Genomic DNA, 71734 nt, shown 5'->3' with positions numbered 1-71734 from the left:
TTGTCCAGTTTGTACACGAAGTGTGTCCAGTTTTTCCCGTGACCCTCTCTACTCTTTCGCGCATGCTATGCGGGTGATATGATCATACCATGCCAAGTTTCAACATTTTCAGGATTCATTTTGTAGTGATTTTCAATTTCATGGTCATTTAGCTCTCTAAAACAATTAAGTGAATGACCGAAAAACAACGCATGATGTCAGAACATGTTGGAAATTGATGACGGCGCTTTGAATGCTGCATACTGAACACAAAAGAAGTCCGGAGTTCAAATAAGTTTAAAAACATTGAAGTGGCCGTGTAACAGATGAGTTCTTGTCCGAAACCCTGATACTCCGAAAGAGTTTGTCCAGTTTGTACACGAAGTACATCCAGTTTTTCCCGTGACCCTCTCTACTCTTTCGCGCATGCTATGCGGGTGATATGATCATACCATGCCAAGTTTCAACATTTTCAGGATTCATTTTGTAGTGATTTTCAATTTCATGGTCATTTAGCTCTCTAAAACAATTAAGTGAATGACCGAAAAACAACGCATGATGTCAAAACATGTTGGAAATTGATGACGATGCTTTGAATGCTGCATACTGAACACAAAAGAAGTCCGGAGTTCAAATAAGTTTAAAAACATTGAAGTGGCCATGTAACAGATGAGTTCTCGTCCGAAACCCTGATACTCTGAAAGAGTTTGTCCAGTTTGTACACGAAGTGCGTCCAGTTTTTGCCGTGACCCTCTCTACTCTTCCGCGCATGCTATGCGGGTGATATGATGATACCATGCCAAGTTTCAACATTTTCAGGATTCATTTTGTAGTGATTTTCAATTTGATGGTCATTTAGCTCTCTAAACAATTAGGTAAATGACCGAAAAACAACAAATGATGTCAGAACATGTTGGAAATTGATGACGTCGCTTTGAATGCTGCATACTAAACACAAAAGATGTCCGGAGTTCAAATAAGTTTAAAAAACATTGAAGTGGCCGTGTAACAGATGAGTTCTCGTCCGAAACCCTGATACTCTGAAAGAGTTTGTCCAGTTTGTACACGAAGTGTGTCCAGTTTTTCCCGTGACCCTCTCTACTCTTTCGCGCATGCTATGCGGGTGATATGATCATACCATGCCAAGTTTCAACATTTTCAGGATTCATTTTGTAGTGATTTTCAATTTCATGGTCATTTAGCTCTCTAAAACAATTAAGTGAATGACCGAAAAACAATGCATGATGTCAGAACATGTTGGAAATTGATGACGGCGCTTTGAATGCTGCATACTGAACACAAAAGAAGTCCGGAGTTCAAATAAGTTTAAAAACATTGAAGTGGCCGTGTAACAGATGAGTTCTTGTCCGAAACCCTGATACTCTGAAAGAGTTTGTCCAGTTTGTACACGAAGTGCGTCCAGTTTTTGCCGTGACCCTCTCTACTCTTTCGCGCATGCTATGCGGGTGATATCATTATACCATGCCAAGTTTCAACATTTTCAGGATTCATTTTGTAGTGATTTTCAATTTCACGGTCATTTAGCTCTCTAAACAATTAGGTAAATGGCTGAAAAACAACAAATGATGTTAGAACATGTTGGAAATTGATGATGTTGCTTGTAACAGATGAGTTCTCGTCTGAAACCCTGATACTCCGAAAGAGTTTGTCCAGTTTGTACATGAAGTGCGTCCAGTTTTTCCCGTGACCGTCTCTACTCTTTCGTGCATGCTATGCGGGTGATATGATGATACCATGCCAAGTTTCAACATTTTCAGGATTCATTTTGTAGTGATTTTCAATTTCACAGTCATTTAGGTCTCTAAAACAATTAAGTGAATGACCGAAAAACAACGCATGATGTCAGAACATGTTGGAAATTGATGACGGCGCTTTGAATGCTGCATACTGAACACAAAAGAAGTCCGGAGTTCAAATAAGTTTAAAAACATTGAAGTGGCCGTGTAACAGATGAGCTCTCGTCCGAAACCCTGATACTCTGAAAGAGTTTGTCCAGTTTGTACACGAAGTGCGTCCAGTTTTTGCCGTGACCCTCTCTACTCTTTCGCGCATGCTATGCGGGTGATATCATTATACCATGCCAAGTTTCAACATTTTCAGGATTCATTTTGTAGTGATTTTCAATTTCACGGTCATTTAGCTCTCTAAAACAATTAGGTAAATGACCGAAAAACAACAAATGATGTTAGAACATGTTGGAAATTGATGACGTCGCTTTGAATGCTGCATACTAAACACAAAAGATGTCCGGAGTTCAAATAAGTTTAAAAAACATTGAAGGGGCCATGTAACAGATGAGTTCTCGTCCGGAACCCTGATACTCTGAAAGAGTTTGTCCAGTTTGTACACGAAGTGCGTCCAGTTTTTGCCGTGACCCTCTCTACTCTTTCGCGCATGCTATATGGGTGATATGATTATACCATGCCAAGTTTCAACATTTTCAGGATTCATTTTGTAGTGATTTTCAATTTCACGGTCATTTAGCTCTCTAAAACAATTAGGTAAATGACCGAAAAACAACAAATGATGTCAGAACATGTTGGAAATTGATGACATCGCTTTGAATGCTGCATACTAAACACAAAAGATGTCCGGAGTTCAAATAAGTTTAAAAACATTGAAGTGGCCGTGTAACAGATGAGTTCTCGTCCGAAACCCTGATACTCTGAAAGAGTTTGTCCAGTTTGTACACGATGTGCGTCCAGTTTTTGCCGTGACCCTCTCTACTATTTCGCGCATGCTATGCGGGTGATATCATTATACCATGCCAAGTTTCAACATTTTCAGGATTCATTTTGTAGTGATTTTCAATTTCACGGTCATTTAGCTCTCTAAACAATTAGGTAAATGGCTGAAAAACAACAAATGATGTCAGAACATGTTGGAAATTGATGACGGCGCTTTGAATGCTGCATACTGAACACAAAAGAAGTCCGGAGTTCAAATAAGTTTAAAAACATTGAAGTGGCCGTGTAACAGATGAGTTCTCGTCCGAAACCCTGATACTCTGAAAGAGTTTGTCCAGTTTGTACACGAAGTGCGTCCAGTTTTTGCCGTGACCCTCTCTACTCTTTCGCGCATGCTATGCGAGTGATATGATTATACCATGCCAAGTTTCAACATTTCCAGGATTCATTTTGTAGTGATTTTCAATTTCACGGTCATTTAGCTCTCTAAACAATTAGGTAAATGACTGAAAAACAACAAATGATGTCAGAACATGTTGGAAATTGATGACGTCGCTTTGAATGCTGCATACTGAACACAAAAGAAGTCCGAAGTTCAAATAAGTTTAAAAAACATTGAAGTGGCCATGTAACAGATGAGTTCTCGTCCGGAACCCTGATACTCTGAAAGAGTTTGTCCAGTTTGTACACGAAGTGCGTCCAGTTTTTGCCGTGACCCTCTCTACTCTTTCGCGCATGCTATATGGGTGATATGATTATACCATGCCAAGTTTCAACATTTTCAGGATTCATTTTGTAGTGATTTTCAATTTCACGGTCATTTAGCTCTCTAAAACAATTAGGTAAATGACCGAAAACCAACAAATGATGTCAGAACATGTTGGAAATTGATGACGTCGCTTTGAATGCTGCATACTAAACACAAAAGATGTCCGGAGTTCAAATAAGTTTAAAAAACATTGAAGTGGCCGTGTAACAGATGAGTTCTCGTCGGAAACCCTGATACTCTGAAAGAGTTTGTCCAGTTTGTACACAAAGTGCATCCAGTTTTTGCCGTGACCCTCTCTACTCTTTCGCGCATGCTATGCGGGTGATATGATGATACCATGCCAAGTTTCAACATTTTCAGGATTCATTTTTGTAGTGATTTTCAATTTCACGGTCATTTAGCTCTCTAAACAATTAGGTAAATGGCTGAAAAACAACAAATGATGTCAGAACATGTTGGAAATTGATGACGGCGCTTTGAATGCTGCATACTGAACACAAAAGAAGTCCGGAGTTCAAATAAGTTTAAAAACATTGAAGTGGCCGTGTAACAGATGAGTTCTCGTCCGAAACCCTGATACTCTGAAAGAGTTTGTCCAGTTTGTACACGAAGTGCGTCCAGTTTTTCCCGTGACCCTCTCTACTCTTTCGCGCATGCTATGCGAGTGATATGATTATACCATGCCAAGTTTCAACATTTTCAGGATTCATTTTGTAGTGATTTTCAATTTCACGGTCATTGAGCTCTCTAAACAATTAGGTAAATGACTGAAAAACAACAAATGATGTCAGAACATGTTGGAAATTGATGACGTCGCTTTGAATGCTGCATACTGAACACAAAAGAAGTCCGAAGTTCAAATAAGTTTAAAAAACATTGAAGTGGCCATGTAATAGATGAGTTCTCGTCCGGAACCCTGATACTCTGAAAGAGTTTGTCCAGTTTGTACACGAAGTGCGTCCAGTTTTTGCCGTGACCCTCTCTACTCTTTCGCGCATGCTATATGGGAGATATGATTATACCATGCCAAGTTTCAACATTTTCAAGATTCATTTTGTAGTGATTTTCAATTTCACGGTCATTTAGCTCTCTAAAACAATTAGGTAAATGACCGAAAACCAACAAATGATGTCAGAACATGTTGGAAATTGATGACGTCGCTTTGAATGCTACATACTAAACACAAAAGATGTCCGGAGTTCAAATAAGTTTAAAAAACATTGAAGTGGCCATGTAACAGATGAGTTCTCGTCCGAAACCCTGATACTCTGAAAGAGTTTGTCCAGTTTGTACACGAAGTGCGTCCAGTTTTTGCCGTGACCCTCTCTACTCTTTCGCGCATGCTATATGGGAGATATGATTATACCATGCCAAGTTTCAACATTTTCAGGATTCATTTTGTAGTAATTTTCAATTTCACGGTCATTTAGCTCTCTAAACAATTAGGTAAATGACCGAAAAACAACAAATGATGTCAGAACATGTTGGAAATTGATGACGTCGCTTTAAATGCTGCATACTGAACACAAAAGAAGTCCGGAGTTCAAATAAGTTTAAAAAACATTGAAGTGGCCATGTAACAGATGAGTTCTCGTCCGAAACCCTGATACTCTGAAAGACTTTGTCCAGTTTGTACACGAAGTGCGTCCAGTTTTTGCCGTGACCCTCTCTACTCTTTCGCGCATGCTATGCGGGTGATATGATTATACCATGCCAAGTTTCAACATTTTCAGGATTCATATTGTAGTGATTTTCAATTTCACGGTCATTTAGCTCTCTAAACAATTAGGTAAATGGCTGAAAAACAACAAATGATGTCAGAACATGTTGGAAATTGATGATGTTGCTTGTAACAGATGAGTTCTCGTCTGAAACCCTGATACTCCAAAAGAGTTTGTCCAGTTTCTACACGAAGTGCATCCAGTTTTTCCCGTGACCCTCTCTACTCTTTCTGCATGCTATGCGGGTGATATGATGATACCATGCCAAGTTTCAACATTTTCAGGATTCATTTTGTAGTGATTTTCAATTTCATAGTCATTTAGGTCTCTAAAACAATTAAGTGAATGACCGAAAAACAACGCATGATGTCAGAACATGTTGGAAATTGATGACGGCGCTTTGAATGCTGCATACTGAACACAAAAGAAGTCCGGAGTTCAAATAAGTTTAAAAACATTGAAGTGGCCGTGTAACAGATGAGTTCTCATCCGAAACCCTGATACTCTGAAAGAGTTTGTCCAGTTTGTACACGAAGTGCGTCCAGTTTTTGCCGTGACCCTCTCTACTCTTTCGCGCATGCTATGCGGGTGATATGATTATACCATGCCAAGTTTCAACATTTTCAGGATTCATTTTCTAGTGATTTTCAATTTCACGGTCATTTAGCTCTCTAAACAATTAGGTAAATGGCTGAAAAACAACAAATGATGTCAAAACATGTTGGAAATTGATGATGTTGCTTTGAATGCTGCATACTGAACACAAAAGAAGACCAGAGTTCAAATAAGTTTAAAAAAATTGAAGTGCCCGTGTAACAGATGAGTTCTCGTCTGAAACCCTGATACTCCGAAAGGGTTTGTCCAGTTTGTACACGAAGTGCGTCCAGTTTTTCCCGTGACCCTCTCTACTCTTTCGCGCATGCTATGCGGGTGATATGATGATACCATGCCAAGTTTCAACATTTTCAGGATTCATTTTGTAGTGATTTTCAATTTCACGGTCATTTAGCTCTCTAAACAATTAGGTAAATGACCGAAAAACAACGCATGATGTCAGAACATGTTGGAAATTGATGACGGCGCTTTGAATGCTGCATACTGAACACAAATGAAGTCCGGAGTTCAAATAAGTTTAAAAACATTGAAGTGGCCGTGTAACAGATGAGTTCTCGTCTGAAACCCTGATACTCTGAAAGAGTTTGTCCAGTTTGTACACGAAGTGCGTCCAGTTTTTTCCGTGACCCTCTCTACTCTTTTGCGCATGCTATGCGGGTGATATGATGATACCATGCCAAGTTTCAACATTTTCAGGATTCATTTTGTAGTAATTTTCAATTTCACGGTCATTTAGCTCTCTAAACAATTAGGTAAATGACCGAAAAACAACAAATGATGTCAGAACATGTTGGAAATTGATGACGTCGCTTTAAATGCTGCATACTGAACACAAAAGAAGTCCGGAGTTCAAATAAGTTTAAAAAACATTGAAGTGGCCATGTAACAGATGAGTTCTCGTCCGAAACCCTGATACTCTGAAAGAGTTTGTCCAGTTTGTACACGAAGTGCGTCCAGTTTTTGCCGTGACCCTCTCTACTCTTTCGCGCATGCTATGCGGGTGATATGATTATACCATGCCAAGTTTCAACATTTTCAGGATTCATATTGTAGTGATTTTCAATTTCACGGTCATTTAGCTCTCTAAACAATTAGGTAAATGACCGAAAAACAACAAATGATGTCAGAACATGTTGGAAATTGATGACGTCGCTTTGAACGCTGCATACTGAAAACAAAAGAAGTCTGAAGTTCAAATAAGTTTAAAAAACATTGAAGTGGCCATGTAACAGATGAGTTCTCGTCCGAAACCCTGATACTCTGAAAGAGTTTGTCCAGTTTGTACACGAAGTGCGTCCAGTTTTTGCCGTGACCCTCTGTACTCTTTCGCGCATGCTATGCGGGTGATATGATGATACCATGCCAAGTTTCAACATTTTTAGGATTCATTTTGTAGTAATTTTCAATTTCACGGTCATTTAGCTCTCTAAACAATTAGGTAAATGACTGAAAAACAACAAATGATGTCAGAACATGTTGGAAATTGATGACGTCGCTTTAAATGCTGCATACTGAACACAAAAGAAGTCCGGAGTTCAAATAAGTTTAAAAAACATTGAAGTGGCCATGTAACAGATGAGTTCTCGTCCGAAACCCTGATACTCTGAAAGAGTTTGTCCAGTTTGTACACGAAGTGCGTCCAGTTTTTGCCGTGACCCTCTCTACTCTTTCGCGCATGCTATGCGGGTGATATCATTATACCATGCCAAGTTTCAACATTTTCAGGATTCATTTTGTAGTGATTTTCAATTTCACGGTCATTTAGCTCCCTAAACAATTAGGTAAATGGCTGAAAAACAACAAATGATGTCAGAACATGTTGGAAATTGATGATGTTGCTTGTAACAGATGAGTTCTCGTCTGAAACCCTGATACTCCGAAAGAGTTTGTCCAGTTTGTACACGAAGTGCGTCCAGGTTTTCCCGTGACCCTCTCTACTCTTTCGTGCATGCTATGCGGGTGATATGATGATACCATGCCAAGTTTCAACATTTTCAGGATTCATTTTGTAGTGATTTTCAATTTCACAGTCATTTAGGTCTCTAAAACAATTAAGTGAATGACCGAAAAACAACGCATGATGGCAGAACATGTTGGAAATTGATGACGGCGCTTTGAATGCTGCATACTGAACACAAAAGAAGTCCGGAGTTCAAATAAGTTTAAAAACATTGAAGTGGCCGTGTAACAGATGAGTTCTCGTCCGAAACCCTGATACTCTGAAAGAGTTTGTCCAGTTTGTACACGAAGTGCATCCAGTTTTTGCCGTGACCCTCTCTACTCTTTCGCGCATGCTATGCGGGTGATATGATGATACCATGCCAAGTTTCAACATTTTCAGGATTCATTTTCTAGTGATTTTCAATTTCACGGTCATTTAGCTCTCTAAACAATTAGGTAAATGACCGAAAAACAACAAATGATGTCAGAACATATTGGAAATTGATGACATCACTTTAAATGCTGCATACTGAACACAAAAGAAGTCCGGAGTTCAAATAAGTTTAAAAAACATTGAAGTGGCCATGTAACAGATGAGTTCTCGTCTGAAACCCTGATACTCTGAAAGAGTTTGTCCAGTTTGTACACGAAGTGCGTCCAGTTTTTTCCGTGACCCTCTCTACTCTTTTGCGCATGCTATGCGGGTGATATGATGATACCATGCCAAGTTTCAACATTTTCAGGATTCATTTTGTAGTAATTTTCAATTTCACGGTCATTTAGCTCTCTAAACAATTAGGTAAATGACCGAAAAACAACAAATGATGTCAGAACATGTTGGAAATTGATGACGTCGCTTTAAATGCTGCATACTGAACACAAAAGAAGTCCGGAGTTCAAATAAGTTTAAAAAACATTGAAGTGGCCATGTAACAGATGAGTTCTCGTCCGAAACCCTGATACTCTGAAAGAGTTTGTCCAGTTTGTACACGAAGTGCGTCCAGTTTTTGCCGTGACCCTCTCTACTCTTTCGCGCATGCTATGCGGGTGATATGATTATACCATGCCAAGTTTCAACATTTTCAGGATTCATATTGTAGTGATTTTCAATTTCACGGTCATTTAGCTCTCTAAACAATTAGGTAAATGACCGAAAAACAACAAATGATGTCAGAACATGTTGGAAATTGATGACGTCGCTTTGAACGCTGCATACTGAACACAAAAGAAGTCTGAAGTTCAAATAAGTTTAAAAAACATTGAAGTGGCCATGTAACAGATGAGTTCTCGTCCGAAACCCTGATACTCTGAAAGAGTTTGTCCAATTTGTACACGAAGTGCGTCCAGTTTTTGCCGTGACCCTCTGTACTCTTTTGCGCATGCTATGCGGGTGATATGATGATACCATGCCAAGTTTCAACATTTTTAGGATTCATTTTGTAGTAATTTTCAATTTCACGGTCATTTAGCTCTCTAAACAATTAGGTAAATGACTGAAAAACAACAAATGATGTCAGAACATGTTGGAAATTGATGACGTCGCTTCAAATGCTGCATACTGAACACAAAAGAAGTCCGGAGTTCAAATAAGTTTAAAAAACATTGAAGTGGCCATGTAACAGATGAGTTCTCGTCCGAAACCCTGATACTCTGAAAGAGTTTGTCCAGTTTGTACACGAAGTGCGTCCAGTTTTTGCCGTGACCCTCTCTACTCTTTCGCGCATGCTATGCGGGTGATATCATTATACCATGCCAAGTTTCAACATTTTCAGGATTCATTTTGTAGTGATTTTCAATTTCACGGTCATTTAGCTCTCTAAACAATTAGGTAAATGGCTGAAAAACAACAAATGATGTCAGAACATGTTGGAAATTGATGATGTTGCTTGTAACAGATGAGTTCTCGTCTGAAACCCTGATACTCCGAAAGAGTTTGTCCAGTTTGTACACGAAGTGCGTCCAGGTTTTCCCGTGACCCTCTCTACTCTTTCGTGCATGCTATGCGGGTGATATGATGATACCATGCCAAGTTTCAACATTTTCAGGATTCATTTTGTAGTGATTTTCAATTTCACAGTCATTTAGGTCTCTAAAACAATTAAGTGAATGACCGAAAAACAACGCATGATGGCAGAACATGTTGGAAATTGATGACGGTGCTTTGAATGCTGCATACTGAACACAAAAGAAGTCCGGAGTTCAAATAAGTTTAAAAACATTGAAGTGGCCGTGTAACAGATGAGTTCTCGTCCGAAACCCTGATACTCTGAAAGAGTTTGTCCAGTTTGTACACGAAGTGCATCCAGTTTTTGCCGTGACCCTCTCTACTCTTTCGCGCATGCTATGCGGGTGATATGATGATACCATGCCAAGTTTCAACATTTTCAGGATTCATTTTCTAGTGATTTTCAATTTCACGGTCATTTAGCTCTCTAAACAATTAGGTAAATGACCGAAAAACAACAAATGATGTCAGAACATATTGGAAATTGATGACATCACTTTAAATGCTGCATACTGAACACAAAAGAAGTCCGGAGTTCAAATAAGTTTAAAAAACATTGAAGTGGCCATGTAACAGATGAGTTCTCGTCTGAAACCCTGATACTCTGAAAGAGTTTGTCCAGTTTGTACACGAAGTGCGTCCAGTTTTTGCCGTGACACTCTCTACTCTTTCGCGCATGCTATGCGGGTGATATGATTATACCATGCCAAGTTTCAACATTTTCAGGATTCATTTTGTAGTGATTTTCAATTTCACGGTCATTTAGCTCTCTAAACAATTAGGAAATGACTGAAAAATAACAAATGATGTCAGAACATGTTGGAGATTGAAGACGTTGCTTTAAATGCTGCATACTGAACACAAAAGAAGTCCGGAGTTCAAATAAGTTTAAAAAACATTGAAGTGCCCGTGTAACAGATGAGTTCTCGTCTGAAACCCTGATACTCCGAAAGAGTTTGTCCAGTTTGTACATGAAGTGCGTCCAGTTTTTCCCGTGACCCTCTCTACTCTTTCGCGCATGCTAGGCGGGTGATATGATGATACCATGCCAAGTTTCAACATTTTCATGATTCATTTTGTAGTGATTTTCAATTTCACGGTCATTTAGCTCTCTAAAACAATTAAGTGAATGACCGAAAAACAACGCATGATGTCAGAACATGTTGGAAATTGATGACGGCGCTTTGAATGCTGCATACTGAACACAAAAGAAGTCCGGGGTTCAAATAAGTTTAAAAACATTGAAGTGGCCGTGTAACAGATGAGTTCTCGTCCGAAACCCTGATACTCTGAAAGAGTTTGTCCAGTTGTACACAAAGTGTGTCCAGTTTTTGCCGTGACCCTCTCTACTCTTTCGCGCATGCTATGCGGGTGATATGATGATACCATGCCAAGTTTCAACATTTTCAGGATTCATTTTGTAGTGATTTTCAATTTCACGGTCATTTAGCTCTCTAAACAATTAGGTAAATGACCGAAAAACAACAAATGATGTCAGAACATGTTGGAAATTGATGATGTCGCTTTAAATGCTTCATACTGAACACAAAAGAAGTCCGGAGTTCAAATAAGTTTGAAAAACATTGAAGTGGCCATGTAACAGATGAGTTCTCGTCCGAAACCCTGATACTCTGAAAGAGTTTGTCCAGTTTGTACACGAAGTGCGTCCAGTTTTTGCCGTGACCCTCTCTACTCTTCCGCGCATGCTATGCGGGTGATATGATGATACCATGCCAAGTTTCAACATTTTCAGGATTCATTTTGTAGTGATTTTCAATTTCACGGTCATTTAGCTCTCTAAACAATTAGGTAAATGACTGAAAAATAACATATGATGTCAGAACATGTTGGAGATTGATGACGTTGCTTTGAATGCTGCATACTAAACACAAACGAAGTCCGGAGTTCAAATAAGTTTAAAAACATTGAAGTGGCCGTGTAACAGATGAGTTCTCGTCCGAAACCCTGATACTCTGAAAGAGTTTGTCCAGTTTGTACACGAAGTGCGTCCAGTTTTTCCCGTGACCCTCTCTACTCTTTCGCGCATGCTATGCGGGTGATATCATTATACCATGCCAAGTTTCAACATTTTCAGGATTCATTTTGTAGTGATTTTCAATTTCACGGTCATTTAGCTCTCTAAACAATTAGGAAATGACTGAAAAATAACAAATGATGTCAGAACATGTTGGAGATTGAAGACGTTGCTTTAAATGCTGCATACTGAACACAAAAGAAGTCCGGAGTTCAAATAAGTTTAAAAAACATTGAAGTGCCCGTGTAACAGATGAGTTCTCGTCTGAAACCCTGATACTCCGAAAGAGTTTGTCCAGTTTGTACATGAAGTGCGTCCAGTTTTTCCCGTGACCCTCTCTACTCTTTCGCGCATGCTAGGCGGGTGATATGATGATACCATGCCAAGTTTCAACATTTTCATGATTCATTTTGTAGTGATTTTCAATTTCACGGTCATTTAGCTCTCTAAAACAATTAAGTGAATGACCGAAAAACAACGCATGATGTCAGAACATGTTGGAAATTGATGACGGCGCTTTGAATGCTGCATACTGAACACAAAAGAAGTCCGGGGTTCAAATAAGTTTAAAAACATTGAAGTGGCCGTGTAACAGATGAGTTCTCGTCCGAAACCCTGATACTCTGAAAGAGTTTGTCCAGTTGTACACAAAGTGTGTCCAGTTTTTGCCGTGACCCTCTCTACTCTTTCGCGCATGCTATGCGGGTGATATGATGATACCATGCCAAGTTTCAACATTTTCAGGATTCATTTTGTAGTGATTTTCAATTTCACGGTCATTTAGCTCTCTAAACAATTAGGTAAATGACCGAAAAACAACAAATGATGTCAGAACATGTTGGAAATTGATGATGTCGCTTTAAATGCTTCATACTGAACACAAAAGAAGTCCGGAGTTCAAATAAGTTTGAAAAACATTGAAGTGGCCATGTAACAGATGAGTTCTCGTCCGAAACCCTGATACTCTGAAAGAGTTTGTCCAGTTTGTACACGAAGTGCGTCCAGTTTTTGCCGTGACCCTCTCTACTCTTCCGCGCATGCTATGCGGGTGATATGATGATACCATGCCAAGTTTCAACATTTTCAGGATTCATTTTGTAGTGATTTTCAATTTCACGGTCATTTAGCTCTCTAAACAATTAGGTAAATGACTGAAAAATAACATATGATGTCAGAACATGTTGGAGATTGATGACGTTGCTTTGAATGCTGCATACTAAACACAAACGAAGTCCGGAGTTCAAATAAGTTTAAAAACATTGAAGTGGCCGTGTAACAGATGAGTTCTCGTCCGAAACCCTGATACTCTGAAAGAGTTTGTCCAGTTTGTACACGAAGTGCGTCCAGTTTTTCCCGTGACCCTCTGTACTCTTTCGCGCATGCTATGCGGGTGATATGATGATACCATGCCAAGTTTCAACATTTTCAGGATTCATTTTGTAGTGATTTTCAATTTCACGGTCGTTTAGCTCTCTAAAACAATTAGGTAAATGACCGAAAAACAACAAATGATGTTAAAACATGTTGGAAATTGATGACGTCGCTTTGAATGCTGCATACTGAACACAAAAGAAGTCCGGAGTTCAAATAAGTTATTAAAAATAAAAAAGAGGTGCAATGCTGGTTAATTTGCTTCAAGCCATTCGGAATAGTGTAGACTGCACTGCACATAGGTCAGTGCAATCTATGCTATTCCGCAAGGCTTGAAGCTAATCAACATGTAGGTGAGCATTGCAACTCTTCGTCATTGTCTGTGCACTCACGGCTTATAAACCGCTCATACTGCCTCTCTCTTGGCGAGGTGGGACTAAAAATCAGCTTACAAAGAAACTCTAGTACCGGTTCATGGCATGAACCGGTACTAAAGGTCTTCGTGGGGGCCCCAGACTTATCATAGCCTGACACAGCCTCATTAGTACCGGTTCGTGGCATGAACCGGTACTAAAGGTTACCCACGAACCGGTACTAATGATGCCCGCCCGCCTAGCCGTTGGAACCGGTACTAATGGTCACATTAGTGCCGGCTCAAATTCAAACCGGCACTAATGTGCTTCACATTTGACCCTTTTTCTACTAGTTCTCGTCAACCTTGTAAAAAATAAAATATTGATGTGAGTAATTTAAATGAATCCTTAATTTTGTTGTGTGGCTTCCAATAAAGGAGAGATGGCAGATAATCAGTGGATGTATAGTGGGTTTTTTCGTCGGAATCAAGTAACAATAGAGTGGGTCGAGAAAACTGATGTGTTTTTGAAAGAGATATTCCGTAGTCCAATGAGGATGGTGCCAGAATGCCCGTGCGCCAGATGAAAGAGGCGTATCCGCAGAGATAAGAGTGAGATGACTAAGCACCTTCGCACGCATGGATTTATGCCCAACTTTAATATGCCGATAAACTTTGCCCAGCGGGACCGTGGTAGAGAGGATGTGATACGACAACGCGTCGCTGGTTATGAGGACGATGGGGTTAGAGACATGCTATATGATGTCTTTGCTGCACAGCCAACACCTCCGTCACATTCAGCGAATGAACCGGAGGAGCCGGAGGAAACCGCAAAGGCCATCCTGGAAATCTTGGCCTCGTCAAAGAAACCTCTCTATGAGGGTGCCAAGCTGTCTGTGCTGGATGCCATCTCGCAACTGATGGCAGTCAAGGCTGAGTACGGCTGTAGCCGAGGTTGCTTCGAAGCATTTCTGGGAGTATGGGCTAACAGCCTGCCTGAGGGCCATGAACTACCGAAAACCATGTACGTTACGAAGAAAATCATGAAGGCGCTCTCCATGGACTATGAGAAAATACATGTTTGTCCAAAGAATTGCCTTTTGTTTAGGCATGAGTATGCGGATGACAAGTACTGTAGGAAGTGCGGTTCCTCTCAGTATATTGAGGTGGTCGATAAGCATGGTCAGAAGCAGCAGCTAAAAATCCCTGTGAAGGTTGTTCGGTGTCTTGATTTTATAAAAAGACTGCAGCGCCTTTTCATCACCGAGGAGTCTGCCAAAATGATGAAGTGGCACAGGGAAGGGAAAAGGTACAATCCAAAAAAAATTGTACATCCATCAGGAGGTGAAGCATGGAAGTCATTCGATATAGAGTACCCGGAGGAAGCAGCCGAGGCTGGGAATGTCAGAATTGCTATAATAGGTGATGGGTTCAATCCATATGGTATGTCGTCTAATCCATACAGCTGTTGGCCCATATTTGTTATTCCACTCAATCTCCCTCCCGGCGCCATAATGCAACGCAAGACCATGTTCCTGTCGCTTATAATTCCAGGGCCTGAATATTCGGGGAAGAATTTGAGTCTGTTTATGCAGCCGTTGGTGGATGATTTGCACCATTCTTGGTACTTCCCGAGGTTGACATACGACTGACATCTGCAGAAAAATTTCTTGATGAAAGTTTGGCTACAATATTGCATGCATGACTTTCCCGGTTATGCCCTGTTCTGCGGATGGTGTACAAGTGGAAAGATGCCTTGCCCAGTGTGCATGTAGGCCTTAATTTTCATTTGGCTGAAGAAGGGTGGCAAGTATGTTGCATTTGACCTGCATCGACAGTTCCTCCCTCCAGACCATCCTGATAGGGAAGACAAGAAGAACTTCACAAAAGGCAAAGTTTTCCATGAAGTAAACGAGATTCCAACGTTTTCTGGTGCGGATGTGCTTGCTCAGCTGAAAGCTCTTAAGCCTGCCGGTGAAGGGAAAGGCAGAGGCAAAGGCAAAGCCACAGGCAAAGACAAGGGCGAGGGCAAAGGAAAAGGTAAAGGGAATTTTTTTTGAAGGATATGGTGAGATGCACAACTGGACTCACATTACCCCCTTCACGCAGCTTCCCTATTTTAAGGACCTCAAACTTCCATACAACATAGACGTGATGCACACCGAAAAGAATGTCGCAGAGTCCCTTTTTCACACGATCCTCAACATTCCTGATAAGACAAAGGATAATGTTAATGCTAGAGTTGATCAACAGAATATTTGTGATAGACCACGTCTACACATGCAGCCTCCCACAGGCAGTCGAAAATCTTGGTTCAAGCCAGATGCTGACTTCGTACTTAAAAAGGATCATAAGATGGAGGCATTCAAGTGGCTGAAACACATCGTGAAGTTCACTGATGGTTATGCGTCGAATATAAGTAAGGGGGTCAATCTTTCAACGGGCAGAGTGACCGGGCTCAAGAGTCATGACTATCATGTATGGATTGAGCGGATTATGCCGGTGATGGTTTGGGGCTATGTTCCCGAGCGTGTCTGGCGTGTGCTTGCGGAGTTAAGCCATTTCTTCCGCACGCTTTGTGCTAAAGAAGTATGTCCCGAGAAGATAAAAGAAATGCATAAGAAGGCGCCGGAGTTGATATGCAAGCTAGCGAAGATCTTCCCGCCAGGCTTCTTTACTCCGATGACACATCTCATTTTGCACCTCCCGAATAAGGTATTGTTGGGGGGCCCTGTGCAGAATCGTTGGCAGTACGGCCCTGAGAGACAGAACAAGCATCTGAGACAGAAATGTGGAAACAAAGCTAAGATTGAAGCTTCCATAGCCGAGGCAGTTATCCTAGAGGAGGTGGCAGACCTCAGGACAGCCTACTATCCGGACCATGTTCCCACGTTGCACAATAAGGTGTCTCGATACAATACAGAAGAACCCAAGTATAAACCCAAGTTGCCTCTATTCATTGGGCAAGGTGGTAGGGCTGGATGCTCGAAACCTTATCTCATGCCACGAGATGAGTGGGAGGATGTCATGTTCTATATCTTGCACAACATCAAGGAAGTTGAGGATGAGTGGATGAGGTAATACCTTTGCACCATTATTTTAGTCAATTTGTTATGTTCACTTTGCCTAGTTCCTATACCGTTGTTCTTATTGTAGTCGATTCGTTGAAGAAGAATGGACGGGAATGCTGCCTCCTACTGAAGCGGGGGCACTTGCTCTTCTCCGAAAGGGTGCTGATGGAAGGAAAAATTTCATTGCGTGGTTCATGGAGAAAGTAATTTTTCACACTTCCCTATTACCTATTTCAATTAAACTCATTCACCCTATAATTTCAATTAAACTCATGCACCCTATAATTTCAATTAAACTTGTAGGGAAATGATCCGACCGAATCAATGGATGAAGAATTGAGATGGGTTTCCATGGGTTTTGACCCTGTCGTCATGACATGCCAAAAGTATGATGTGAATGGGTATCGCTTCCATACAGAGGAGCACCAGAACAGTCGGCCTGATCCCAAAACCATAAATACTGGAGTCTTCACTGAAGGAGATAATAAAGTAGATTACTACGGAAGGGTAGGAAAAATATACGAGCTTACATTCAAACGTGGCCGCGAACACCTAAGTCTCACTATGTTCAAATGCCGATGGTTCGACCCCAAAAAGGGTCTGAGACATACGCCTTCTATTGGTTTAGTTGAAGTTAAACCATCAACCGTCTATGCCGGAGCTGATCTCTTTATCGCCGCTACCCAGGCCACACAAGTATATTATCTGCCTTACCCATGCCAGAAAGAGTACCTAAAGGGTTGGGAAGTTGTGTTCAAGGTGTCGCCGCATGGTAAGCTACCGGACCCAAACGATGATGATTACTACAACATAAACCCCATGACATACGAGGGAGTGTTCTATCAAGAGGAACATGGTGACGTGGTCCGAAACAACGAGGATGATAACTTGGGTTATGTTGACCTAGACCCAAACGACGACGACACACAGATTGATGGTGAGGCAGTTGTGAATCAAAGAGACATAATTATGCTTGAAAAGTTAAATGAAGACGCTGACGATGAGGAAGAGCCTCCACCTCCGTCATACAACGAAGAAGATATGTGTGATAGTGATGATGAGACCGGTCCACAAATAGATTACAATAGTGATGATTCATATGGGTTCTAGAAAATGTAAGTTCTTTTAATGATCATTACAATAGTATGCTTAATGTGCTCTTCTGGTATTAATGTTTTTCCTGTATGCTTGTTTAATTGATATCCTTACTAGTTGTTTATTCTCTTCTCAATGCAGGTTTGCTAATCATGGGCAAGTCCAGCGGCGCCAGTTTCCTCAGTAAATTCAAAGGACTTACTCGGAGTGGACGAGCCCACAAGGTTCCCTCCCGACTACACGAGGATGACACCTCACAGGGAGGTGGAGGGGTCGGGGGAGGAGACCCTAGAGGAGGAGGCGGTGGGGGGAGAGCCCCTAGCGGAGGAGGAGGTGGGGGGAGAGGCAGCCGGGACAAAAAACTCCGGGTCGTGTCCGAAATAGGAGGGTCTTCTTCGATGCCCTCCTATACAGAGGCACCATCTGAGTCTGAGGAGGAGGAGTATGTTCCTGATGGCGAGGAGGAGGAGGGTGAGGAGGAGGAGGGCGAGGAGGAGGAGGGTGAGGAGGAGGAGGGCGAGGAGGAGGAGGGCGAGGAGGAGGGTGAAGAGGAGGGCGAGGAGCGTGGAGGGGATGTTGATCCCGAGTTGTGGGGTGACTTGCCACCGGGTGCTCCGCAGGGGTGGCTGCGTGGTAATGCCGGACTACCTACACCACCTTCTATCGAGGAGCACAAGTGGCTCATTGAACCTGTGGGGACAGATTAAGTGCCTCTCAATCATATTTTCAACACATGACAACATTTTCTTATTGTACACATGGCAATCATTTAATTCTTTTGCAGAAACTGGATCCTTCGCGGAAAGGGCCGTAAACCGAATGGTCTTATCACTGTCCTGTTGAAGGAGTTTTGGCCTAGCCTATTCTGCCCGCAGCCAGACAGGGACCCGCAGCTGCGGGTTTTGGCCACGAGCTAGGCCCACTACGAGGCTTGCAGCAATGCGGAGTACGGGACGGCCGCTAAGGCCGTGATCACCAAATTTTGGGTAAGTTCTCTTCTAAATCACTTGTCTTCAGTTTTGTTCATAGTTTATCATTGAATCACTCAACTCATGCCTTGTTTGCTTCTGGTTTATGCATGATTGCAGCAACTCTATAGAGTTCTTGACGAGCACAAGGCCAGAGCCGACATGGTCTTGCTTGCGGCTATGAAGAAGAAAGCTCGTCAGTTGCAGTACGAGGTGCGCTGGGTTGCCGTCTCGCAGTACTACCACGTCTACCTGCAACAAAAGATGACCAAAACTCAAGCGCAGAGGCAACGACTTACCTTGAACAGGGAGCAGTTCATGATGGTAACTATTACTAACTTATCATTGTTTCAAGCAGTCAACTATATGTTTCGTGCTCACATGTCATGATTCCAAAATTTGCATAGGTTGTTCCTCGTTGGTGCTATGGAAGGCATGACGGATGGGCAAGTTTGGTGGATAGGTGGCTCAGCGACGATGCAGAGTTTGCTGCCAAGAGCATCATGGCCCGGGCTAACCGTGGAAAAGACGGGACACACGGCTAAGGAAACAGGAACCACTGGGGCTTCAAGGCCATGAAGGTATATCTATATGCATGATGCATTTTTGTTCTTCTTTACCGTCATGTTCTTATGTATGGCTAACTTCTGTTTGACGTTGCAGGAGGACAAGTTGAAGAGGCCGCTCTCAGACATTGAGTCGTGGAAGCTGGCCCGCGAGCGGAGTCATCCCAAGGAGGGCGAGAGCCAGTACTACGGCAAGACCGAGGAGCACCTGGATTCTTACACTCAGCACTATCAGAAGTTGCATCTGGATGTTCCTGTTCCTGAGGTCGCCCAGTCTCAGATCAATGACACGGCGGTGGTGGCCATCCAGGGGAAGTCACATGGCCGGTATCTGTGTTTCGATGGTTTGATAACTCCTTCGATCTCGTACACACGGCTTCGGTCTACCAACCCGAGCCAGTTAGAGAGTACGGGGCGTTCACAGACTCCCTTAGCCCGCCAGCATGCTATAAGTACTTCCCCTTTATCTTTTTCTCTCTAGCATTCTCAGTTCATTTTCAGCATTGCTCACTTAGAAACAACCTAAATTATGTAGGCATATAAGGCCTTTGTCGAGCATAGGAATCTCGAGGTGCGAGAGTACTTGCAACGAGTGAAGGCAAATGATGATTACAACCGTGAGATGATGGCGGTTAGTTTTGCCCTCTTAAAACCAAGCTAAATTTTTGCACTTTCATTCCTTTGGACCTTCTAGTTTGCTTGTTTAACTAACATCCAGGCTATGTTGGCGTCTTGGAGTAACCGCACGGATCCACCACAAATGGGACCCCCACCACCACCTGCGGGAGAACCCCCACACGTGCCCACGTTCGATGAATGGGTGGCACTAGGCAGTGATGGTCCGGTTAGTACATTTGCCTAACTACTGGCAAACTAGTTCTCGTTCATTCAACACTATCATATCATATTTACCGTTAGAATCTTTTCTGAAACATGTAAGGGACCGGTGGCTCGATTACTGCTCTGTCGACCCCAGTCACTCCGATCTGGCAGAGTGATGGTGGTCGCGGTGGCGGTTTTGGCGGAGGTGGTCTTGGTGGTGGTGGTTTTGGCGGAGGTGGTCTTGGTGGTGGTTTTGGCGGAGGTGGTCTTGCTTGATGTCGATGATGATTCCGTGCATGTGGCCGTCGTGCCATGCCTTTCATGTTGCTACTTTTATGATGTTCCATGTCTTGCACTACTTTTATATATGTTCATGAACTTCCGCCGGTGATGAACTTGACTATGTTTAGATGATGAACTGTCATATTTCTGCATAATTCCATATTATTCTGCTTTGAAATGCTGTCAAATGAACATGACTAGGTTTAGATGATGAACTGTCATATTTCTGCATAATTTCATCTATGCCAACGGCTTTGCCGTAGGCATAGCCCTGCCGCCAGGAGAAACCAGGGGAAGACACGTGGCAGGACTATGCCTACGGCAAAGCCGTCGGCATAGATTCCATCTGCATAGCACTGCCACCAGGAGCACCACGGGACGCCACGTGGCAGAGGTACGCCGACGGCTAGGCCGTCGGCATAGATTTCTACCTATGCCGACGGCCAAGCTGTCGGCGTACCTCTGCCATGTGGCGTCCCATGACTCGTCAGCGCTTTTGACGGCGCCGTCCGTTGTCGTCAGAAGGGAAAACACTGCCGACGGCTAAACTATGCCGACGGCTGACCCCGGCCGTCGGCATAGGTCCCTATGCCGACGGCTATACTACACCGACGGTCTGACAAGACTACGCTGCGATATCTACGCCGACGGGTCTATGCCGACGGCAGCCGTAGGCATAGATCTATGCCGACGGCAAAGGACCTATGCCGACGGCAGCCGTAGGCATAGATCTATGCCGACGGCAAAGGACCTATGCCGACGGCCCCTGGCTGTAGGCATAGACCGCGAGTCCGATAGTGACATATGAACGACGATATTCAACTTTTGTTTGCAGGAATATATGTAGTTGCTGCTGAATTTTTAAAAAACACTGCTATTGTTAATTTGGCATATTAGACTGACATGGTGACATGTTCCTTTTTGTGGCCCGGTCTAGAGATTTACAATTTAAAGTACAAGCTCTATTAGCATCATTAATCCTTTAGTACTGAATATGGAAAACTTAAGAACAATCACTTAATTTTTCTCTCATCTAAAGTGTGTGGGTCTTCATCCACGGGTGGTGGTCGTGGTTTTGCCTGGCAGAGTGATGGGTCTGTCGAGAGGCCGTTCTTGGGCCCTTCAGGTGGCTTCGTCGAGGGGCCCTCGGATCCGGGTCATCGGCAGCGACAAGGTTACTGAGGCTATCGGGGTGGTCGGGGAGGCCGAGGGGGCCGATACCGTCCACGTCCCCTGCTACCTCCTGTTGTTGTTGACCAGACGACAGTTGACGGGGCTGCTGACGAGCCTCTGTTGCCTGGCCACGCTATGGAGGTGGTGACGGCTCTTGCCTCTATGCAGGTTCCTGAGAACGAGGTTATGACCGATGTGTCTGCGGAGTTGACAGATAGGTCTAAGGCTGAGAGGGCATCCAAGTGGGCGCGTAGGAAGGTAAAGATGCTTTGCTATCGTTGCGGAGACAAGGGTCACTTCATTGGGAGTGTGTGGCTATGTTATGTGATACCTGCGGTAAACTAGCACATGACTTTGGGGAGTGTCCGCTGCTGTGAGATCAGGCACCGTCGCTCATGATGTATGGAGTGTACTGTACTGAGTTAACTTTTTTTGAATCTCCAAATGAGCGAGAGGTTTCTGATGAGTCCACGAGTATGACCACGGGGATAGTCAAGGTCACCAGAGGGGAGGTGTCTGAGACGCAGATCGTGCAGAGGCTCCGTGAGTTGGCTCCTGGGGAGTTCCAGTGGGACCTTGTCAGCCTCACTGATAGGATGTTCAGGGTTGAGTTTCCTTCTATGGAGGATCTGCAGAGGTTGTTGAGCTTTGGGATGTGTAAGGTGCCGGGAACGGATGGTATCCTTGAGTTTCAAGAGTGGAAGCTTGTTGAACCTCAGGGCAAGTCGCTTACTCAGGCATGGCTGCGATTGTCCGGGGCTCCCTCCAGGCTGCTGCAGGATGCTCGGGTTGTGGCCAGTATGGGCATTTTAGTGGGGAAGCCTGAGCGTGTGGACATGGAGTTCACCAGAGCTCATGGGATTGCTCGGGTTTTGGTTAGTATTTTGAACATTGAGTATGTACCGGAAGTGGTTAAGTGGGCTTATCGAGGCAGAATTTATGATCTGCTTATTGAGTTTTAGGATGAGAGCCTTCTAGTTGCGCCGGCTCATGACTCTGATGTGGATATACACGAGGGTGATGGCGGTGCGGGGGTACGGGAGTCGCCGGTCGAGGACCCTGGACGATAGCTATCCAAGGGGCCGGGGCCCGAGCTTGCGTCTACCGGGGATGGAACAGTCCCACCCATCGTGGTACCTTCTACGACTCTGAGATTTGGGTCCTTTGAGCCTTCTTTTGCTCCCCCGAGGCTGTGGAGTGATCGGGTTGAGTCCGAGGAGGCTTTTGAGCTTGAGTTACCGGCTATGGGGTTGGAGGGTGCTGTGGACACGATTCCTGGGGGTCGGCAGGTGGCCACTCCCTCTCGTGCTCAGCACACGGTACCTCCTCAGGAGGTGACGCAGCTTGTCGTACCTGGCTTGTTGGGCGGGGCCCTGGGGCAGGCGGCCTCGGGTTGCTCTCCTTCTGCCGAGGAAGGGGATTCGGGGCAGGTGGCCCCCATGTCCTTTTCTTTGCCGGGAGGGAGTATGGGGCAGGTGGCCTCGGATACCTCCTATCCCGTCGCGTCTACTTTGCGGTTGATGGCGGTTCTGCCTTCGGGAGAGGGCTCGGGGCAGGTGGCCTCGGAGCTTCCTCCCCCTTCGGCGCATGTGCGGGTAGCTTCTCCGGTGCTGGGTGGGGACCGAGGGCAGGTGGCCCTTGTTCGGACTCCACCACCCACCCTGCCAGCTTCGTCGGGCGGGGCGCGCCACGAGTCTGCGGAGAGTGCTTGCCCTCTCTCGGGCGAGACTGTGGGTGAGCCCATGCAGTTGGATCGGCCAGCTGGTTGGGGGGCGGCAGGAGGCCGGACCCCGACCGCGATCTCTCGGGAGGAGGTCATTGCATTTGGAGGGATTCAGGATCCGGTATCTAAGGGGCACCAGATGAGCGGCCGTCTCCAGACACAACCGGATGTGGACGACATTCAGCAACGGTGCGGCATGAGGGCGGCCAAGCTTCGTGACGTGGAGGTCACTACTGGTATGTCCGTCAATACCTCTAATTCTATTTTGCCTTTTTCAAATGATGAGATTGTTCAAAATGCAAATCAATTAGGAGTCTCGTTGGGTAGTAATGACACTAAAATCTCTAATTCTGTTAATGATCTTCTAGACCTAGAGGTTGAGCGGGCCTTAGAGATGATTCGTAATATTGCGGCTGTTAAGCCCATGAGTGATTCTGAGGTTGATGCACTCGGGGTCAGGGTGCTCGACAATTTTTGTGCGGATCTTATGCAACCTAATACTGACGAGGATGTAGAGGCTGATTCTACCGAGATAGTTTTGGCTAGCAACTCTGAGACTGGTTGTGAGGACCAGTTGCAGAGTCAAACTATTCCCAACCGCAAGTGGAAATGAAAGGTATACCCGGCATCCATAGTGCGTAGGAGTGCTAGGATTCGTACGACAAAAAAAATTCCATGATGATCTATGAAAGGAATATTCTGGAATAGCAGAGGTCTAAAGGACTTGGCTAAACGAAGGTTTCTTGCTGAGGCATCTGTCGAGCATTGTTTAGATTTTATCGCTCTATCGGAGACATGTAGAGATAACTTCGCGCCTCAATTTCTAAATACTTTATCGGGTGGTATAGATTTTGACTGGCATTGCCTGCCGCCGAGAGGGAGGTCGGGTGGAATCCTTCTCGGAGTTAGGTGCGAAGCGCTTGAGGTTCGCAGTGTGGTCATGGGAGAGTTTGCTGTTAAGTTTAGGGTGCAGTCGAAGGTTGATGGGTTTAATTGGGCCCTTGTTGCGGTATATGGTGCTGCACAGCCCGAGCTTAAGCCCGAGTTCTTGGCTGATCTTGTTCGGATTTGTGGTTCCGAACAGTTGCCCATCCTGGTGGGGTGATTTCAATATTATTAGACGGCGTGAGGATAAGAACAATGATAATTTTGATGGCCATTGGTCGTTCATGTTTAATACTATCATTGAAAGTTTGGACCTGCGAGAAATTGAGCTCTCGGGTAGAAAATTTACCTGGGCGAACGCGATGCCAAATCCGACGTATGAGAAGTTGGATCGAGTGTTGGCGAGCGTCGATTGGGAACAGAAGTTTCCCCTGGTGACTGTCCAGGCCTTGTCCCGTGGTATTTATGACCATACGCCGTTATTTGTCGACTCTGGTGAACCCACCCACCTGGGGAACAAAAATGTGTTCTCCTTTGAGATGGCTTGGTTTGAACGTGATGGCTTCCTTGATCTCGTGGCCAGAGAGTGGGCTAAGGAGTCAGGAGGGAGGACTGCGCTTCAGCGCTGGCAGAATAAGATTAGGCACTTGAGGAGTTTCCTACGTGGGTGGGCTAAGCATCTTAGCGGGATTTATAAGGTCGAAAAGGAAAAGCTCCTTGCCCTTATTCAATCTCTGGATGTAAAAGCAGAAACCACGATACTGCCGGCCGCGGAGCTTCATGCCAAGCTCGAGGCGGAATTGAGGCTGAAAGAACTTTTTAGAGAAGAAGAGTTGAAGTGGGCGTTGCGGGCCAAGGTCCGGCGAGTAGTCCAGGGGACGCGAACACCCAATTTTTTCACATGATCGCTAACGGTAAGCATCGAAAGAAGAGGATCTTTCAGCTTGAGCAAGATGAGGGTACAATTATAGGACACGAAAACCTAAAATTGTACATTACCGAGTACTATAAGCTGATGTTTGGCCCTCCAGAAGAGAACTGCGTGTCTCTGGACGAGTCAAGGGTTGAGGATATTCCTCAGCTCACAGCGGTGGAGAATGATATTCTTGCGGCTCCTTTCTCGGAGAAAGAGGTGCTGGAGGCCATCTCGCAAATGAAGAATAACAAGGCGCCGGGCCCTGATGGATTCCCAGCGGAGTTTTATAAGAAATGCTGGCATATCATTAAAGGGGATTTGTTGCCTATGTTTAATGATTTGTTTGCTGGACAGCTTCATCCTTTTTAGCTCAATTTTATAACGATCACCCTTCTTCCTAAGAAAACAGAGGCTGTGAGAATTGAGCAATTCAGGCCAATCTGTCTTCTTAATGTTAGTTTCAAAATTTTCTCCAAGGTCGGGACCAATAGGCTCACAAAGATTGCGCATACTATTGTGCAGCCTACCCAATCTGCTTTCATGCCGGACAGGAATATCCTTGAGGGGGTAGTGGTCCTTCATGAAACGCTCCATGAAATCCACACAAAAAAACTGGATGGGGTTGTTTTCAAGTGGATTTCGAAAAAGCATACGACAAAGTCAAATGGCCATTCCTTCAACAGGCTTTGCGTATGAAGGGTTTTGATGAAGCTTGGCGACGCCAGGTATAATCCTTGACGCAAAAGGGGAGCGTTGGAATTAAAGTAAATGATGATATTGGGCACTATTTCCAGACACACAAGGGCCTGAGACAAGGAGATCCAATGTCCCCTATTTTGTTCAACATTGTGGTTGACATGTTGGCAATCCTAATAGGTCAGGCAAAGGAGGCCGATCAGGTGGGTGGCTTGGTGCCAAACCTAGTTGATGGGGGTGTCCATTCTGCAGTACACTGATGATACTATCATCTTTATGGAGCATGACCTGGCAAAAGCGAGAAATATGAAGCTGGTGCTATGTTTATTTGAACAATTGTCTGGGTTAAAGATTAACTTTCATAAAAGCGAGTTGTTCTGCTTTGGTAGAGCCAAGGAGGAACATGAGGCTTATAGGCAATTGTTTGGATGTGAATTAGGGGCTTTACCTTTTACCTACCTAGGTATACCCATTCACCATCGTAAGCTCACAAACCGAGAGTGGAAATGCATCGAGGATCGGTTTGAAAAGAAACTTAGTTGCTGGAAGGGCAAACTTATGTCATATGGAGGCCATTTAATTCTTATTAATTCGGTGCTCACGAGTATGCCGATGTTCCTACTATATTTCTTTGAGGTTCCAGTTGGGGTTAGGAAAAGGCTGGACTTCTACCGATCAAGATTTTTTTGGCAGAGTGATGAACTTAAGAGAAAGTATAGACTCGCCAAGTGGGATGTTATTTGTCGACCAAAGGACCAAGGGGGTTTGGGTATCGAAAATCTTGAGGTCAAGAACAGATGCCTGCTTAGTAAGTGGCTGTATAAGCTTTCAGCTCCGACTGACGCAACTTAGGCGCAGATTCTTCGTAACAAGTATCTGCAGTCCAAAACTTTGTCTCAGGTGACAGTGAGACCAACTGATTCGCCATTTTGGAAGGGGCTTATGAGAGTCAAGGCAACCTTCTTTAATAGAACAAAGTTTATTGTCGGTGATGGCAATGATACACGTTTTTGGGAGGACACTTGGCTGGGTGATACACCATTAGCACTATAGTACCCAACCTTGTATCGTATTGTCCAGCGACGTGATGCGCTAGTTGCAACGATTATGCAGCCCATTCCCCTTAATATTCAGTTTCGACGGGTGCTTGTTGGTGAGAGATGGGAAGCTTGGCTCCATCTGGTGCGTAGACTGATGGAAGTCCATCTACCTTAACAGCCCGATCAGTTGTGTTGGAAGCTTACTAGGAATGAACAATTTACAGTAAAGTCGATGTACATCGATGTTATTAATTCTATTGTCATTCCTAGTACCAAACATGTTTGGAAAGTAAAGGTGCCTTTGAAAATTAAAGTCTTTATGTGGTTTGTTCATAATCAGGTAATTTTAACAAAGGACAACTTGGTAAAGCGCAATTGGACTGGATCTACTAGTTGTAGCTTCTGTGATCAGGACGAGACCATTAAGCATCTCTTCCTTGACTGTCCTTTGGCGAGAATTCTGTGGCGCACCGTGCAAATCGCCTTTAATATTACTCCTCCGAGTACGATCGGGTCGTTATTTGGAACGTGGCTGGATGGGATAGAGTCCGATACAGCTAAACATATTCGTGTAGGAGTGTATCCATTGTTATGGGCAATTTGGAACTGCAGAAATGATTTGGTTTTTAACAGAATAACTACTATTCAATTTTTGCAGGTTATATTCCGTGCTACGGCGCTGATCCGTATGTGGTCCTTACTCACTCCGACGGAGGTCAGGGAGCGTTTGGTTACTGGATCTGTCCGGTGGGAGATGATAGCGCGGGATATTTTCAACCGGTTTGGTTGGCGGTAATAGGATAGGCAATTAGTTTTCCTATCTTGATTTTACCAGCCGGTTGTGGCTCTTTGGCCTTTTCTTGGTTTAGCTTCGAGGTTCTTTGTGAGCTTGCCTTTATTTTGTTGAAGACTCTATGACTTTGTTGAACCTATTTTATTTATTGAAGTGGCTGTATGCATTGTTCTGATGCAGAGGCGGGGAGTCCCCCTTTTCGAAAAAAAAAATCTAAAGTGTGTCATCTTGGTCTATAGTCTCATCTTTCTCCTTAGACCCCTCCGCCTTGAGCCATCTCCATATGGTGCTTATCCCCATCAGTTTCATAATGCTATCTGCATTTTAGAATTCCTCATTTACCACATAGTTCACAAATATAATTTTGGCTACGCTGGTACGCTGCAGATTAAAAGGTATGTGGTACAGACTCCCGAACAATCAAATAGGATAAAACATACTTCCGAAGTACAAATAGGATAATATTTTGAAACTGACAAAAACCAAGTGTGTAATTAAGTTGGATGTCTTATTCTCATTAGCCGCCGCCCATTTCACCTTGGTCTGATAAGATTGATGCTTGAGGTTGAACTCAATATGCGGATGTATTGTCTTGACCAGGCATGACTGAATTTGTATTTATAAATCTGCGAAGAATAGCAGTTTCTATGCTCCTCGCACCCTCCAATAACTTGATCACCGTTGACATGGAAGGCCTTTGACAGCCATCATTTAGCAAGCACGACATTGCAAGCTTCATCATTTGAATCACTTGCTCCTGGTGTGAGAGCATGTCTTCACTATGCTTGTCAATCAGATCATTCAATTGATTATATTGAGCCTTTCATCGTAACAAATTGATGAGGTTAGAACTCTCCTCAGGAAGAGAATTATCAATGTTTGACAACAACTCCAAAGCACTAGACATCAAGTTTTTCAGTAATTTGCGAGGTTAACCATTCAGGTGGCAGATACCCAGGTGTGCGTCTCATCTCCGTCATTACCTTGCTTTGATCCCTGTCTATTAGCTTAGATAGTCCAAAATCAGCCACTTTAGCATTGACGTTCTAATCTAAGAGAATATTTTGCGGTTTGATGTCCAAACGAGCCATCTTTCGCCTGCACTCCTCAGTGAGGATAGCATAGGCCTTTGGCAATATCCAGAATAATGCTACACCGTCTGCGCCAATTGAGTGGGGCATTGTTGTGGCGGTAATGGATCCACCTATCGAGTGACCCTCTCGGCATATATTCGTATACTAGAAGCCTCGGAGATTTCTGCACAAAAGCCAATCAGCCTGGCAGGATTGATGTGTTTGATGCTTCCAATAGTCTCCACCTCTGCCAAGAATTCTTTCCTTCCTTGTCTAGCACTTTCTAAACGTTTTACGACAACTCTCTCTTCACTTAATTTCCCTTCATTAACAGATCTAAATCCACCTTCTCCAAGCTTTTTATTGAACCTCTCTCAACTTCTGAAAAAAAAACCTGGCTGGCATTTTAGCAAATTGATCAAAATTAAGGTCTTCATCTTTCTTGGCATACGCTCTCCTCCTCTGTATATAAAGGGTGACAGCAATAGCAAGTAATACGATAATAACAATAGCTGGAATTGTAGTGCCTAAAATGAGCTTCTTGTTTGCGGAAGGAGTAGAAGCAACAGCTGCGTCCAAAGAGCTAAGTTGCACCTTGATGTAAACAGAGTTGTTGTAATGAACAGGTTTTATGGATTGCAAGGAGAAGACCTTGGTCACCAACCAACAATAACCTTCAGTTTCAGTCTAGTAAAAGTAACGTTTGAAGCTGATGGCCGTGCAGGAGCAGTTTTTCAAGCAAGCTTTTTACTATCATCTTGGGTGATTACATTCACGAGGTAGGTCAAATCAAAGTAAGAAATTTTTTCGAGGGTTAAGAGCTGATCTAGTTGCATTTTCCTTGGGGTCATCAATCGGCTTGAAGTAGCCTGAACTATTATCATCTTGAAGGGGACAGGTGCACTTCCTACCTGTGCATATTCCGTACGCCCCGCACACGGTTGGGAATGTTAAACATGCTATGGTGCACCCGGCGCATGAGGTAGTTAGGATAGATAGATAGATAGAGATAGATTATTTTCCTTTCTCTCCAAGTTCTATCTCTTCCTTGAATATCTCTCTCTCTCTTATGTAATCTCAACAATGTATGCGCTATGGTTGGGAGGTGCGCCCCAACTCTATATAACACGAACCCGTCGGCCTCGCACATGGTAGTCAGAGCCATCCTTTTCCCATCTAAGCTCCATACGAACTCCATCTAGCCCTAGCCATGTCTTCCTCCTCCGGCGCCTCCCAAACCAGCCTCAATGGCAAGGTGGCCGCGAAGCTGACGCGCACAAACTATGTGCTATGGCGCACACAAGTCATTCCCCAGCTGCATGGCACCGGTGTCTTCGGCTGTGTCGACGGCACTCAGCCGGAGCCGGCGAGACTCCTCGTCACCACCAAGGACGGAAAAGAGACTTTATCGCCCAACCCTCTCCACCCAATCTGGGCCAGGGAGGATCAGCAGGTTCTTGGATACCTGCTGAACAATCTGACATGCGAGGTGCTACTCACATTGACCACGGTCACCACTGCGCGCGCGATCTGGATGACGCTCGCCGTCATGTTCTCCTCGCAGTCGGCCAGCCGCATCAACAACATCCGAACCTCCCTCATCAACGCGCAGAAGGGCAACTTCTCTGTCGCCGCCTACTTCGCTGCCATTCGCGGCTATGTTGACGAGCTCGCCGCCGCGGGCAAGGCGATCCCCGACGACGAACTCGCCTCCTACATCATCCACGGGCTCGATGCCGACTATCAGCCCCTGGTCTCTGCCCTCGACGCCCGCGTCGCCAAGGTAACCCTTGATGAGCTCTTTGCCATGCTACCCAACTTCGATCAGCGCATGGCTCACTTCCAAGGATCTGGCGGCGGCGGCTTCAAATCTTCTGCCAACGTGGCCACACGCGGGCGGGGCGGCGGCTCCCGATCGCGTGGCTCATCTCGCAACAAGGGCAGGTCTGGCGGTGGGAACCGTAGCGCCACACCACCCCAATCTAGTGGCCGCGGTCGCCGTGAACCGCCCGGACGCTCCGCGGTGCCAGGTCTCCAGCAAGCCCGGGCACACAACAAAGGACTGCTGGTATAGGTATGAGGAGGACGACTACGACTTGCAAGATGAGGAGAAAGTCGCTGCGGCGGCCGATGGCTCCTATGGCGTCGACACGAATTGGTACGTCGACAGCGGAGCCACCAACCACATCACCAACGAGCTCGAGAAAGTTACCATGAAGGAGAAATACCGCGGCAAGGATCAAATCCACACTGCCATCGGAGAAGGTATGAGTATACGTCACTTCGGTCACTCAATATTTCGTACCCCTAATCGCAACATTCATCTTAGAATTTTTTTTGCATGTTCCTAGTGCCAACAAAAGTCTTCTTTCTGTCCATAGAATTGCCCTTGACAATCATGTCTTTCTCGAATTTCACCCTTACTTCTTTTTGATCAAGGATCAGGCAACGGGGAAAATTCTCTATCGAGGTAGATGCGTTGGCGGCCTCTATCCGTTGATTCCGGAGTTTTGAAGAAAAAATAAACACGTTTGTTGTGCCATCAAGCTTTCATCCACACATTGGCATGATCGTTTAGGACATGCTTCTTTTTCTTCAGTTGAAAGGTTGCTTAGGAAAAATAAGTTCCCGTTTGTTGGTGAGCATCATAATGAAACAATTTGTGATTCATGTCAGAAAGCTAAAATTATCATTTGCCTTACCCAATTTCTACTAGTACTGCTATCAAACCATTACAGTTGATTTTTTCTGATGTTTGGGGTCCTGCTCCCACTTCTGTTGGTAGACACAACTATTATGTCAGCTTTATCGATGACTATAGTAAATTCTTTTGGATGTATCTCTTAAAGAAACGATCCGATGTGTTTCAAGTTGTCAAAAGCTTTCAAGCTTTAGTTGAACGAAAGTTTGACAGCAAAATCATTGTTGTCCAATCCGACTGGGGAGGGGAGTACGAAAAGTTGAACTCCTTCCAGACACTTGGTATCTCACACCACGTGTCATGCCCTCATGCTCACCAGCAAAATGGGTCAGCTGAACGAAAGCATCGGCACATTGTTGAAGTTGGCCTTGCTCTTTTGGCAAGCACCTCCATGCCTCTTAAATTTTGGGATGAAGCGTTTCTCACTACCGTTCATATCATAAACATGCTACCTAGTCGTGTCATTAATCATGAAACTCCGGTAGAAAGGCTTCTTCACACCAAACCAGACTATAAGTCTCTTCATGTCTTTGGGTGTGCATGTTGGCCAAACCTACGTCCCTACAATAATCGAAAACTCATGTTCCGATCAAAACAGTGCGTGTTCCTTGGCTATAGTGCTCAGCATAAGGGGGTCAAGTGCCTTGATGTCTCCACGGGACGTGTTTACATATCCCGTGACGTAGTCTTTGATGAAACTAAATTTCCCTTCGCTGATCTTCACCCTAATGCCGGCGCACTTCTTCGAGAAGAAATTCTTCTCTTGCCACCTCATCTCACTAGCTTTGATCAAGGGGGACAAAATGTTGATGATCATTTGTTGACTAACTCATCTAATGGCATGCATGAGTCTTGTGTCGATGAAACAGGAGAAAACTGCAAAGAAAACAAAGCAAATGGTGCAAAATTTGGGCTATATCCCATGTGTCCCGTGGCAGGAGACAGATCCGCCTCGGGATTAGCAGCGATGCAGGCGATCGGATCCACCATGGGATCGCTAACATCGCAGGAGATTGGATCCTCCTCGGGATCAGCCACCGCAGAGGGGACATGTGCAGGCGCACGAGCTTCTGTGCTGGACTCACGCCGCGACGTCTCCGCGCCTGACACGCGGGCTCCTTCGAGTGGCGCGCGGTACGGTGCCCAACCGGTCACGTACAAGCGGCGGGACTCGGCGCGCGCCAGGGAGGACGCGGAGCCAGCAGGTCCCCCCACGAGCGGTCGGCCGACCAACGCGCGCGTAGAGGCGTGGGGCTCGGGATTCTCTGCGCCAACCATAGACGCGGTGCTTTAGCCGTTGGCCACAGAAGAGCCGGCCAACCCTGCGGGGGTCGAAACTAAATATGGTTTGGTCTGTTCCACAGGAGAACCAGATGAGCCCAAAACCCTTGATGTAGCACTTTGTGATGATAAGTGGAAGAAGGCAATGAATGAGGAGTACATGGCACTAAAGAAAAACAAAACATGGCACCTGGTTTCCCCACAACAAGGTAAAAATTTAATTGATTGCAAGTGGGTTTTCAGAATCAAGAGGAGATCTAATGGAACCATTGATCGCTATAAATCTAGGCTCGTTGTAAAAGGCTTCAAACAGTGATATGCCATAGACTATGAGGATACTTTTAGTCCTGTGGTAAAACCTGCCACTATTCATCTTGTCTTGTCTATTGCTGTTTCCAGAGGTTGGAGTCTCAGGCAGCTTGATGTACAGAACGCGTTTCTTCATGGTGTTCTGGAAGAGGATGTGTACTTGAAACAACCTCCTGGGTTTGAAAGTAAGAATGCCCCCTCTTATGTTTGCAAGCTTGATAAAGCTTTATATGGATTAAAACAAGCTCCAAGGGCATGGTACTCTCGTCTCTATCACAAGATGCAAAAACTTGGATTTGTTCCTTCTAAATCAGACACATCATTATTTATTTATAATAGATCCAATACATGCATATTTGTTCCCATCTATGTTGATGATATTATTGTGACCAGCTCATCTGATGAAGCAATCGGAGGTCTCTTAAAAGACTTGAGTGCAGAGTTTGCATTAAAGGATCTTGCAGACTTGCACTTCTTTCTTGGGATTGAGGTAAAGAAGCATCAGAATGGACTTCATCTCTCTCAAGCAAAATATGCAACTGATCTGGTTAAAAGGACAGGATTGCAAGGTTGTAAACCCTCACTCACTCCATTATCCAGCTCAGAAAAATTGTCTCTTGCAGAAGGTAAAACTTTGAGTCAGGAAGATAGCACAAAATATAGAAGCCTCATAGGAGCTCTTTAGTATCTAACTCTTACCAGGCCTGACCTATCTTTTGCTGTCAATAATGTCTGCCAGTTTTTGCATGCACCTACTGATGTTCACTTGACAGCTGCCAAGCGTACAGTCATATATGTTAAACATACTCTCAACATAGGTATAAATTTCAGCAAGTCGTCTTCTACCCTTGTCAGTGCCTTTACTGATTCAGACTTGGCAGGATGCCTGGATGACAGGCGCTCAATAGGTGGTTTTGCAGTCTTTTTTGGGCCTAACTTAATATCATGGTATGCACGCAAACAGGCTACGGTATCTAGGTCAAGCACTGAGGCAGAGTACAAAGCATTAGCAAATGCTACAGCTGAAATCATATGGGTTCAGTCTATGTTGAAAGAGCTTGGGGTGAAGAGTAAACAAGCTCCATGCATGTGGTGTGACAACCTCGGTGCTACTTATCTTTCGGCTAATCCTGTGTTCCATGCCAGAACAAAGCAGATAGAGATATATTTTCATTTTGTCAGAGAGAGAGTTGCTCAAAAGCAACTTGACATTCGGTTTGTGCATTCAAAGGATGAGATTGCAGATGGATTTACAAAGCCTTTGCCCACAAGGAGTTTTTAAGAATTCAAGCATAATCTCAACTTAATAAAGCTGTGATTAAGGGAGGGTGTTAAACATGCTATGGTGCACCCGGCGCATGAGGTAGTTACGATAGATAGATAGAGATAGATTATTTTCCTTTCTCTCCAAGTTCTATCTCTTACTTGAATATCTCTCTCTTATGTAATCTCAGCAATGTATGTGCTATGGTTGGGAGGTGCGCCCCAACTCTATATAACACGAACCTGTTGGCCTTAACAGGTCAAGACATTTCTAGTTATCGCACAGGGAAAGCGCACTTATCATTGTCAAGCTTAATTACATCATACGCAGCAGGCCACGTTTCTTCCCCACTATCCCATTCATACACCCTCAGAATCTAATCTCATGCACTTGTAGAAAAAGGGCCATTTGTCCCAGTTCTAGAGGGCCTTTAATCCCGGTTCTGGAACCGGGACTAAAAGGTCGTTACTAAAGCCTCCCCTTTAGTCCCGGTTCTTACACGAACCGGGACTAAAGGCCATCCACGTTGCCGCTGTGTGGAGCTCCACCTTTAGTCCCGGTTGGTAACACTAAAGGTATTTTTCCGTAATTTTTTTTTAAAATTGATTTTTTTTATTTTCAAAATTTTGAATTATTTTCCAATTTAATCTCTAATCACCCCTCATCACTGCTCCATTTAACCTCTAATCTCTAATCACCCCTAATCATTCCAAATCATCCAACTTCTCGGTCGGTCACCCATCCTCTCACTACTCCAGCCTGAGCACGCTTAACTTCCGGGTTTTATTCCCCTCGTTCCAAGCCCGCACTTGTTGTTTTCCTGACAATAGTAAGATGTCAATCCTATTAACCCTCACGAGTTTAGCTTGAGCACGAAGTCACATGTTTCACTGTTTGAGTTTGAAACTATTATTCTAAAAAACAATAATTATTTAGTAACACTAATATTTCTTAAATAAGTAGTTTGACCACAATTTGACCAGATTTGACCAAAATTCAAAAAATGAAATAATTATTTAGTAACACTAATATTCTTGAATAATTATGTAGTAACACTAATATTTCTTGAATAAGAAGTTTGACCATAGTTTGACCAGATTTGACCAAAATTCAAAAAAATTGTAATAATTATTTAGTAACACTAATATTCTTGAATAATTATTTAGTAACACTAGTACTTCTTGAATAAGTAGTTTCACCAAAGTTTGACCTGATTTAACTAAAATTCAAAAAAGCTGAAATTTGAGCATAACTTTTTTTCCTTTTAGAATTTGAGGATTCTAAAAATTTGCAAACAGGCCGTGCTGAACATTTTCAAAATCGGCTGCGGATTTTCGTGCTGAACATTTTGATATATTATACGTTTTTTTCCGACATCGTATGCAAAAGTTATAGCCGTTTTACTTTTTCATGATACTTTTTTGCAAAACATGTCCAAATTTAAGTTTTTTTATTTTCCTAACTAGTAGATGTAATAATATAACTACATCTCGAATAATTTTATTTTTTGAAGTTTTTATCATTATCTTTTGCTTTTTACAAAATTGAAAAGGCGATGGGGGGGGGGGGGGGTTAGAGTTTGAAAATGGGACTTTTAGTCCCGGTTTGAGACACGAACCGGGACTAAAGGGTGCCCGGTTTGAGACATGAACCGGGACTAAAGGGCATTGCACCCTTTAGTCCCGGTTCGTGTCTCAAACCGGGACTACATGTCTAATCTTTAGTCCCGGTTTGAGATACGAATCGGGACTAAAGGGCATCGCACCCTTTAGTCCCGGTTCGTGTCTCAAACCGGGACTAAAGGGCTTATTTGAACCGGGACTAATGCCTTTAGCCGCACGAACCGGGACCAATGCTCACATTAGTCCCGGTTCGTGACTGAACCGGGACTAATGGGCTTATCCGGCCCGAACGAAAGCCCTGTTTTCTACTAGTGATGACTTGGGTGGACCTAGCTTTTGGCAATGAGATGCTATTTGAATCTGGATTTTTTGGGTGGAGAAAGATGCTGAAGCTGCTATTCATGAACGTAACTTTTGTTGTATCATTTCCTGTCTTGTCTTCGTTTGATGTCAGCATATTATAGACTTGTGGTGGTGCGGATGAAACATAAGCGTACAAACCATCCGGGCCTACAATGACATACAACTGATTCTGTCCAATTTGTTGTAGATGTATAGCCTCATGCCTTTCAGAAGTGACACTTCTGTCCAGGGACCAATGCGTTGATAGGATGATCAAATGACTGCCATACCGTTACATTCACCAGGTCAAATAACAGGACGAGCCCAGTTGGAAGACCACACCACCTGTGAGTTCCCATGAAGGATATGGGCGCCAGGGTTGGTTTGTACAATGAACACGGGAAAGTAAAACATGTCACTCCTAATTTCATTTTTGAAAGATGAGTCAAGATGGACTGCTCCCGCGACCCCGCTGGCGACGCGCCGCCCGCGGCCGTGCCGCCGCCACCTGCGCCTCTAGCCGGCTCCCCGCTTGACGCCGCCGTCGATGCACTGTCCCGTGCCGCCCCAGAGCTGCTGGCCGTGGTCTCGCGCCACCCGCTCCCCCGCTCGCCACCGCCCCCGTCGCGGAGGAGTCGCCGCTGCGCTCTGGGCTGATGTTGCGGAGGCCGATGACGTCGCCGCTGGCCATCCCATCATCCATCGAGAGCCGCCGGCTCGCAGAGCTACGCCTCGTCCGGTGATGGTGGACTCGCCTCGGCGGGGCTGTCCATCCCCTCCCCCCCCCATCTGCTCGCCGGCTGCCCCCGCTCCCCCTCCTGCCGACGCGGCACAAAAGGGCCGCCCTTGGATCCAGGACCTCTCACCGCCGCCGCGCTCCGGTGTGGGGCGTCGCGGGGTGGTTCGACCTGGGCCGGGCCTGGTGCTCCTGGCGCCCCGCTGCCCTCCCCACCTCCGTCGCCGGCAGCTTCTCCAGTGATCATCCGCAAGTCCCCATTCCGCCCTTTCATCGCCGCGTTCAGGTCTTCCTCGCTGCGGTTCTCCTCCATCCGTCCCCTGCGCCGCCGCTAGCTCATCATTGCTCCTGCGCCGACGACGACGCCGGCCGCGGTGGCGGCCGCACCATTGGGGCAAACCTTAGGTGCTGCCGCCCAGCATCGCGGGCTGGGCCGCATGGCTGCGGGCCTCGGTGCCTCTGGGCCTGGACCTGGGCCGTGTGCTAGGGACGCACCGCCTGCAGGCCGGCCCAATTTGGACCGGTCTTTGGGTGGGCCGGCCTACACGGCCGTTCATCCTATTTGGCCACCGACAGGCTTCCCACGGCCCCCCATTTTGCCCCCTCCCCTCCCGTCCCGACCCAAACCCTCCACGACTCCTCCCCGCCACTAGCGATGCTCGCCCCCTCCCCTCGCCGCCGCCGCCAGCCGGCATGCCCCAAGCGACGCGCTGACGAGTGCCAGCCCGATGACGTCCGCGCAGATGAACGGCGCGACCCGTCTGCCCCTCCCCCGAATCGCTCTGGCACGAGGACGACCTCCGCCGGCATCTCTCCGGCCGTGGCGACCGCCGGTCACCTCCCTGCGATGGCCACCGTTCCCCTCCTCGCCGCTTTCCCGGCCGGACTGACTACCGTGGCTGATCTCGCTCCCGCTCGCTGCCTCCGCCCGTGGACTGGCGCAACCAGCGCCATCAGTCCCCTTCTCCGGTGCGCATGCGGGACTCCAGCCACTCCCCGGCTCGCAGCGGCCGTCCCCGGTCCCCCGATCGCCTCTAGCCCCCTAGCCCGCAAGCTCCCCCTCCCTCCACTGGCTCGGCGCATCGATACCAGCCCCAAGTGACGCGCTGACAAGCGCCGGCCCGACGACCTCCGCGCGGATGAACGACGCGACCCCGTCCGCCCTCCCCCGACTCGCTCCGGCACGAGGCCAACCTCCGCGAGCATCTCTCCGACCGCGGCGACCGCCGGTCACCTCCTCGCGACGGCCACCGTTCCCCTCCTTGCCGCTTTCCCGGCCGGACTGACCACCGTGGCCGGTCTTGCTCCCGCTTGCCACCTTCGCCTATGGACTGGCGCAACTAGCGCCGCCGATCCCCTTCTCCGGTGCGCAGGCGGGACTTGAAGGAAATATGCCCTAGAGGCAATAATAAAGTTATTATTTATTTCCTTATATCATGATAAATGTTTATTATTCATGCTAGAATTGTATTAACCGGAAACATAATACATGTGTGAATACATAGACAAACATAGTGTCACTAGTATGCCTCTACTTGACTAGCTCGTTAATCAAAGATGGTTATGTTTCCTAACCATGGACAAAGAGTTGTTATTTGATTAACGGGATCACATCATTAGTTGAATGATCTGATTGACATGACCCATTCCATTAGCTTAGCACCCGATCGTTTAGTATGTTGCTATTGCTTTCTTCATGACTTATACATGTTCCTATGACTATGAGATTATGCAACTCCCGTTTGCCGGAGGAACAATTTGTGTGCTACCAAACGTCACAACGTAAATGGGTGATTATAAAGGAGCTCTACAGGTGTCTCCAAAGGTAGATGTTGGGTTTGCGTATTTCGAGATTAGGATTTGTCACTCCGATTGTCGGAGAGGTATCTCTGGGCCCTCTCGGTAATGCACATCACATAAGCCTTGCAAGCACTACAACTAATATGTTAGTTGTGAGATGATGTATTACGGAACGAGTAAAGAGACTTGCCGGTAACGAGATTGAACTAGGTATTGGATATCGACTATCGAATCTCGGGCATGTAACATACCGATGACAAAGGGAACAACGTATGTTGTTATGCGGTCTGACCGATAAAGATCTTCGTAGAATATGTAGGAGCCAATATGGGCATCCAGGTCCCGCTATTGGTTATTGACCGGAGATGTGTCTCAGTCATGTCTACAATGTTCTCGAACCGTAGGGTCCGCACGCTTAACGTTACGATGACAGTTATTATGAGTTTATGCATTTTGATGTACCGAAGGTTGTTCGGAGTCCCGGATGTGATCACGGACATGACGAGGAGTCTCGAAATGGTCGAGACATAAAGATTGATATATTGGAAGCCTATGTTTGTGAAGGAAATATGCCCTATAGGCAATAATAAAGTTATTATTTATTTCCTTATAATCATGATGAATGTTTATTATTCATGCTAGAATTGTATTAACCGGAAACATAATACATGTGTGAATACATAGACAAACAAAGTGTCACTAGTATGCCTCTACTTGACTAGCCTATTAATCAAAGATGGTTATGTTTCCTAACCATGAACAATGAGTTGTTATTTGATTAACGAGGTCACATCATTAGTTGAATGATCTGATTGACATGACCCATTCCATTAGCTTAGCACCCGATCGTTTAGTATGTTGCTATTGCTTTCTTCATGACTTATACATGTTCCTATGACTATGAGATTATGCAACTCCCGTTTACCGGAGGAACATTTTGAGTGCTACCAAACGTCACAACGTAACTGGGTGATTATAAAGGAGCATTACAGGTGTCTCCAAAGGTAGATGTTGGGTTGGCGTATTTCGAGATTAGGATTTGTCACTCCGATTGTCGGAGAGGTATCTTTGGGCCCTCTCGGTAATACACATCACATAAGCCTTGCAAGCATTACAACTAATATGTTAGTTGTGAGATGATGTATTACGGAACGAGTAAAGAGACTTGCCGGTAATGATATTGAACTAGGTATTGGATACCGACGATCGAATCTCGGGCAAGTAACATACCGATGACAAAGGGAACAACGTATGTTGTTATGCGGTCTGACCGATAAAGATCTTCGTAGAATATGTAGGAGCCAATATGGGCATCCAGGTCCCGCTATTGGTTATTGACCGGAGACGTGTCTCGGTCATGTCTACATTGTTCTCGAACCCGTAGGGTCCGCACGCTTAAGGTTACGATGACAGTTTCATTATGAGTTTATGCATTTTGATGTACCGAAGGATGTTCGGAGTCCCGGATGTGATCATGGACATGACGAGGAGTCTCGAAATGGTCGAGACGTAAAGATTGATATATTGGAAGCCTATGTTTGGACATCGGAAGTGTTCCGGGTGAAATCGGGATTTTACCGGGTTACCGGGAGGTTACCGGAACCCCCCGGGAGCCATATGGGCCTTCATGGGCTTTAGTGGAAAGGAGAAAGGGGCAGCCCAAGGTGGCTGCGCCACTTCCCCCTCCCCCAGTCCTATTAGGACTAGGAGAAGGTGGCCGGCCCCCTCTCTCTCTTTCCCCCCTTGGGAATCCTAGTTGGAATAGGATTGGGGGGGGAGTCCTACTCCCGGAAGGAGTAGGACTCCTCCTGCGCCTCTCTCCCTGGCCGGCGCCCCCCTCCCCCCTTGGCTCCTTTATATACTGAGGTAGAGGCACCCTAGAACACACAAGTTGATCCATGTGATCTATTCCTTAGCCGTGTGCGGTGCCCCCTGCCACCATATACCTCGATAATACTGTAGCGGAGTTTAGGCGAAGCCCTGCTGCTGTAGTTCATCAAGATCGTCACCACGCCGTCGTGCTGACGGAACTCTTCCCCGACACTTTGCTGGATCGGAGTCCGGGGATCGTCATCGAGCTGAACGTGTGCTCGAACTCGGAGGTGCCGTAGTTTCGGTACTTGATCGGTTGGATCGTGAAGACGTACGACTACTTCCTCTACGTCGTGTCATCGCTTCCGCAGTCGGTCTGCGTTGGGTACGTAGACAACACTCTCCCCCTCGTTGCTATGCATCACATGATCTTGCGTGTGCGTAGGAAATTTTTTGAAATTACTACGAAACCCAACAGTGGCATCCGAGCCTAGGTTATTTATGTTGATGTTATATGGACGAGTAGAACACAAGTGAGTTGTGGACGATACAAGTCATATTGCCTACCAGCATGTCATACTCTGGTTCAGCGGTATTGTTGGACGAGACGACCCGGACCAACCTTACGCGTACGCTTACGCGAGACCGGTTCCCTCGACGTGCTTTGCACAGAGATGGCTTGCGGGCGACTGTCTCTCCAACTTTAGTTGAACCAAGTATGGCTACGCCCGGTCCTTGCGAAGGTTAAAACGGAGTCTATTTGACAAACTATCGTTGTGGTTTTGATGCGTAGGTGAGATTGGTTCTTACTTAAGCCCGTAGCAGCCACGTAAAACATGCAACAACAAAGTAGAGGACGTCTAACTTGTTTTTGCAGGGCATGTTGTGATGTGATATGGTCAAGGCATGATGCTGAATTTTATTGTATGAGATGATCATGTTTTGTAACCGAGTTATCGGCAACTGGCAGGAGCCATATGTTTGTCGCTTTATTATATGCAATGCAAACGCGATGTAATGCTTTACTTTATTACTAAACGGTAGTGATAGTCGTGGAAGCATAAGATTGGCGAGACGACAATGATGCTACGATGGAGATCAAGGTGTCGCGCCGGTGACGATGATGATCATGACGGTGCTTCGGAGATGGAGATCACAAGCACAAGATGATGATGGCCATATCATATCACTTATATTGATTGCATGTGATGTTTATCTTTTTATGCATCTTATCTTGCTTTGATTGACGGTAGCATTATAAGATGATCTCTCACTAAATTATCAAGAAGTGTTCTCCCTGAGTATACACCGTTGCCAAAGTTCGTCGTGCCCAGACACCACGTGATGATCGGGTGTGATAAGCTCTACGTCCATCTACAACGGGTGCAAGCTAGTTTTGCACACGCAGAATACTCAGGTTAAACTTGACGAGCCTAGCATATGCAGATATGGCCTCGGAACACGGAGACCGAAAGGTCGAGCGTGAATCATATAGTAGATATGATCAACATAAACGATGTTCACCATTGAAAGCTACTCCATCTCACGTGATGATCGGTTATGGTTTAGTTGATTTGGATCACGTAAATCACTTAGAAGATTAGAGGGATGTCTATCTAAGTGGGAGTTCTTAAGTAATATGATTAATTGAACTTAAATTTATCATGAACTTAGTACCTGATAGTATCTTGCTTGTTTATGTTGATTGTAGATAGATGGCTCGTGCTGTTGTTCCGTTGAATTTTAATGCGTTCCTTGAGAAAGCAAAGTTGAAAGATGATGGTAGCAATTACACGGACTGGGTCCGTAACTTGAGGATTATCCTCATTGCTGCACAGAAGAATTACGTCCTGGAAGCACCGCTGGGTGCCAGGCCTGCTGCTGGAGCAACACCAGATGTTATGAACGTCTGGCAGAGCAAAGCTGATGACTACTCGATAGTTCAGTGTGCCATGCTTTACGGCTTAGAATCGGGACTTCAATGACGTTTTGAACGTCATGGAGCATATGAGATGTTCCAGGAGTTGAAGTTAATATTTCAAGCAAATGCCCGAATTGAGAGATATGAAGTCTCCAATAAGTTCTATAGCTGCAAGATGGAGGAGAACAGTTCTGTCAGTGAGCATATACTCAAAATGTCTGGGTATAATAATCACTTGATTCAATTGGGAGTTAATCTTCCAGATGATTGCGTCATTGACAGAATTCTCCAATCACTGCCACCAAGCTACAAGAGCTTCGTGATGAACTATAATATGCAAGGGATGAACAAGACTATTCCCGAGCTCTTCGCAATGCTGAAAGCTGCGAAGGTAGAAATCAAGAAGGAGCATCAAGTGTTGATGGTTAACAAAACCACTAGTTTCAAGAAAAAGGGCAAAGGGAAGAAGAAGGGGAACTTCAAGAAGAACGGCAAGCAAGTTGCTTCTCAGGAGAAGAAACCCAAGTCTGGACCTAAGCCTAAAACTGAGTGCTTCTACTGCAAGCAGACTGGTCACTGGAAGCGGAACTGCCCCAAGTATTTGGCGGATAAGAAGGATGGCAAGGTGAACAAAGGTATATGTGATATACATGTTATTGATGTGTACCTTACTAGAGCTCGCAGTAGCACCTGGGTATTTGATACTGGTTCTGTTGCTAATATTTGCAACTCGAAACAGGGACTACGGAATAAGCGGGCACTGGCAAAGGACGAGGTGACGATGCGCGTGGGAAACGGTTCCAAAGTCGATGTGATCGCGGTCGGCACACTACCTCTACATCTACCTTCGGGATTAATATTAGACCTAAATAATTGTTATTTGGTGCCAGCGTTGAGCATGAACATTATATCTGGATCTTGTTTAATGCGAGACGGTTATTCATTTAAATCAGAGAATAATGGTTGTTCTATTTATATGAGTAATATCTTTTATGGTCATGCACCCTTGAAGAGTGGTCTATTTTTATTGAATCTCGATAGTAGTAATACACATATTCATAATGTTGAAGCCAAAAGATGCAGAGTTAATAATGAAAGTGCAACTTATTTGTGGCACTGTCGTTTAGGTCATATCGGTGTAAAGCGCATGAAGAAACTCCATACTGATGGACTTTTGGAACCACTTGATTATGAATCACTTGGTACTTGCGAACCGTGCCTCATGGGCAAGATGACTAAAACACCGTTCTCCGGTACTATGGAGAGAGCAACAGATTTGTTGGAAATCATACATACCGATGTATGTGGTTCGATGAATATTGAGGCTCGTGGCGGATATCGTTATTTTCTCACCTTCACAGATGATTTAAGCAGATATGGATATATCTACTTAATGAAACATAAGTCTGAAACATTTGAAAAGTTCAAAGAATTTCAGAGTGAAGTTGAAAATCATCGTAACAAGAAAATAAAGTTTCTACGATCTGATCGTGGAGGAGAATATTTGAGTTACGAGTTTGGTGTACATTTGAAAAATTGTGGAATAGTTTCGCAACTCACGCCACCTAGAACACCACAGCGTAATGGTGTGTCCGAACATCGTAATCGTACTTTACTGGATATGGTGCGATCTATGATGTCTCTTACTGATTTACCGCTATCGTTTTGGGGTTATGCTCTAGAGACGGCCGCATTCACGTTAAATAGGGCACCATCAAAATCCGTTGAGACGACGCCTTATGAACTGTGGTTTGGCAAGAAACCAAAGTTGTCGTTTCTTAAAGTTTGGGGCTGCGATGCTTATGTGAAAAACCTTCAACCTGATAAGCTCGAACCCAAATCAGAGAAATGTGTCTTCATAGGATACCCAAAGGAAACTGTTGGGTACACCTTCTATCACAGATCCGAAGGCAAAACATTCGTTGCCAAGAATGGATCCTTTCTAGAGAAGGAGTTTCTCTCGAAAGAAGTGAGTGGGAGGAAAGTAGAACTTGACGAGGTAACTGTACCTGCTCCCTTACTGGAAAGTAGTACATCACAGAAAACTGTTTCAGTGACACCTACAACAGTTAGTGAGGAAGCCAATGATAATGATCATGAAACTTCAGATCAAGATACTACTGAACCTTGTAGATCAACCAGAGTAAGATCCGCACCAGAGTGGTACGGTAATCCTGTTCTGCAAGTCATGCTACTAGATCATGATGAACCTACGAACTATGAAGAAGCGATGGTGAGCCCAGATTCCGCAAAGTGGCTTGAAGCCATGAAATCTGAGATGGGATCCATGTATGAGAACAAAGTATGGACTTTGGTTGACTTGCCCGATGATCGGCAAGCAATTGAAAATAAATGGATCTTTAAGAAGAAGACTGACGCTGAGGGTAATGTTACTGTCTACAAAGCTCGACTTGTCGCAAAAGGTTTTTGGCAAGTTCAAGGGATTGACTACGGTGAGACCTTCTCACCCGTAGCGATGCTTAAGTCCGTCCGAATCATGTTAGCGATTGCCGCATTTTATGATTATGAAATTTGGCAGATGGATGTCAAAACTTCATTCCTGAATGGATTTCTGGAAGAAGAGTTGTATATGATGCAACCGGAAGGTTTTGTCGATCCAAAGGGAGCTAACAAAGTGTGCAAGCTCCAGCGATCCATTTATGGACTGGTGCAAGCCTCTCGGAGTTGGAATAAACGTTTTGATAGTATGATCAAAGCATTTGGTTTTATACAGACTTTCGGAGAAGCCTGTATTTACAAGAAAGTGAGTGGGAGCTCTGTAGCATTTCTGATATTATATGTGGATGACATATTGCTGATTGGAAATGATATAGAATTTCTGGATAGCATAAAGGGATACTTGAATAAAAGTTTTTCAATGAAAGACCTCGGTGAAGCTGCTTACATATTAGGCATTAAGATCTATAGAGATAGATCAAGACGCTTAATTGGACTTTCACAAAGCACATACCTTGACAAAATTTTGAAGAAGTTCAAAATGGATCAAGCAAAGAAAGGGTTCTTGCCTGTGTTACAAGGTGTGAAGTTGAGTAAGACTCAATGCCCGACCACTGCAGAAGATAGATAGAATATGAAAGATGTTCCCTATGCATCAGCCATAGGATCTATCATGTATGCAATGCTGTGTACCAGACCTGATGTGTGCCTTGCTATAAGTTTAGCAGGGAGGTACCAAAGTAATCCAGGAGTGGATCACTGGACAGCGGTCAAGAACATCCTGAAATACCTGAAAAGGACTAAGGATATGTTTCTCGTATATGGAGGTGACAAAGAGCTCACCGTAAAAGGTTACGTTGATGCAAGCTTTGACACTGATCCAGACGATTCTAAATCGCAAACCGGATACGTGTTTACATTAAACGGTGGAGCTGTCAGTTGGTGCAGTTCTAAACAAAGCGTCGTAGCGGGATCTACATGTGAAGCGGAGTACATAGCTGCTTCGGAAGCAGCGAATGAAGGAGTCTGGATGAAGGAGTTCATATCCGATCTAGGTGTCATACCTAATGCATCGGGTCCAATGAAAATCTTTTGTGATAATACTGGTGCAATTGCCTTGGCAAAGGAATCCAGATTTCACAAAAGGACCAAACACATCAAGAGACGCTTCAACTCCATCCGAGATCTAGTCCAGGTGGGAGACATAGAGATTTGCAAGATACATACGGATCTGAATGTTGCAGAGCCGTTGACTAAGCCTCTTCCACGAGCAAAACATGATCAGCACCAAGGCTCCATGGGTGTTAGAATCATTACAGTGTAATCTAGATTATTGACTCTAGTGCAAGTGGGAGACTGAAGGAAATATGCCCTAGGGGCAATAATAAAGTTATTATTTATTTCCTTATAATCATGATGAATGTTTATTATTCATGCTAGAATTGTATTAACCGGAAACATAATACATGTGTGAATACATAGACAAACAAAGTGTCACTAGTATGCCTCTACTTAACTAGCTCGTTAATCAAAGATGGTTATGTTTCCTAACCATGAACAATGAGTTGTTATTTGATTAATGAGGTCACATCATTAGTTGAATGATCGGATTGACATGACCCATTCCATTAGCTTAGCACCTGATCGTTTAGTATGTTGCTATTGCTTTCTTCATGACTTATACATGTTCCTATGACTATGAGATTATGCAACTCCCTTTTACCGGAGGAACACTTTGGGTGCTACCAAACGTCACAACGTAACTGGGTGATTATAAAGGAGCATTACAGGTGTCTCCAAAGGTAGATGTTGGGTTGGCGTATTTCGAGATTAGGATTTGTCACTCCGATTGTCGGGGAGGTATCTCTGGGCCCTCTCGGTAATACACATCACATAAGCCTTGCAAGCATTACAACTAATATGTTAGTTGTGAGATGATGTATTACGGAATGAGTAAAGAGACTTGCCGGTAAAGAGATTGAACTAGGTATTGGATACCGACGATCGAATCTCAGGCAAGTAACATACCGATGACAAAGGGAACAACGTATGTTGTTATGCGGTCTGACCGATAAAGATCGTCGTAGAATATGTAGGAGCCAATATGGGCATCCAGGTCCCGCTATTGGTTATTGACCGGAGACGTGTCTCGGTCATGTCTACATTGTTCTCGAACCCGTAGGGTCCGCACGCTTAAGGTTACGATGAAAGTTTCATTATGAGTTTATGCATTTTGATGTACCGAAGGATGTTCGGAGTCCCGGATGTGATCACGGACATGACGAGGAGTCTCGAAATGGTCAAGACGTAAAGATTGATATATTGGAAGCCTATGTTTGGACATCGGAAGTGTTCCGGGTGAAATCGGGATTTTACCGGGTTACCGGGAGGTTACCGGAACCCCCCGGGAGCCATATGGGCCTTCATGGGCCTTAGTGGAAAGGAGAAAGGGGCAACCCAAGGTGGCTGCGCCACTTCCCCCTCCCCTAGTCCTATTAGGACTAGGAGAAGGTGGCCGGCCCCCCTCTCTCTCTTTCCCCCCTTGGGAATCCTAGTTGGAATAGGATTGGGGGGGGGGAGTCCTACTCCCGGAAGGAGTAGGACTCCTCCTGCGCCTCTCTCCCTGGCCGGCGCCCCCCTCCCCCCTTGGCTCCTTTATATACTGAGGTAGAGGCACCCTAGAACACACAAGTTGATCCACGTGATCTATTCCTTAGCCGTGTGCGGTGCCCCCTGCCACCATATACCTCGATAATACTGTAGCGGAGTTTAGGCGAAGCCCTGCTGCTGTAGTTCATCAAGATCGTCACCACGCCGTCGTGCTGATGGAACTCTTCCCCGACACTTTGCTGGATCGGAGTCCGGGGATCGTCATCGAGCTGAACGTGTGCTCGAACTCGGAGGTGCCGTAGTTTCGGTACTTGATCGGTTGGATCGTGAAGACGTACGACTACTTCCTCTACGTCATGTCATCGCTTCCGCAGTCGGTCTGCGTTGGGTACGTAGACAACACTCTCCCCCTCGTTGCTATGCATCACATGATCTTGCGTGTGCGTAGGAAATTTTTTGAAATTACTATGAAACCCAACAGTTTGGATATCGGAAGTGTTCCGGGTGAAATCGGGATTTTACCGGATTACCGGGAGGTTACCGGAACCCCCCGGGAGCCATATGGGCCTTATTGGGCTTTAGTGGAAAGGTGAAAGGGGCTGCCCATGGTGGGCTGCGCGCCTCCCCCCCTCCCCTAGTCCCACTAGGACTAGGAGAGGTGGCTGGCCACCTCTCTCTCTCTTTCCCCCTTGGGAATCCTATTTGGAATAGGATTGGGGGGGGAGTCCTACTCCCGGTAGGAGTAGGACTCCTCCTGCGCCTCCATAGGGCTGGCCGCACCCCTCCCCCTTGGCTCCTTTATATATGGAGGCAGGAGGCACCTCTAGACACACAAGTTGATCCTTGACATCGTTCCTTAGCCGTGTGCGGTGCCCCCTGCCACCATATTCCACCTCGATTATATCATTGTAGTGCTTAGGCGAAGCTCTGCGTCGGTAGAACATCAAGATCGTCACCACGCCGTCGTGCTGACGAAACTCTTCCCCAATGCTTTGCTGGATCGGAGCTCAGGGATCGTCATCGAGCTGTACGTGTGCTAAGAACTCGGAGGTGCCGGAGTAACGGTGCTTGGATCGGTCGGATCGGGAAGACGTACGACTACTTCCTCTACGTTGTGTGATCGCTTCCGCAGTCGGTCTGCGTTGGTACGTAGACAACACTCTCCCCTCTTGTTGCTATGCATCACCATGATCTTGCGTGTGCGTAGGAAATTTTTTGAAATTACTACGTTCCCCAACAGTGGCATCCGAGCCTAGGTTTTATGGTTTGATGTTATATGCACGAGTAGAACACAAGTGAGTTGTGGGCGATATAAGTCATACTGCCTACCAGCATGTCATACTTTGGTTCAGCGGTATTGTTGGACGAGACGATCCGGACCAACATTACGCGTACGCTTACGCAAGACCGGTTCTCCCGACGTGCTTTGCACATAGGTGGCTTGCGGGCGACTGTCTCTCCAACTTTAGTTGAACCGAGTGTGGCTACACCCGGTCCTTGCGAAGGTTAAAACGGAGTCTATTTGACAAACTATCGTTGTGGTTTTGATGCGTAGGTGAGATTGGTTCTTGCTTAAGCCCATAGCAGCCACGTAAAACTTGCAACAACAAAGTAGAGGACGTCTAACTTGTTTTTGCAGGGCATGTTGTGATGTGATATGGTCAAGACATGATGCTAAATTTTATTGTATGAGATGATCATGTTTTGTAACCGAGTTATCGGCAACTGGCAGGAGCCATATGGTTGTCGCTTTATTGTATGCAATGCAATCGCGATGTAATGCTTTACTTTATCACTAAACGGTAGCGATAGTCGTGGAAGCATAAGATTGGCGAGACGACAACGATGCTACGATGGAGATCAAGGTGTCGTGCCGGTGACGATGGTGATCACGACAGTGCTTCAGAGATGGAGATCACAAGCACAAGATGATGATGGCCATATCATATCACTTATATTGATTGCATGTGATGTTTATCTTTTATGCATCTTATCTTGCTTTGATTGACGGTAGCATTATAAGATGATCTCTCACTAAATTATCAAGAAGTGTTCTCCCTGAGTATGCACCGTTGCGAAAGTTCTTCGTGCTGAGACACCACGTGATGATCGGGTGTGATAGGCTCTACGTTCAAATACAACGGGTGCAAAACAGTTGCACACGCGGAATACTCAGGTTATACTTGACGAACCAAGCATATACAGATATGGCCTCGGAACACGGAGACCGAAAGGTCAAGCGTGAATCATATAGTAGATATGATCAACATAACGATGTTCACCATTGAAAACTACTCCATCTCACGTGATGATCGGTTATGGTTTAGTTGATTTGGATCACGTGATCACTTAGAGGATTAGAGGGATATCTTTCTAAGTGGGAGTTCTTAAGTAATATGATTAAATTGAACTTTAATTTATCATGACCTTAGTCCTGGTAGTATTAGCATATCTATGTTGTAGATCAATAGCTCGTGTTGTTGCTTCCTTCCGTTTATTTTTATATGTTCCTAGAGAAAACCATGTTGAAAGATGTTAGTAGCAATGATGCGGATTCGATCTGTGATCTGAGGTTTATCCTCACTGCTGCACAGAACAATTATGTCCTTGATGCACCGCTATGTGATGGACCTATTGCAGGAGCAGATGCAGACGTTATGAATGTTTGGCTAGCTCAATATGATGACTACTTGATAGTTTAGTGCACCATGCTTAATGGCTTAGAATCGGGAGTTCAAAGACGTTTTGAACGTCATGGAGCATATGAGATGTTCTAGGAGTTGAAGTTAATATTTCAAGCAAATACCCGAGTTGAGAGATATGAAGTCTCCAACAAGTTCTATAGCTAAAAGATGGAGGAGAATCGCTCAACTAGTGAGCATGTGCTCAGATTTTCTGAGTACTACAATCACTTGAATCAAGTGGGAGTTAATCTTCCAGATAAGATAGTGATTGACAGAATTCTCTAGTCACCATCACCAAGTTAGTAGAACTTCGTGATGAACTATAATATGCAAGGGATAACGGAAACAACTCCCAAGCTCTTCATGATGCTGAAATCAACGAAGGTAGAAATCAAGAAAAACATCAAGTGTTGATGGTTGACAAGATCACTAGTTTCAAGAAAAGGGCAGAGGGAAGAAGGGGAACTTCAAGAAGAACAGCAAGCAAGTTGCTTCTCAAGTGAAGAAGGCCAAGTCTGGTCCTAAGACTGAGACTAAGTGCTTCTACTGCAAAGGGACTGGTCACTGGAAGCGTAACTACCCCAAGTGATTGGCGGATAAGAAGGATGGCAAAGTGAGCATAAGTATATTTGATATACATGTTATTGACGTGTACTTTACTAGTGTTTATAGCAAACCCTCAGTATTTGATACTAGTTCAGTTGCTAAGATTAGTAACTCGAAACGGGAGTTGCAGAATAAACAGAGACTAGTTAAGGGTAAAGTGACGATGTGTGTTGGAAGTGGTTCCAAGATTGATATGATCATCATCGCACACTCCTATAATTTCGGGATTAGTGTTGAACCTAAATAAATGTTATTTAGTGTTTGCGTTGAGCATGAATATGATTTGATCATGTTTATTGTAATACGGTAAGAGAATAAATTGTTGTTCTGTTTACATGAATAAAACCTTATATGGTTACACACCCAATGAAAATAGTTCGTTGGATCTCGATCGTAGTAATACACATAATCATAATATTGAAACCAAAAGATACAAAGTTAATAATGATAGTGCAACTTATTTGTGGCACTGCTGTTTAGGTCATGTTGGTGTAAAGCGCATGAAGAAACTCCATGCTGATGGGCTTTTGGAATCACTTGATTATGAATCAGTTGATGCTTGCGAACCATGCCTCATGGGAAAGATGACTAAAACTCTGTTCTTCGGAACAATGGAGCGAGCAACAGATTTGTTGGAAATCATACATACTGATGTATGTGGTCCGATGAATATTGAGGCTCGCGACAGGTATCATTATTTTCTGATCTTCACAGATGATTTGAGCAGATATGAGTATATCTACTTGATGAAACACAAGTCTGAAACATTTGAAAAGTTCAAAGTATTTCAGAGTGAAGTAGAGAATCATCGTAACAAGAAAATAAAAGTTTCTACGATATGATCGCAGAGGTAAAATATTTGAGTTACGAGTTTGGCCTTCAGTTAAAACAATGTGAAATAGTTTCACTACTCACGCCACCTGGAACACCACAATGTAATGGTGTGTTCGAACATCGTAACCGTACTTTATTAGATATGGTGCAATCTATGATGTCTCTTGCCGATTTACCACTATCGTTTTGGGGTTATGCATTAGAGACAGCTGCATTCACGTTAAATAGGGCACCATCAAAATCCGTTGAGACGACGCCTTATGAACTGTGGTTTGGCAAGAAACTAAAGTTGTCGTTTCTGAAAGTTTGGGGCTACGATGCTTATGTGAAAAAGCTTCAACCTGATAAGCTCGAACCCAAATCGGAGAAATGTGTCTTCATAGGATATCCAAAAAGAAACTATTGGATACACCTTCTATCACAAGACCGAAGGCAAGACTTTTGTTGCTAAATTCGGAAACTTTCTGGAGAAGGAGTTTCTCTCGAAAGAAGTGAGTGGGAGGAAAGTAGAACTTGACGAGGTAACTGTACCTGCTCCCTTATTGGAAAGTAGTGCATCACAGAAAACTGTTTCAGTGACACCTACACCAGTTAGTGAGGAAGCTAATGATGATAATCATGTCACTTCAGGTCAAGTTACTACTGAATCTCGTAGGTAAACCAGAGTGAGATCCGCACCAGAGTGGTACGGTAATCCTGTTCTAGAAGTCATGTTACTAGACCATGACGAACTTGCGAACTATGAGGAAGTGATGATGAGCCCAGATTCCGCGAAATGGTTTGAGGCCATGAAATCTGAGATATGATCCATGTATGAGAACAATTTTGGACTTTGATTGACTTGCCTGATGATCAGCAAGCAATTGAGAATAAATGGATCTTCAAGAGGAAGACGGATGCTGATAGTAGTGTTGCTATCTACAAAGCTAGAATTGTCACAAAAGGTTTTCGACAAGTTCAAGGTGTTGACTACGATGAGAGTTTCTCACTCGTATCTATGCTATAGTCTGTCCGAATCATGTTAGTAATTGCCGCATTTTATGAAATCTGGCAAATGGATAAACAAAACTGCATTCCTTAATGGATTTATTAAAGAAGAGTTGTATATGATGCAACCAGAAGGTTTTTGTCAATCCAAAAGGTGCTAACAAAATGTGCAAGCTCCAGCGATCCATCTGTGGACTGGTGCAAGCATCTCGGAGTTGGAATATACGCTTTGATGAAGTTGACCAAAGCATATAGTTTTATACAGACTTGCGGTGAAGCCTGTATTTACAAGAAAGTGAGTGGGAGCACTACAGCATTTTCTGATAAGTATATGTGAATGACATATTATTGATCGGAAATAATGTAGAATTATTCTGTAAAGCATAAAGGAGTGTTTGAAAGGAGTTTTTCAAAGAAAGACCTCGGTGAAGCTGCTTACATATTGAGTATCAAGATCCATAGAGATAGATCAAGACGCTTGATAAGCTTTTTCAATGAGTACATACCTTGACAAGATTTTGAAGTAGTTCAAAATGGAACAGTCAAAGAAAAAGTTTCTTGCCTGTGTTACAAGGTGTGAAATTGAGTAAGACTCAAAACCCGACCACGGCCGAAGATAGAAAGAGAATGAAAGTCATTCCCTATGCATGAGCCATAGGTTCTATAAAGTATGCCATGCTATGTACCAGATCTATTGTATACCCATCACTGATTTGGCAAGGGAGTACAATAGTGATCTAGGAGTAGATCACTGGACAGCGGTCAGAATTATCCTTAGTGAAATAAGGATATGTTTCTCGATTATGGACGTGACAAAAAGGTTCATCATAAAGGGTTACGTCGATGCAAGTTTTTGACACTGATCTGGATGACTCTAAGTCTCGATCTAGATACATATTGAAAGTGGGAGCAATTAGCTAGAGTAGCTCTGTGTAGAGCATTGTTGACATAGAAATTTGCAAAATACCTACGGATCTGAATATGACAGACTCGTTGACTAAAATTATCTCACAAGAAAAACATGATCACACCTTAGTACTCTTTGGGTGTTAATCACATAGTGATGTGAACTAGATTACTGACTCTAGTAAACCCTTTGGGTGTTGATCACATATCGATGTGAACTATGGGTGTTAATCACATGGTGATGTGAACTATTGCTGTTAAAACACATGGCGATGTGAACTAGATTATTGACTCTAGTGCAAGTGGGAGACTGAAGGAAATATGCCCTAGAGGCAATAATAAATTTATTATTTATTCCCTTATATCATGATAAATGTTTATTATTCATGCTAGAATTGTATTAACCGGAAACATAATACATGTGTGAATACATAGACAAACATAGTGTCACTAGTATGCCTCTACTTGACTAGCTCGTTAATCAAAGATGGTTATGTTTCCTAACCATGGACAAAGAGTTGTTATTTGATTAACGGGATCACATCATTAGTTGAATGATCTGATTGACATGACCCATTCCATTAGCTTAGCACCCGATCGTTTAGTATGTTGCTATTGCTTTCTTCATGACTTATACATGTTCCTATGACTATGAGATTATGCAACTCCCGTTTGCCGGAGGAACAATTTGTGTGCTACCAAACGTCACAACGTAAATGGGTGATTATAAAGGAGCTCTACAGGTGTCTCCAAAGGTAGATGTTGGGTTTGCGTATTTCGAGATTAGGATTTGTCACTCCGATTGTCGGAGAGGTATCTCTGGGCCCTCTCGGTAATGCACATCACATAAGCCTTGCAAGCACTACAACTAATATGTTAGTTGTGAGATGATGTATTACGGAACGAGTAAAGAGACTTGCCGGTAACGAGATTGAACTAGGTATTGGATATCGACGATCGAATCTCGGGCATGTAACATACCGATGACAAAGGGAACAACTATGTTGTTATGCGGTCTGACCGATAAAGATCTTCGTAGAATATGTAGGAGCCAATATGGGCATCCAGGTCCCGCTATTGGTTATTGACCGGAGATGTGTCTCAGTCATGTCTACAATGTTCTCGAACCGTAGGGTCCGCACGCTTAACATTACGATGACAGTTATTATGAGTTTATGCATTTTGATGTACCGAAGGTTGTTCGGAGTCCCGGATGTGATCACGGACATGACCAGGAGTCTCGAAATGGTCGAGACATAAAGATTGATATATTGGAAGCCTATGTTTGGATATCGGAAGTGTTTCGGGTGAAATCGGGATTTTACCGGATTACCGGGAGGTTACCGGAACCCCCCGGGAGCCATATGGGCCTTATTGGGCTTTAGTGGAAAGGTGAAAGGGGCTGCCCATGGTGGGCTGTGCGCCTCCCCCCTCCCCTAGTCCCACTAGGACTAGGAGAGGTGGCCGGCCACCTCTCTCTCTCTTTCCCCCTTGGGAATCCTATTTGGAATAGGATTGGGGGGGGGAGTCCTACTCCCGGTAGGAGTAGGACTCCTCCTGTGCCTCCATAGGGCTGGCCGCACCCCTCCCCCTTGGCTCCTTTATATACGGAGGCAGGGGGCACCTCTAGACACACAAGTTGATCCTTGAGATCGTTCCTTAGCCGTGTGCGGTGCCCCCTGCCACCATATTCCACCTCGATTATATCGTTGTAGTGCTTAGGCGAAGCTCTGCGTCGGTAGAACATCAAGATCGTCACCACGCCATCGTGCTGACGAAACTCTTCCCCAATGCTTTGCTGGATCGGAGCTTGGGGATCGTCATCGAGCTGTACGTGTGCTAAGAACTCGGAGGTGCCGGAGTAACGGTGCTTGGATCGGTCGGATCGGGAAGACGTACGACTACTTCCTCTACGTTGTGTGATCGCTTCCGCAGTCGCTCTGCGTTGGTATGTAGACAACACTCTCCCCTCTCGTTGCTATGCATCACCATGATCTTGCGTGTGCGTAGGAAATTTTTTGAAATTACTACGTTCCCCAACAGGACTCCAGCTGCTCCCCGGCTCACAGCGGCCGTCCCCGGTCCCCCAATCACCTCCAGTCCCCTGGCCCGCAAGCTCCCCTCCCTCCACTGGCCCGACGCGTCGATACCAGCCCCCGCGAGGGCAACCGAGCTCCCCGCTGCTGGCAATGGTGCGGTCCTGGGCCGACCGAGAGGCAAGCATAAGAAGAAGCGCGGCCCAGGGCGTGCCAACGGCGCTCCCCTGGCCATTGGCTCCTCTCGTGACCTGGCGGGATCTACCACGACCGCGCTGCTCCCCGATGACCGCATTTCCGACCTCGTCAAGTGCTTCAACTGCGGCCTCTCCGGTCACTCCTAGGTGGCATGTACGCGCCCTCAGTGCTGCTACATCTGCTCGGATCCTGATGACCCACCGTTCCTTTGCCCCGACCGTCCGGTGGCGGAGGAGTTGATGATGTACGGGCATGGGATTGAGGGCCTCGGCTTCTTCCACATTGAGGTGCTGGACATCCCCTCCCCCTCACCATCGCTCCTGGCGATTGTCACCGTGAAGGACGGGGTTGCCTTATCGGAGATGGTAGAGGCCGAGCTCAACCACCTCTACCATTGCTCCTGGGATTGGCAGGTCACCATGTTGGCTGGAGGTCAATTCTCGGTCTTGTTCCCCGACACGATCAGCTACGACTACTACAACCGCAACGGTGACATCAGCCTAGCCCTCAACAAGATAGTGGTGGACATCTCTGTGCTGGTTTGGGCCCCCTGGCGGTCGCTGTCCTGAACACGGCCTGGATCCTCACCGGTGGCCTCCCCGACATCGCCCGCTCAGAGCGAGTCATTCGGAACATGTCCCGTGTCCTTGGCAAGGTGGTCGTGGTCGATGAGTTGTCTCTCCGCAAGGAGGAGGCGGTCTGGGTCAAGGTCAAATCCCTTGACTCATCCAAGCTTCGTGCCATGACCCGTGTGTTCTTCAACGACCAGGGTTTTGACCTCCGTATCTCTCCCGAGCCACCCTACCACATTGGCCGCCCCCTCATCCTCAACGACAACTTCTTGGGGGGCGGCCCGGATGGAGGAGGAGTGGGGGGTCACCATAGCGACCGGGACCCCCGCCACGGCCACCACTCCGTCTCGGAGAAGGACGACGATGACTCCGAGGACAATCCTCCCTATGACCAGCCTCCCGCTCCGGCTGCCAGGGGCGGCGCTGGGGCCGGCCGCTCCCACACCAATGTCACTCCCCCATCGCCGGATGACGGCCTCGACGCTTCGGACACAAGCCTTCAGGTCTTCCTAGCTTCATCGCCTCGCTCCCCTGACGGTTCTACCCTTGGCATGTTCGGCACCCTCTACGCCGAGGCCGACTCGGACCCACCCACTCCGCCCGCTCCCTTGACAGCCACACCTTTGGAGGAGCCTCTAGGGGCGGTGGAGGCGGTCCTGGCCCCCAGCTGATCCCGCGGCAGCCGCCGGCCTGACGTTGGAGCCGCACCTCGCCGTGCTACCTGCTGTGGCCTTCAGCCCGGCCCAGGGGACAGCCGACCCGCCACCAGAGACCGGGCTGACCTCAGCTCCCCTGGCCCCCTTTGGTTCTCTCTGCTCGGCACCGCCTGCTCCGCCTATGTCGCCTCCGTACTTCGCCGCCGTGAGGCTGCCGGTGGTGGTGACCACCCAAGTGGCCGCTTCCCCGCTTCCCACTCGGACCGTGGCCTATTCCAGGAGGGGTAGGTCGACCTCATCTCCGGTGACTTTGTCACGCCGCAGTGCTCGGATCGAGGTGGCCAGACTGGTAGGTAGCCCTGCTCTGCCTATCCCCACGCAAGCAGAGCTCCGGGCCGCTCCCTGGAACCTCGAGCCAGGTACACCGTCCATCCCAGCCACTTCCGCTACATGCTACTTTTCTGCCTTGGAGTCGGCTCCGCTTGGCCACCTCGCGAAGGTGGCGGCGGACTCGACCATAGTGTTTCGGGGAGAGGTTCCCCCTCCCCCCGCTAGTTCAGATTGAGGCTATCCGTGCACGGGAAATCCTCGATGGGCACCTTGCCGAGGCCTGTGCATGCTTGCCGTCCTCCTGGGGCGCCCCACCTGGGACTGCCCCGAGCGCCCCGCCTCGCACAATGGCTGATCCGGTTGAGATCCGCGGCAGCGCCCGCTCCCGCACCGCTGCCCTCCGTGCCCAGAGCGCCTCACATGTCTTGGGGTCAAGTAGCCTCCCGATGGATGCGTGATGCGGACCCTCTTCTGGAACATCCGTGGTTTCGGCCAAGATGGCTGACGCCGCCAACTAATAGAGTACATGCGAACCGAACAAATTGACATTGTGGCCATTCAAGAAACGATGCATACGGAATTTTCCCTGTCGGAGCTCGAGCATTTGAGCTCTGGCCTATTTGCTTGGCACTGGCTCCCTTCTAGTGGGAGTATGGGCCACTCGGGTGACATCCTCCTAGGGATGAAGGATGCCAGCTTTGAGGTGGGAAGCATGGACCGGGGCGAGTTCTTCGTTAGCATGGAGATTTTTGAGCGGGCCCTAAACTTCAAATGGGAAATCATTGCGGTTTATGGCCCGGCCGACCACCGCCGCTCTGAGGCCTTCCTCGCTGAACTCCGTAGGAAGGTGGCGGCCGCCCAGCTACCGGTTGTGGTAGGTGGCAATTTCGACCTGATCCGGTCGGAAGAAGACAAGAGCAATAATTTGGTGAACTTTCCGCAGATGCAGATGTTCAATGATTGCGTCACTGCCATGGGGCTTCATGAGCTCGATCGAGTTGGGACCAGGTTCACTTGGACAAACCGACAAGTTGAGCCGACTCGCTCTGTCCTCGATAGGGTCTTCACCTCCCCTGAGTGGGACATACGCTGCCCCCTAGCCTCGCTCCGGGCGATTATGCGGATTGGTTCAGATCATGTCCCTCTCCTCCTCTCTTCGGAGAATGAGCGGACCTCCCTGCCGCCCCAATTCCGTTTCCAAACTTTATGGTTGTGGCGGACTGGATTTTCCGCCGCGGTGGTCGCCCGGTGGCGCGAGGCATGTGATGCCCCCATCGGTCCCTCTCGACCGTTGACAACTGGCACTTCTATGCCAAGCGGTCACGGCAATTCATGAAAGGGTGGGGTGCAAACGTTGGTTGGGACATCCGGGAGCGGAAAAAAGTCCTCCTTGAGGACATCCAGGACCTCGACCTGCATGCTGACGCCGCATGCCTTTCTGCCGATGAATAGATGCTTAGGTACGACCTGGAAGACCAGCTCATGGTCATCTACATGGACGAGGAGGCATACTGGCATTTACGGGGTACACATGATTGGGTCCTCAAAGGGGATGCCACTACCGCCTACTTTCGGGCCATAGCTAATGACCGACGACGCCGTAACTCCACCCCCCCCCCCCCCCGCCTTTGGGACGAAGCGACCCTCCTGCAGTGGTCGGAGGACATCCGGGCCCATGTAGATGGCTTTTACAGAGACCTATTCTCCGCCTCACCTCGAGGAGGTCTTGCCCTTGCGCAAGACATTTGGCTTGCCCACAGTTGCGTCTCACCCGCGGATAACACGGCTAGAGCTGGACCAAAAGCTCGTAACTCGCGAGCTTAATGAGCGCTCGATAGTTCGGCTCGTTAAGCTCGTAGTTCGCTTCTTAATGAACAGAGCCAATCATTGATTTTAGCTTGTTAAGCTTAACGAGATTAACGAGCGAGCTAACGAGTTTCACGAGTAGCTCGTTAAGCTCGTTAGTAACAACACAACACATATTTTCATTTTACATGACAAACTTTTATAGCACCTCAGCCCATCTATTCAATCTAATCGACCTATGAGACAACAAACTACTGCATTTCTTTTTATGGTCATCATATTTTGTCTTGAAAACCACACCTACACATTCATCCTGTATATCGTATAATCTGTTAACGAGCGCTCACGAGCTTAACGAGCTTCAAACGAGCCGAGCCGAGCAGGGTTTTCTGCTCGTTAATCTTAACGAGCTTAACGAGCACGAGCTTAACGAACCGAGCTGCTCGTTAGTCCACCCCTAAACGCGGCCCTCACGGCCCCGTTCTCCGAGCCTGAAGTTTGGGCGGCAATTAAGGGCATGAACCCATCCTCGACCCCCGGCCCGGATGATCTTCCAGTGAAGTTCTTCCAGACTTTCTGGGAGGTGATCAAACCTGAGGTGATGGCCTTATTTGACGAGTTCTTGGTCGGGTCCATCGACCTCGCCCGGCTCAACTTTGGGGTAATCACCCTCATCCCCAAAGTGACTAAGGCCTCGGATATCCGACAATTCCGACTGATTACCGTGATTAGCGTCATCTTCCGCATCCTCGCGAAGGGGTACGCCATTAGGGTGGCCCGTATAGCTGACCGAATCACTCACCAAGATCAGTCGGCCTTCATCTAGGGCCGTTATATCCTCGATGGAGTCCTGGTGTTCCACGAGGCACTCCATGAGGTTCACACCAAACACCTCAAGGCAGTCTGCCTGAAACTGGACTTCCACAAGGCTTATGACACGGTTAGTTTTCGGGAATGTCTGCTCTGTAAGGGCTTCAACAATAGATGAGTGACCAGGGTGATGCAGATGGTATCCTCGGGTCGGACCGCTGCGAACATTAATGGGGAGATCGGCCCATTCTTCCCCACATTCTGTGGGGTGCGCCAGGGCGATCCCTTCTCCCCGTTCCTGTTTAACATGGTTCTCGATGCTCTGGCGGCCATCCTAGATAAAGCCAAGGTTGCAGGTCAGATTAAGAGTATAGTCCCGCATCTTGTTGGGGGGGGGGATGGGATCTCCCTTCTCCAATATGCGGATCACACCATTATCATGGTGGAAGGCTCGGTGAGCGATATTTCAAACCTCAAGTTCCTTCTGCTGTGCTTCCAGCAGATGTCTGGCCTCAGGATCAACTTCGACAAGAGTGAGGTGATGGTTTTGGCCTACTCCCAAGACGAGCGATAGAGCATTGTGGATCGGCTTAACTGCCAGCTTGGCTGCTTCCCCACGACTTATCTGGGGATACCCATTAGTGACTCCAGGCTCACGGTGGCCGAGCTACGCCCCACGATGGGGAAGCTTCAGCACCGTATCGAGCCCTGGCAGGGTCGGTGGCTCTCGAAAGAGGCCCGTACGGTGCTCATTAACTCGTCCCTCTCCAGCCTACTCTTGTCTCTTGTTCATCATGAGCTTCTACAGCCTTCCGGAGACTCTTCATCACGAGATGGCCACTGTTCAGGGGTGTTTTTCTGGGCCGGCGAGGGCGATAAACAGAAGTACCACATGGTTCGGTGGTCAGAGATCTGCAAGGCTCACGACCAGGACGGACTCGGGATCATGTCATCCAAATGCATGAACATTGCCCTCCTGACGTGGTGGCTCTGGCGGATTGCCAACGGAGATGGTGGCTTGTGGCTTCACATCATTCAGCGGAAATACCTCCATGGCCAACCTCTCGCTTTCTACCAGTGGTCTGGGGGCTCCCAGTTCTGGCAATCCATCATCCAGCTCCTTCCAGTCCTCCAGATCGGGACCTCGATCGAGGTAGGGTCCGGCACCGCCACGCTGTTCTGGTTCGATAGATGGACTGGAGACTCTCCCCTCATGGCTCGCTTTCCCGACCTGTTCTCATCGCGGCTGCCCCGCAGATTTCTGTCGCGAAATCCCTTATTGACTTGGGGCAACTCGCGTTCTGGAGACCTTTCGGCCTGGCTGAAAACGCGGACTGGCAGGAGCTGCTCGACTGCATTGCATTGCACGAGCCTGATCTCACGACTGAAGATGACCAATCCAGATGGCGCCTAGAGCCGTCTCGGCAATTCTCCACTAAATCCCTCTACCAGACCATCGCCCCCTCGCTTGGCCATGAGGCGCTCACGTCCATCTGGGAGATTCGCCTCCCTCTGAAAATTAGCATCTTCTTGTGCCAATGGATTCGCGGTCGCCTCCCGTCCGGCGTGGAGGTCCTGAAGCGCAATGGCCCTGGTGATGGGCGTTGCCCGCTTTGCGGGCCTGACCTGCGTGTCCGCGCAATTCATATGGAGCTGTTTCCATGAGATAGTCGGTGGAAACTGGGACCACAACAACTTCCCCGCGCTTTTCGTCGAACTCCAGGCGATTCCACCCGCGGTGCGCCACATTAGGTGGCTGGCCATTGGGGTGCTTGCCTGGACGGTGTGGACTGTTACGAATAAACTTGTGATTCAGCATATTCCTCTTCGTCGTGCTACTGACGCTTTGTTCAAATGGTCTGGTTACTTGCAGCTTTGGCGGCCGCTTAGCCGTCCCAGGAAGAGACGCCATCACCTCCAACATCACCCAGCTTCGTGCAATGGCTCTCCGGATGGCTCCACTGCTTCCCCTGCCACCACCAGAACCAGATTAGATCGTCGTCATCTTGCCACCGCCACCGCCATCTATGTGTTTTATCATAGTGCCCCTGTGTTGGGCTTGTTGTGGTGTACCCACAGTTGAACTTGGGTATGTCTGTTTGTGTGTGTGTGTGTGTGTGTGTGTGTTGGACCTGGCCTGCGGTGGCGTTGTGTTCTTGTGTGGTGTGTTTTGTTGTTACCTTGATGGTTGCTTTACTTATAAAGCGGGGCGAAAGCATTTTTTGATAAAGTAAAACATGTCATAAGTTGGGGCACAGAAGAACCCTATGGCAAAGGACTGGCTATAGTATGTACTTTGTGAACAGAGGAGAATGGGACGCATGACAAAACCTCCGTCATAGTGGAAGTTGTGCAGGAGGGAGGCATCATTGTTGATCCAAAGTGTCGCGAGGTTGGCTGTCGGATAGCCAAAGCCTTGTACCATGGAGAGCACGGGTGCTGCAGTTGCAAGCAGGAGGAAGAACAGACTGGCATGACGACCCATGGTGCTTGAAGTTGAACGGAAGCGGAGACTGCATGCATGAAAAGCCGATAAGAAACTGATGAGATGAGTGCAGGGATGAGGAGTAAATTGCACAAAACCACCACTTTAAAGGCAAGGTTTGCGAAAACTACTACAATACATTTTTTTTGCAAAAAACACCATGTCTTCAGTAATGTTTTTGCAAAAAACACTAATCAGCGGATATGGCTCGTTTAAGTGTGTTTATGACAGATGGGGTCCGTTTTCTGTCTACGTGGCATAACTGTTTAGGTTTAATGCGAAAAGCCCCCTAAATTTTCCCCCGCTTCCCAGGCCCATCCTGACCACAGCCACACCATCCCACGGCCGCCCCCATCCCGATCCTGGCAGAGGCCCCCGTCGCCGTTCCTGCACCGAGGGTGAGGCACATGACGCCGCCCGTGGTCCCCCCCCCCTCGCCGAGGAGCGGCCTTCCACCATGCACTGGCGAGGGCGAGGCATAGGTCGCCGGAACCATGCGCCGGTGATTTGACGGAGCCAGCGTCCCCCGCCCCTTCCTCCCCAGGCCGCCGCCATCATGCCCCCAACCGGACCCGGCCACATCGGCCTCCACTATCCCCGCCCGGCACCGGATCAAGCAGCAGGGGCAGGCTGCCATTCCTCGACGCTCCGGCGACCGCGAAGATGGCCAACACGTAAGGGAGCGCGACGGGAGCGACGTCCTCGAGCCATCACCAGAACGCCTCCATGGCCGGGAGGAGCTTGTGGGCCTTGCTCGCGACCGTGGCCACGACAAGCGGCCAAAAGCCGGCGACGGCGTTCTGCACCCACGGCCGGTGACGACAGGTCGAGAAGCGGGGGCTAATTGCTTTTTCGTTTTTGATTTAGGGGTGTCTATGTAAAATTATAGGGTCTAGTTTGTAATTTTAGGTTAAAATCTACCTGGCACAAAAAGTCATGCCACGTAGGCAAAAAACGGGTCCCACCTGTCATAAACTCACTTAACTGAGCCCGATCTGCCGATCAGTGTCTTTTGCAAAAAGATTACCGAAGACATGGCATTTTCTGGAAAAAAAATTGTATTGTAGTGGTTTTCGCAAACCTTGCCTTTAAAGTGGTGGTTTTGTGCAATTTACTCAGGGATGAGCTTGTGGAGGGGAAAGTAGAAATGATACCGAGTTAATGGAGCTTGATCACTGGAAAGAGGATCTCGGCAGCACGGTGGTGCCAGGGCTCCCACTGATTGATTATCGTCTCCCTCTCACAGTTTAATATTTTGGACTATATGGTAGACATTATCATCTCAGGGGTCTAACTAGTTCCAAAAGTTCACTATCTAGCTCTGTTGGCCCAAGTCATTTTCATGGTAGTTGCTCGCCTGCTGTGCACTACTCTTCCTTATTCAACACAAAACTTGGTGTGGATGTTAACACAAATATTTTCATAAGAAGCTTGATATGTGGTACCAAGGAATATGCCGCACAATTCAGAGGTCCCTGATTTGCACTAAAAACCGGCAAGTAAGACATCCAAGAGAGCGGCAGCGTCTTTTCATGTTTTAGTTTTTTAGTTGTCTTTTCATGTAATATACTCCCTCCGTTTCTAAATATAAGTTCTATTACAGATTTCAAGTGGGACTATATACGGAGTAAAATGAGTGAATGTGCGCTCTAAAATATGTCTATGTGGTCATCAAGGATGGAGTAATACTATATTTGCTGCTGGCACAAACCATTGTTGACGGGTTCCTGACTTCCTGTTACTACAACTAACTTGATGGACGGGTTGCCATTTGGGCATAGTGCATGTTGATGATCGTGTTGGCCTGCTGCAGCTGTCTTGCCAGTTTCCTGCCGCCTTGATGGTAAATGGTGTTGCTGGAAGTGCCGTTCTTTCTGCACTTTTCACAGACTTGCCTCGGAGCTGCAATGCAGGCGCATCAGAATTTCTTTCTACCAGGCACCTAGCATGTAAGTTCACATTCCACTGAGTCCATGTATAAATCTTATGAGAATTGTGGGGGTCAGAAATTGTGTTTCTGCATGGATCTTTTGCTTGTTGAGGAAAGAGTGTGAACAGAAAGAGCAGCCATTTTTTTGTTTGTAAGATGCAAATTATAAGTTCAATTTTCATCCACTATCTTAATTATTCCAATTATCTAGACTGAGGTGGAACCAGATAATTAGGCAAACCCTAATTCAAAGGTATCCATTGTTTTCTTGTCGTGACGAAATAAGTGTGGTATTCAGGGATCATATGTATATTTCCGCTGCAAAAGCATATAGTTTATGAAAAGTAGGATATGGGGTGATGAAATAACCCAATATAACCGTGCAACTGGATTGTTGTTGCTAGAAATTCTCATCAGGTAGACACCTGCACCTGCACAATAGCAATCATCAAGAGGTATGTGTTCCACCGGCATTCATCCTTATAAATAGCAACCATCTATGGGCGCCAAATGACAACTCGTTTAGCAATTAAATTACTACTGATTGGAAGTCCTGACATCGACTACCAGTAAGATGAATTTTTAGAGATTTCTAACCTTGTTCAAGTCTTTGTCACTGAAGGAAGAACAAGGAAGAACAACCTTAGATATCCCTAACCTTGTTGTAAACACCTGCGAGAATACTACCTAGAGTAGCATTAGAGTTCACTAATTAAGCCTGTACATCTTATCTGGCTTCGAACTAGCTTCAGATGTCCAGGTCCTGAAATGGTCATTCTAGTCGTTTTCGTCATCATATAAAGAAATTGCAGTGGTAAGCATTAGTATTTTCGGTTCGTGTCAAGAAACAACGTCAAGGCCTTTCAATCAACAGTCCAATTGAGGCTTTTTGTATCGGCTTTTGGACTATGCAGGTGTTGTAGTTTTGAGCGTTGGTAGAAAACTCTAGCCTCGCTTATTGCTGCTGTTTCTAACGGAGTTGTTGGTTGAAATCCTGGACTGCACTCGCGGGGACTAAAATTCATTTTATGTCACGAGCTGCTAATCCAATTAACTTTATATTTCTACTGATGATTTCATTGCAATATTATCTTCAATCTTGGATCCTCATGTTGATATATTTTGACCACCTTCTCCGGTGGTAGTTACAATATTAATGCCATTCATTTACTAGGTTATATTCATATAAGTTGCCAGATTATAGGAACTTGGAGGGTCATGGAGCCCAGGCCCTTGCGCATGGGCGTTGGGGCGGATTGCTGTGCCGATCGCCACCAGTCCAGTAGCGAGGACTCGTTGCCTGGTGGGGCGCATGTGATCCATAGCTTTTCACTCAACTATTCTGTGTTGTCATGAATCATAGAGGCAATCCCAAGGCAGGTGTCTCTGCCCCAAGAAAAAACACTACATACTGTACTAGTGATGTACCTAGCCCAGATATTGTTATGGAAGATGATGTTTAAATCCCTATTACAATACAGTTTAATCGGAAAATCAATCCATACATTTGGTCATATGAAATGTAAAGTTACTCACTATAGTAACAACAAATACAACAAAGGTTGACACTAATAGCAACCTATTTTATTCAACTTAACATACGTACATGTCGTTGAAACTCCGATCCGTAAACAAACCTAAGGATTACGGGACCTATGCAATGTGAGAAGGCGCCCTGCAACATCTGTCATTGATGGTCTTTGATCTGCATCAAGGTCAAGACACTCAAGAGCAATCTCTGCCAACTTGTTAAGAAATCCCAAATCTCCTGTTGTTGCAATTTCCTTATCAAAGAGCTCAGTCATACTCTCCCCTTTTTGTTGACACTCTAGGAAGCTCCTCACTAGGCTATTATTTTCAGAGTGAGTGGCGCTCTTCCTGCTAATGAGCTCTAAGATGACAACACCGAAACTATAGACATCACTTTTGTCGGTCAATCGACCTGATTGTAGGTACACAGGATCCATATAAGACATGTCACCTATGACGTTTGCAGTGTGGTACTTACCTTTTGCAAGCAACCTCGATATCCCAAAATCCGCGATCTTCGGAGAAAAGTTCTCATCCAAGAGTATGTTTGCTGGTTTAACATCACCATGCAGGATTTTGTTATGGATTTGTGAGTGCATATAAGCTAGACCTTGTGCTGACTCTTCAAGAATACTTAGACGTACATCCAAGTCGAGAAGCTCCTCGTTGTCAGCACGATAAAGATTGTCCTCCAAGCTTCCTTTGGAGATGAATTCATAGACGAGCATGGGGTTATCCACTTCGAGGCAACAACCTAAAAGCCTTACAATGTTCTTGTGGCTGACTTGAGACAGGATGATGACTTCATTTGGAAATTGCTCCTTTTCTAGCACACTACGACCATTCGGTTTCTTTACTGCGACTGTAGCTCCATCAACAACACCCTTGTAAACTTCACCGAAACCACCTTTACCAATTAGATTGCTACTCTTCAAAATTGGTTTCAGATTGTCCCTTGTGTAAATCTTAATAGTTCTAGCTTTCTCTAATGTAAGCCCACCATTCTTTCGGTAAAAATCCCTGGCCTTCTGCTTCTCTTTGCGAAGAACAAAAAAGAATGCCAGAAATGCCAAGACAAGAATGCCACCAATTGCACCTACATGGACAAAGAAACAAACTTCACTATTGTAATAATCAAAGTTTATGGTCACTAATTAGTTGGCCATCGAACATAACTATTTTAATAATCAAACTTAATTTTTGAGTTTATGCTTGGTATGAAGCGCAAGCAAATATTTTAAAATGGGTAGCAAGATACTTACAAATTGAATGTAACCGTTCAATTAGGGATCCTAATATATAATATAAGATTGAGGATTATCTTTCTGTTCAGGAGGTAGTTTAAATTGTGGTAAATTCTTATGACTTGACTTGTGAGCCTCAAACAATACGAATACATATTAGAAAAGAGATAGTTGCAAGAATAATTTAACTAGCTCTGTGTGCGTATTTTGGGGCGACTAAGAGAGAACAATTTACATAACTAAATTAGCAAAAGCGATGGCATTAATACATTGAGAAGTAACAGGTGTAGTAGGAGTATGTTGTTTACCTATGGAGATTTGTGATGCAAGTGCGAACTGTTGAGTACATGGTTCTGTTCTTGGGTCATGGCTCCGATAACCTGCAGGACATTCGCATCCGTACCATCCTTGGGTGTCCTTGCATACACCATAGCAAGGATACTTGGCAGGATCTGCACATTCATCTATATCTGTGTCCCGGCCGCAAATTCACAAAATGAATATTATTTAGAACATTGGTCAAGAAGAAACATAGTTTTGTATGTTTTCCTCTACTAAGGTTTTTTCAGTCTCAACTGATTTAGAAAATGTGTGATTTCAATTCAATGAAGAAAAATTTAACTATATATGGAAACAAATATACAAATTGCATATTCACCGAATATTGAGATTGTAATCAACTACTACTGCTAGAAATACTGCTCCAACACTGACCGTCCACCAACCACCCGTCAGTGGTGATGCGCAGCACTAACCGATCAGCCATGATCGATGAGTGAGGGCTATGCTACCAAGTCAAGAACGACACCACTTTACGACCAGTCAGGTTTTTTTTTTAACCAAACGATCAGTCAGGTGACCTGTCAGTGGTGAGTCTTTTGTCCTCTCCATGATGTCCCATCACTCATCTTTCACTTAGATCGGCCTGTTAGTGGTCATATTTCACCACTAAGAGCATGTTTAACAGATTCCCAATATCTAATAATATTTAGATATGAATGGGGCAAAAACAAGCTTTAACAGGTCTCCAATGCTCAATATTGTTTGGGACGCCCCAAATAATTTAGCCCGACTTCCCAAATATGGAGGCACTTGAGCTTCTTCCAATACTCTCCCAAATAACGTGAGGCCCATATATATGTCAGTTGCTGCTAACTCTATCACCCGACGCTGCCCGTGCCACCGTTGTTGCCGACCACGCCACCACGGCCTTCGCCGGCCACCGGACCACAGAGCGTTGTTGCCGCCATCACAGCCCACCGCAATCGCCGTGGCCGCTGCTACCATTGTCACCGCCTGCCGCCACCACCACCTGTCGTCAGAGAGAGAGAGAGAGAGAGAGAGAGAGAGAGAGAGATGCGAGGTTGGGTGCACATGGGATTATTAAGGATTTGCGAAAGCATCCATCCCAATAACACAAAAGTAGTTATTTGAGAGCCTCAACAAGTGATTACTGGAGTAGTTTTATTGAGGATTTGAAGATGCTCAGCCCAAATTAGCCACCAGCCAGTTATGACCACCACCACGCCATTACAACATCACCAACAGTTTCCCTTTCTTGTAACGATTCTGGTTTAGGGGGAGTTAGGCCAAAATCCGTGCTCCAATAGTTTCCATAGAACTTAAAAGAAAAATTAGGGGACCAATATAATCAGCCCAACTACCCTTCCATCTAGGGGGAGATGATTCTGTAGAAGTGCATGCTCTAGCCAATGCAACGAAAAGGCCGATCTGATGAAAGAGACTAGGCAGCACATTATACGTCAACACTCTCCCTCACGTGTGGCTCCCTCAGGCCTAAACGTGGACCGAAAGTGGGCTGCAATTTAATTGCGCCAGCCGGGTCTTGAACTCAAAACCTCTTGGCTCTGATACCATGTAGAAGTGCATACTCTAGGCAATGCAACCAAAAGACCGATCTGATGAAAGAGACTAGGCAGCACATTATACGTCAACACTCCCCCTCACGTGTCTTCCGGTAAACTTTCCTCTGAATCGTAGCGGGAGCCAACTGCTGAAAATTCAGCCCCCTAGTACGCTCGCCTCCACGCGTTGCTCAGGCGGCGCCGCACTACTTGGATCGCCGATGATGAACTCTGCCGACTCTGCCGCCCCTCTAGTCTAGCCATCGAGTCCGCCACCCGCCCAACTGGTCCTCGTGCCTCGGGGTGTCTGTCGCGACTCCTGCCCGCAGCGCCCGCCTCTTCGACGTACCTCACGTGGCCGACCAGCTGTTCATCGCCACCTCACCGTGCTGCCCATCTTGCCTCAGGCCACTACGGGCCACCTCACCATGCTGTGGCACTGCCCCGACCATCTAGCCCACCAAACCCTGCTGCCTTGCCCGCCTCGCCCCGCTACGGGCAGCCCGGGCCAGGTTGATGGTTATCCAGCTGAGCTCAAAGGACCTTGCTGCAATTAAAGTTTTGGTTTGCAATGGCTTGATGCTGTTTTTCTTATTTCGAGGACCTAAATGTAATTAATTATTTACTTTTGTATGCTAGTTAAGAAAGAAATATGAAGAAAAAACATGTTTTACATGAAAGATATTTATGGGTCATGCTAAAGCACAATACCTAAGTACCTCCCATAAATTAGATCAACACCCCATAAAACCATATATTTAGGGGGAGTTCTTTTACAGGTCTTGTTCTCTTATAACTCCGCGGTCCTTGTCTTTTCTTCCAAACCCTACCCTCCCACCGCCGGCAGCTATTCTTCCTTCCGTTGTCCCCTACCTAAACCTACCTTCCACCGCCGATCCATTGCTCGTATCTACCTTCTTTGCCGTGACAGGCGAGGGCCGTTTGACCTCTTCACCAATCCGATGCCAGGGTGACAGTCTCCCCACTGCCATGGCGCCCTCTCAAATAAATAAAATTGTAGTCAGACTAAAAGCACGGAAACTTACTGATGCATCCGTCGTCGACGTAAGCGTTGCCCTCGTAGCCTTTGGAGCACTTGCAGTTGTAGCCAGGTCCATTGGTCGAGTTGACGCAGTCGCTGTGGGCGCTGGCGCAGGCGTCCTGACCCGTCTTGGCCGCTTGCTTGCATGATAGTATGTCCTCGGAGATGGAATCGTTTACGCGAATGGCCCAGTCCAGCCACACCGGCATGATCTGGTTTGTGTTCATCTTGAGGTCGGACCGCTGGAAGGTGTAGTTGTTCCTGTCAACGAGGAAGGCGTAGTCGCACGGGCTGTAGTCCATCATGGCTGAGTGGTCGTACTCGTGGAAGTTGAAGTAGTAGTCAGTGAGCCCCGGCGGGATGTTGACGTGGCAGCACCCGACGCCGTCGCAGAGGCCGTCTTGCGCGCTAGCCGAGTTGTTGCAGTAGGACATGCACCCGGTCTGGTAGGCGTACTTGTAGTTGCTGCCCTTGGTCGGTTTGCTGAGTGCGAAACCCATGGTGTTGCAGCCGACGACGACGAGCATGTTGTGCGTGTTGGAGATGCGGTAGACGCCGTCATTGTTCATCGTTGTCTCTCCATAGTCCCAGTTTTCATAGGTGTCGCTCGGGTCGGAGGCGTTGTAGCACTCCCACCCGATGGGAAGCATCACCTGCGACTCATCTGGATCCAGCGACAGCTTGAGCACCCGGAGGGATGTGCCGGCGAGCACAGGGCCAACGTTGATGCACTCGATCTCGAAGCCCTTGCGGAAGCAGCCGGCGCCGATGCCGAAGGGGTAGGGGATATCAACGCCGCCGCAGCTCGGCTGACACCCACCAGTGGTCGCGGTGGTAGCTGCTGTTGCAGCTGCCGCTGCCCCAAGGAGCAGCAGCAACATTAATGATGTCCACAGTCTCAGCATTGCTGACCGTATGTTGGTCTCCGGCAAGAGTAGTGAGAGTTTTATAAGTAGCCAACCCTCTAAAAGGATGCGCCACGTTTCCATCTCCAGCGAAACAAAAGTCAATAACATGACAAAAGTTTCTCAAGGAACTGTGGCAAATAAAATACAAGGGGTGCGACTCATGACCATGCTACGTCCTTCAATGTACCATCATCCACCAATCACAAATATCGTTCGGACATATATATGATTTTTTTTACGGCTAATATATCCCATCAAATACGATAATGTAGCCGTTACATCGTACATGACACATGATAATGTGTACACACTAACTTGACTTATCATGTGTACACACTAACTTGACTGCTCAATTATTGTAGTTGTTGTGTGTGCGCAAATGACTTGCACTACTCCTTGACCGTGATCGCAACCCAATCTAATTAATGCGTTTGGAGCCACACTTTTCATGTGAAGACAAGCACGGATTTGGCCTCATGGCAATAATGCCTCTGCCTGAGTCCATCCTCTATTAAATTATCACTTACGACAATTCAAATTCAAATTCTTTATCATCACCCATAAATCAAATATTGATTGTATACACCATATATTTAATATATCCCATCGAATGGGTTGTGCTATCTTATTTTCTATTGAAATAAAAAGGCAATAATATGGCCATTACAGCATACATGACATATACAAGTTTGTCATGATTATGCATAAACACTTCACTTCTCAAAGTACCGCGAATGCTGTGTATGCACCATATATATGCAAGTTACATTATGAAATGACCTCCACTCCTGCTTAACCCTGGTTGTAACCCAAACTAATTAATGGAGCTGGAGCCACACTTTATCAATCTC

General features: G+C 46.1%; 3 protein-coding genes and 3 pseudogenes across 3 annotated transcripts; 3 read left to right on the top strand and 3 right to left on the bottom strand.

The window, feature by feature from the left end:
• Positions 1-21608: 21608 nt before the first annotated feature.
• On the top strand, positions 21609-23885 carry LOC147988391 (uncharacterized; annotated as a pseudogene).
• Positions 23886-24136: 251 nt separating this feature from the next.
• LOC147988390 (uncharacterized) lies at positions 24137-25366 on the top strand. The gene is made up of 3 exons (XM_087534731.1): positions 24137-24297; positions 24389-24938; positions 25025-25366. The coding sequence occupies exons 1-3, from the start codon at positions 24137-24139 to the stop codon at positions 25364-25366; spliced, it is 1053 nt and encodes a 350-aa protein (XP_087390857.1).
• Positions 25367-28097: 2731 nt separating this feature from the next.
• LOC147988389 (G-type lectin S-receptor-like serine/threonine-protein kinase SD2-5) lies at positions 28098-29450 on the bottom strand (annotated as a pseudogene).
• Positions 29451-29809: 359 nt separating this feature from the next.
• On the top strand, positions 29810-34172 carry LOC147988388 (uncharacterized). Its single transcript, XM_087534723.1, has 8 exons — positions 29810-30543; positions 30674-30864; positions 32239-32505; positions 32665-32893; positions 32981-33148; positions 33284-33516; positions 33664-33740; positions 33855-34172. The coding sequence occupies exons 1-8, from the start codon at positions 29810-29812 to the stop codon at positions 34170-34172; spliced, it is 2217 nt and encodes a 738-aa protein (XP_087390849.1).
• An 835-nt stretch (positions 34173-35007) lies between these two features.
• LOC147988387 (uncharacterized) lies at positions 35008-63001 on the bottom strand (annotated as a pseudogene).
• A 2718-nt stretch (positions 63002-65719) lies between these two features.
• Positions 65720-70964, bottom strand: LOC147988386 (wall-associated receptor kinase 2-like). The gene is made up of 3 exons (XM_087544109.1): positions 69984-70964; positions 67377-67542; positions 65720-66920 (listed from the first exon to the last, which is right to left on the bottom strand). Exons 1-3 carry the CDS (start codon positions 70962-70964, stop codon positions 65932-65934), a joined length of 2136 nt encoding a protein of 711 aa, XP_087400235.1. The 3' UTR covers positions 65720-65931.
• Between the last annotated feature and the right edge of the window lie 770 nt (positions 70965-71734).

This window comes from Triticum urartu, chromosome 1A (assembly GCF_056163025.1).
Source record: "Triticum urartu cultivar PI428250 chromosome 1A, HENAU_Tu73, whole genome shotgun sequence".
Classification (NCBI taxonomy): domain Eukaryota; kingdom Viridiplantae; phylum Streptophyta; class Magnoliopsida; order Poales; family Poaceae; genus Triticum; species Triticum urartu.
The sequence above is the reverse complement of the archived record's forward strand: the minus strand, read 5'-3'. Positions and strand labels throughout refer to the sequence as shown.

Bases quoted from the DNA above. Each gene is read 5' to 3' on its own strand.
- LOC147988390 (XM_087534731.1), top strand. From the start codon at position 24,137: ATGGGAGAGTTTGCTGTTAAGTTTAGGGTGCAGTCGAAGGTTGATGGG. The intron at 24,298-24,388 runs GTGATTTCAATA...TATCATTGAAAG, and splicing joins CAGTTGCCCATCCTGGTGGG to TTTGGACCTGCGAGAAATTG. The intron at 24,939-25,024 runs GTCCGGCGAGTA...AGGATCTTTCAG, and splicing joins AGTGGGCGTTGCGGGCCAAG to CTTGAGCAAGATGAGGGTAC.
- LOC147988388 (XM_087534723.1), top strand. From the start codon at position 29,810: ATGTCTTCCTCCTCCGGCGCCTCCCAAACCAGCCTCAATGGCAAGGTG. The intron at 32,506-32,664 runs GTCCCCCCACGA...TCTGTTCCACAG, and splicing joins GGAGGACGCGGAGCCAGCAG to GAGAACCAGATGAGCCCAAA. The intron at 33,149-33,283 runs GTACTCTCGTCT...TATTGTGACCAG, and splicing joins AAACAAGCTCCAAGGGCATG to CTCATCTGATGAAGCAATCG.
- LOC147988386 (XM_087544109.1), bottom strand. From the start codon at position 70,964: ATGGAAACGTGGCGCATCCTTTTAGAGGGTTGGCTACTTATAAAACTC. The intron at 67,543-69,983 runs ATCAGTAAGTTT...TGCGGCCGGGAC, and splicing joins CTTACGTCGACGACGGATGC to ACAGATATAGATGAATGTGC. The intron at 66,921-67,376 runs GTAAACAACATA...TTGTCCATGTAG, and splicing joins TGCATCACAAATCTCCATAG to GTGCAATTGGTGGCATTCTT.